The following is a 72,089-nucleotide window of genomic DNA, read 5'->3' on the forward strand; positions in this document are numbered from 1 at the left end:
CTGATTTTGATGAGAAATTAGCCTTGTAGTTGGACTCTTTAGGACCACGTAACTGTAAGCTTTTACCCCAAATAAATACCCTTATTAAAACCAACAGATTCCTGGAACTTAGTATCAGTACCCCTTGGCTAATATGCCTGCTTTTTATGTTTTTCCAAAAAAGAACTTGAGGATGTAATTATAGTTTTCAACAAGTTAAAGAAACAGTTCCTAGCTAACATGAGTTATTAGAGGGAGAGATAAGTGCTGCAGTGGAGAAATCAGAGCTTGGGGTGGGGAGAAAAAAATAAGAATGTGAGAAATGGGAAACCAGAGGAGAAAACCTTTCAAAAGAAGACAGGAACAGGGAGGAGAGGAGACAAGACATATATGGCCAAGCCGGGTGTGTGGTAGGAGATGGGACCCAACTGACCCTCTGACATCAGCTTCTATGGCATTACCAGGTATGTGTTGACCTCCTCCAGACTCAGGCTGCACTCTGACCAGGGCCGGATCTCTGGGTCACTTCGTGGAGGGTGAGGACCTGCTCTGTCAAATTGTGATTGCTATGAAAATAGTTCTCTTAACCTTCTCTGTCACTAAGCTTCTATTTCACCTTCCCCCTTCCCCTCATTCTTTGCCCGTTTCATACATATTCTTCTGTCTGTAACATTCTTCACCACAAAACATTTGAACCAGAGTCTTAACTTCATAAGAAAACCCTACGCTGACCTCTCTGTCATCCCATTCAAGTCCTGGAGGGTTATCCCTTCTCTCACTCCTTAATGCATTAGTCCTTCTATTTCATACCACCATTTAGCCTTGTCTGTCTCCACAAATAAAATCTAAGACTGGTTCATGGCATGGTCTGTGTCTATTATTTATTCTTGCTCTTCCCATGTACCATCCTTGTCACAAAATTGGAGCCTGAGAAATAATGAATATAAAAGAATTGGACGTAATCTTGGGAAGAGGGAGAAAGGGCAGAGGATAGACCTTGTCAGGCTTGTTGCTTCTAACTCTTTCTCTCTCATGCTCCTCCCCAAACCCATACATTCATCATGCGCCTTGTGAGAAGATGTAGCCCTTGGGTTAAAGTCCAAAATACTTAGCTTGCTCTTCAAAGCCTTTATGGCCTCATCTATATCACCTCAGACTCATCTAGAGATATTGTACTCCCTTTAACTCATATTCTCTGTTCCATTCTTAATAAACCACTGTGATTTTCTAGAATATTTATACTTTGTCTAGACTCCCAGGCTTTCCACATTCTGTCTCTGTTTGGAATTCTCACATCATTCATTCTTCCCATTCTTTCACCTTCCAACAACTATTTAATCTTCAGATCTCTCCTTTGGATTCCTTCATCACCTCAAGACTGTCTTTGTAGCTATCAGTGTAGTTCCTTTTGGGGTCCACAACCAAGCTGAGTATTGATGTTGCATTGTGCACAACACAAACCTTCTAATTCCCACAACTTATCATAGTCCCACCATTCCTAGTGGGTGCCCTATGATTGCCTATTGAATGTTGAATACAGGAATACCTTTCTCATTTTACTCCTATCTTCCTTGGCAGAAAAGTACTTCTAATACCTGAATCTGCTGACCCTGGAGCAAAAGACTTTGGAGATCATTTAGAGATGTGTGTTCAACTATATTTGTTTATTTTAATTAATAGCCCTGGGATGCCAGCAAGAGGGCTGGTACATCTGGAAAGAGGATGAGAAGTCAAGGGAGTGCCTTCTTATCTATTTTTAGTTAAATTGTTATCTCAAGGATGGAATTGAAATCTGGGTGCCTAGAGACAGTTGTGCTAAAGATTAATTATAATCTCTTTGGGGTTTTGTTAAAAGTTCCAAATGAAACATGAAATACAGACTGGATCAAACTGTTTTTATTCTATGCTGGTACTGCAACTAGAAAGATAAACTTCAATATTAATAAAACAAATCAAGAAAGGAAGTATACCAAAATGCTATTAGCAGCAACTTCTTAGTTATAGGCTATTTAATTTTGAATTTTAGCTTCCTTTATACATTTCACCATTTCCAAGGTTTTCTGAAATGAGATTTTCTTTGACTTATTTTACAATCATTATATATATATATATATATATATATATTTAAAAGATCAATTTGAGATTTCAAACTGTGATTTGCACATTGAATGTAGATTTGCTATTTCTTCTTATTCAGACATGTTTCCTTTAAAAAGTTTGAGGGTTTTAAAAAATATTTACCATAAGGAATTAGACTATTATTGGTATGCAGTGTGAATTCAAATTCTAGAGTTATAATTCCTTGGATTTGGCCATTTAGAAATTGGATTTTATCCTGACATGTTTCATTCCTGTGACTAGAAACCTAAACAGATACCACCACAGATACTACCAATGTAGGCTACTACAACAGCACTGGTCTTGACCAGGTACTAAAGGGCTTTGGCTGAAGGATGGACAAACCAGCTATGCAAAGGATGGCTATTCAAATCCATCTGTAACCTGTAATTTCTTCAATTTGTAGAATTGACTGTGTGGTCTCTCTGAGATCGTCTACAAATTAGAAGGGTGAAAAATAACTTAACCAGAGGAAGAATGGGGGGGTGGTGGGAGTCAGATATCAGAGAAATAAACACACACAGTAATACACCAAGCAGTTATAAATTTCAAGCCACATTTTCTGATTGTTTTATATGAGTGGGTGATTATTGGGAGGGAAAGACTGCTGGGAAATTGAGCATATACCAGGATATTAGGTAATGAATATCTGGTAAGGGTGTGTACAAGTTTTCTCATTCCATCCACTTATGACAGTTGCTAGATATCTGCATTCCCAGTAACAGGTTGGAAAATGGACATTCTTGTGTATATATTCACGTTTCTCTTTGCCTACTATGCAATACCTTCCCTAGAGACAGATTATTCATCTATATATCCCCTGAGCTAGTGGACGCTGGCATCTGGTTGGGATCTTAATATTTGTTTAGTTAATAAATGGTTGGATGATTGATATACTGAGAGCCTGCAGACCACTTAATGCCCTTTGAATACTTGTTATATGAAGAAAACATTATTTATATTATTTTAAGAATTTTTTTTATGTATATGGCTTTGGAAAGTAGTTTTACCTCAAAGTGTACAAATCACATATCTGTGAGTTTTACAGGGAAAGAAAGAAATGACTGATAAAATTAAAGAACAAATCCTTTTTTTTTTCTATAATGACATTTAGACTTATTTTAGGAAATGACACCTCTGTAGACTGGTTGCTTAAGCCAGAATCCTGGAATCATCCTGGATGTTTCCTGACATCCCACCCTCCAAACAATCAGCAAGTCCTGGTACTTATAACACCAATGTTAATTTCAATAGTTACTCTTTCTACTTCTTTGCTGTTGTTAACTTTATGTAGTCCATCATGGTCTATGCCTTACCTAGACTGTCACTTCATATTCTGATATTTGACTTGTTTTATAACCATTTAAACCATGCCTTCATACCTCATCCAGGAGTTTAATCATAAAATCAGATCATGAATGTTACTGCTTAAAACCCACCTCTTTTATTTCCTTGTACTTGCTGGGAGCTGGCGGATTAAGAAAGCAACCTCCATGCCACAGTTTATGAAAACCTGTTTTATCTGGTGTCACTTACTGTCCTACCACTGCTTTCCATCAACTCTGGCTTTTTTTTTTTTTTTGAAAAATTTTTTATTTAATTTCCTTTATTTTAAAAGACACATAGATCACACACAAAAAATATTACTTTAAAAAATATAAGAGATTCCTATATACCCCACACTGCACCCCACCCCTCCCACATCACCAACCTCTTTCATCATTGTGGCACATTCTTTGCATTTGGTGAATACATTTTGGAGCACTGCTGCACCTCATGGATTGTACTTCACATTGTAGTTTACACTCCCCCCCCCCCCCCCCAGTACATTCGGTGGGTTATGGCAGGATATATAATGTAGCATTTGTCCCTGCAATATCATTTAGGACAACTCCAAGTCCCGAAAATGCCCCCACATCATATCTCTTCTTCCCTCTCCCTGCCCTCAGCCTCTACTGTGGCCGTTGTCTCCACATTAGTGATAAAATTTCTTCAATTGCTAGAGTCACAATAGTTCTTGCTGGTTCACACTAATCCATATTTTATTCCTCCATCCTGTGTATATAGGGTATATAAAAATGTTTGGATATTTGTTGGGTATTTTCATAGTAGTTACACTTACAAACATCAACTCTGACTTTTTATCAATTCCCAGAATATTCCTTAGACTATTTTCAAATGCTGTTACCTTGACCTGAAAAATAACTCCAAAGTAACATATGGCAAGGTGCTTCTAATCTCTCTTAAATGTTACCTTCTCAGACAAGCTTTCTCTGGCCACACTAAATGGGTTTTCTTTCGTTATTCTCTGTTAACAGCAACTTGTCTCCTTAAAGGAGGTGTTTTCCCCTCCCAAATTGTACTTAGATTCTTTGTACTTATTTATCTTCTGGCTTCATGCATTAGACCATAGTTCTTTTCTGGGGGGACTATTTCCTTGTCATTGGCCATAACACATAGTTTGTGTTTGGTATCTTTAATGAATACATAACTGTGGGTTCTTCATAAGCACAGTCGTCCTTCAAGTTGAATGGGCCTCATAGAAATGCCTGTTTTCTTCAGAGAAAATATCTGGGAAAAAAAAAAAAAACAGTACCAGTAAGGAGTAGTACTGTATTCTACGTGCTATGCCTATTCAGAAGAATACAAGCCTCCTCCTTCCTTATCAACAACAAAATAATCCTCTTTGAAACCCATGGGTTGAACTGAGTATCAGTGGATATGTGGAGTGGGCAGTGGGGAGGATAAAGGAAGGGAATAGAATTGGTTGAGCAGAGAATGAAAGCTCATTCTTTCTTATCATGGTCTTTGCACAGTCTGTGTCTTGCCATTCAAGAGTCAGTACTTTATTTCCACCTCAGTATCTGGTGAACTGGCTCTAGACCTGTTGACATGAAAATCATCCATAGAGCTGTGGAAGAAACGTGATTAAATTCTGTTAGCATAGCTCAGCCTCTTTCTGGCTAATGGAAAAAAGAAATAGACTGGAGACCATCATGGATTCCTGAAATGCCTGTAATAGTAATGCTGTACTGAAATATATAAATATAAGTGAAAAACCAAGTTAATGCAAGCAAATAGAATGCTGGATTTCCTTATGTCAGATTGGTTATTTGAACTGGTTGAAAATGTAGATTTTTGTGTGTGTATTATGTAGATAAAAGCATTCCTTGAATTAGTCATTTAATCATCAATTCCCATAATTTCATCTGCATATATACCTGAATCAGGGGCTCTTACCCCCTGTTTTCTTTATGATTATGGTCCTTCCATCAAAGAGATATTTCAGAAAAATTATTTTTATATTTTAGAATAAGCTTCTGAATTCATATAGCCTACCTAATCACACTTTAACAAACTGAGTAAAACAATTCCTTTACCAGATGCTTTTGAGTCCATTTTATCAATTGATGGTGCTAACCTCAGATCTGTGCCAGTGGGTGGAAAGATTTAAAATAGAATCATAGGATTTCAGTTTCAAATTAGTATTGTAGCATAAGTATTATACAGTGCAGCACATGAAGAAACAAAGGAGCTTAAAGGACTTTCCTAAATTCACATAAATCTATTAAATAGAGAGATAGAAAACTAAAACTGAGGCAAAACTTAGATGGAAGATTTTTATAAAAAATATGTTTATATACATAAATATGCACTCAGAAAGCTGAGAATTCATTTTTAAGGCTGACAATGCATATATTTAAGAAATAAGCAATGGAATGTTTTTCTAGGACATTTTAGGGTTGCATGTTAATGTCTAAGTCATTATATATGACAAAGCGTATTCTTACATTTTTAACAAAAGACATTAAATATTTTTCTATGCCTCGAAAGTGTTCCATAATTTGATTTCAATTTTTCTTAATACGTATTGATAATTTTATTGTTTAGGATCAACTGAGCTTTCTCTGAATGCTTCCACAAGATGGCCATTGCCACCGGACCTAATGATGTGGTTTCAAAGTTAAAAGGGGTCATCCCGAGGGACTTGCCTTTAGAGAAAGAAATATCTTTCTTAAGGATTTCTCTTTCCTTTTTAAAATTTCACCCAGGTTCCTTAGTCCTGGAAGAGACCAGACTGTACAGTCAAAAGAGAAGGCCTACAGGAACATAGGTACGCTTTATAAATCTCCTAAAACCTTAAATCTATAACAGCACAAATGTTTTATTTGCTATCTTCTTATACTTTACTGTGTATTTTTCTGCATTTCATTCTAATTTCAGTTTCTTTAACACTTGTTTGTTTTTATTTGTTTTTATTTTTAATTGTCACTCTTCTTTCTGAAGTAATTAGTTTTTAAAATGGTTGCAAAAACTATGCCAAGTGGTCCCATGTGACTTTCACTCAAATTTCCCAAATGCTAACCCCTTACATAAACACTGTATATAACCACTGTATAATTAACTCATCAGGACCAGGAAATTAATCTAGATACCTTTCTATTAACTGCTTTATAGACTTTATTCAAATTTTGCCACCTGACCTCACAAATGTCCTTTTTCTGATCTAGGACTGAATCTAACACACCACGTTGCATTTAGTTTTCATGGTTCCTTATTCTCCTCTAATCTAGGACAGTTCCTCAGACTTTTTTTGTCCAACTGAAAATTTTGAGAAGTACTGGCTAGTTATTTTATAGAATGTCCCTCCATAAGAGTTTGTCTAATGTTGCCTTATGTTAAAACTAAGATAATGCATTTTTGACAAGAACATTACAGAAGTGATGTGTCTTCTTGGTTCCTTATTTCAGGTCTTTTTCCAACAATGAGAACCTGAACTACATTAACCATGTATTTTATTTTGTTTGCTCAATTCACATAAAGTAATTTCAGAATTGCTAACATAATTTCAGAATTGTCAATACATATCCCTGGAGGAAAACAGAATTTATAACTAGAATACAATATCGTGTATTTTTCTTTTAGACTTACTACATAGAGTCAGAATACTATTCTCCAAAGTTAATTAGGTTAGTCCTTCTCTCACCTTCTCTTAAGTATGACTGTTTTTCAGTCACAATACAGATGACTCTTTTGTTATTATTTATATTTAGTTGCAAGTTCTACCCACATCCAAGTTGATTTTAAGTAGTTTTTAAGTATTTAAAATATCACCATGTTTCTATGGATCAGAACTATAGAAAAATTTATATTCACAGAAACATCACTCTCCTTCATCTAATCATTTCTACCCAATCCCCATTCTTCTATTTTTTTTTCTCCTGTTCCAAAACACTATCTATGGTTAATCAATATCATTACAGTTTGGTTTAACTATTCTGAGTTTCTTTTTGTAGAAATTAGCAGATGCATGCATATTACTTATAGTCCCTTTTTTCAAACACAAACAATACTATCCTATAATTCCTTTTTTTTTTTTAACTAAAAATATATCCTGTCAATTATATCAGTTCACCAAGATCTCGCTCATTTTTACTTGTCATATAATACTCTCATTTGTGTTTCTTCAACCCCTTTTTCATGTATAGGCCATTTAGTTTCCCATATTTTGCAATTATAATATATATATTCTAAAATAAACCTTATGTGTGTATATATATATTATATATATATATACACATAACCTTATGTATATGGTATTGCTGGAGATGTATTATTAGGGAAATTCCTATTGAAATTGTTGGATCAAAAAATAAGTGCATATGTAATTTTGTTAATTATTGCCATATTCTTATGCAAAATAGTACTATGAGATAGCATTTTCGTGGGCAATGTATGAGAGTGCCTGAATCTCCCTAGCCTTGCCTACAAATGTTTTCACATTAAAAAAAGAAAACTGGCATTCTGGTAGATGAGAAATAGTATCTCAGTGTTATTTTAATTTGTACTTATCTAATTATATGTAAGTTTGAACATATTTTCATATATATAAGGGCCAGTTTATATCTTTTGTGAATTGTCTCTTGATATCTTTTTCTTATTTTTCTGTGAGGTTTGTGGTACTTTGATCCTCAAATTTTAAGAATTCTTTGAATATTAGAAATATTAACCTTTTGTCTTGAATATATATGATGATTATTTTTCTCTCAGGTGTTCAGTTGTCTTTTGAATTTTTGTATGGTATTTTTGGCAATGCAGAAATTCTTTTTATGTAATCAAATTTATGAATCTTAGTTGTTATGCCTTTAGATTTGGGCTTTAAATAGAAAACATTTCTCTTTACTGAGATTAAAGAGGAATTCACCCATAGTTCCTTCTCCTAGAAGTTTTTTTTTTTTTTGTTCTTTTATTTTTTTAAATATTTGGATCCTGATTCTTTTGGAATTGATTCTGGTATATGATATTCAGTTTGCGTCTTCATTTATCTCTTACAAATGGCTACCTAGAAATCCCAGCACCATTTATTTAGAAGCTTGTCTTTGTCCTAATAATCCGAGATACAGCCTTTATCATATATTAAATTTACACATGTCCTTGGCTCTATTTCTGGACTCCCTACTATATTTCACTTGTCCATTTGTTCATGCACCAGTTACACATTGTTTTAATTATAGACACTTTATGACGTATTTTAATATCTGGTAGAGTTAGTCCCTCATCATAGTTTTTCCTTTTATTCCAGTGTTTGCCTGGTTACTTTTACATGTTTGGTTGTCCCATATGAACTTTAATATCAACTAATTCTCTAAAAATATTCTCTTTTATTGTTGGGGGGATTGTATAAAATGAATAATCTAGAGAGCTCTAACGTCTTTCTGATGTTGAACTATTCTGAAAATATGGAATGCCTTTCCATTTTTTCAGGTTTATTTTGCCTTTTAGGAGTGTATTAAACTTTGTCTTAAATATTTTGCATATTTCTTGTTAAATTTATTCCCTTATATACTCTTCTTCATTGATTTTGAAAATGTGTTTTTAAAAACATCTAACTTGTTATTGTTCGCATAACTGATTAATTGATAGCTGCTTGCAGATTTTATATCCTGCTAACTTAAGTCTTGATTTCATTTTATTATTGATAAAGTATTTTCATGGGAAATTACCATGTATCTGAAAATAGAGATGGTTATTCATCATTATCAATTTTATGCCTCTATTTGAATTTTCAAATTGTCTAATACTTCTAAGACAGTGTTAAGTAGTAATAGAAATAGTGTACATTTCTGCTTTTTCCCTAATCTTGATGGAAACATCTCTAGTGTTTCCAGATTAAGTAAAATACTCACTTTAGGGCAAAGAAGTAACATTATCTATAGTTTAAGAAACTATCCTTCAACTTCTATTTTTGAGTGTTTTTTATCATATACAAGTATTCAATTTATTCAATGCCTTTCATGGCATCTATGAAACTATTATATGATTTTTAAATATTTTAATAAATTAAGATATAATAATGAATGGTATGTGACACTAATGGATTTTATAATGAATCAATCTTGTACTTCTATATTTCATTTGGTCATGGCGAATTATTTTCTTAGTACTATTTCTAATATTCTGTTTACTATGTTTGCACTGATATTCCTAAGTGATATTTGTAGATTTATTTTTGTGGTACTATCTTTATCAGGTTTAGATATTAATGTTATATTGGATTCATGAAAAAAATTATGAAGTTTGTCATTTTCTATGTCTGGGGAAAAAAACAATAGCACACTCTAGTATATGAAGAGTTGGTGGAATTTCTCTGCAAAGACATTTGGAAATAGTTCTTTTTCTCTGCAGAACCCTGACCAATAAAGATTTTGATGCTAAGAGTGGATCTTGAGAAATAATCTTAAGGGTAAGATTTATGAATTGGTTCTGGGGTTTAAGAGTTGGTTCTGATAGATTTTAATCTGATAGATTAAAAGCCATAATGGTTCTATTTCTAATCAAGATGACACTGATTGTCCATGGCATGAATTGGCAATAGAAATATGCATAATGTCTCCATTGGACAATGCTACTCAAATACTTATAAGGGGCAGAGGTCTAGGTACAATGTATTAGATACCTTAACAGTTTTGTTGAGTTATAGAGTATAATCATGTTAGTGGTAGTTCCTAAATAGTTGTTAAAGAAAGGAATGAGCTCAATACCGTATAAAGGTCATGAAAGTTTCTGTGTGTTTCCAGAAAAACCTATTATTTCTTGTAGCTGCAAACTTGAGATATCTGACAACCAGACACAGAGTCTCTTTGTGAAAGTGGCTGAATTACAATTTAAGTTGAATTCCCAACCATACAGAAATTCTTCTATTAAAGGGAGGACATTGACTGGGAAGAAATGGGATCCTGAAAATTGGAGTGGGGATATATGGATTAATAATGAGTCTTTTTATCAAATAACATTGGAATGGTCTGCCCTGAGGAATCAGCCATCCAGCCTCCACCTGAGAGAATATGTATGGGAATGGATATTAAGGGTATGGGCTAATTATGGAAGGAACATAAAATTGGATCAGCCTGGATTTATTGATATTGGCCCACTAATCATAGATTCTGGTTTCAATGTTGTAGCTCAAGGTATTATACAGGAATCTAACCATTTTGATAGTTGGCTGAAGCATGGACCCAAAGGTGACCTACATTAACTGAAGTTTAAATGTCATAGTTGTCCTGTAGATAATGGGACCCAAAAGTGAGGAGATAATGGAATGCCTAAGTGGATTTATCATATATGACCTGCTCAGCCATCCATGAGTGTTTAGAAAAGATATGTTTCACAAGGTTTGTGAGCTCAGCTCCAGCATCACTGAAGAGCTCTGTGTTTGCTATAGGTCAGATATTACTGTAGGAACTGCTACTAATGAACTTGGATTCGTAAATTCAATGGGAATGATTGGATATCAGGTTGGCAGGAGCTACATGGAAGGTCTTGATCACCAAAGATGAGGAGGTCATTGCTAACATAATGGATAGCAGAATCAAAGTAATAATCAAAATGCTCTGACTCACAGAGACCTATGATATTGGCTAGTTGACTGTGGGGTAACTAAAAGTAAAAGAGATGGTCAATCTATTAAATTCTTCCTTGATCTATATAATCAAATTCTAGGTCAAGCAAGCAAAATTCTAACTTGAATGTAAAAAAAGAAAAAAACATCATGACTCCTCAATCGATTTTCAGACTTGAGAGAGTTTATAGACTCAGAATACCTTGAATGAAGGGATATCAAGGACCCCTTGGGGAAGGACCGTTAAAAACTGCCAGAAATTTATGCTGTTAATCTTAGTTCCAGCCTTCCCCAAAGAGAACAATGGCCTGGTAACAGGGTGTGTTTGCATTGAGGAAAAGGAGATGATCAGATATTTCAGAGATGATTAGACACTGGCTCTGAACTGTTAATTCCAGGAGACCCAAATAATCACTGTGGACTTCCAGTCAGAGTAGGGACTTATGGAGTTCAGGTGATCAATGGAGTTTTAACTTAGGACTGTCTTGCAGTATTAGCCAAACCCATTCTGTGGTTATTTCCCCAGTTCAGGTGTACTTAATAGGAATAGACATACTCAGCAACTGGCAGAATCACCACATTGTTTCCATGACTTGCAGAGTGAGGGTAGGAATTCCCAAGTGGAAGCCTCTAGAACTGCCTCTACTTAGCAAAATAGTACATCAAAAGCATTTCTGGAGTGATTGCAGAGATTAGTGCTACAATAAAGACTAGAAGGAAATAGGGCTGGTGATTCCAACCATATCCCAATTCAACACTCCTATTTGGACTTGCAGAAATCATATAGATCTTGGAAGATGACAGTAGATTATCATGAACTTAACCAGGTGATGACTCCAATTGCAGCTTCTGTTCCAGATGTGCTATCATTGCTAGAGCAAATACAATATCCCCTGGTACCTGGTATGCCACTATTGGTCATGTAAATGCTTTCTCTCAATACCTGTTAATAACGTCCACCAGAAGTCATTTGATTTCAGCTGACAAACCAACAGCGGACCTTTACTGTCAAGGGTATATCAACTCTCCAGCCCTTTGTCATAATCTAGTCTGCAGGGACCTTGATTTCCTTGCCCTTCCACAGGATATCATATCATACTGATGGCATTATGATAATCAGACCCAGGGAGCAAGAAGGAGCAACTACTTTAGAAATATTTGTAAGGCATTTGTATATCAAAAGGTGGGAGATAAATCCAACAAAATTTCGGGGGTCTTCCATGTAGTAGAATTTCTAGGCGTTCAATGGTATGGGGCATATTGAGATATCATACTTAAAGTGAAGGATAAGCTGTTGTATTTGACTCTTCCTACTACCAGAAAAGAAGCACAATGCCTAATTGGCCCTTTGAATTTTAGATGCAACATATTCTTCATTTGGGTGGGTTACTCTAGCCTATTTACCAAATGACCAGCAAAGTTGCTGGTTTTGAGTAGGGAGTAGAATAATAGGAGGCTCTACAATAGGTACAGCCTGCTAGGCAAGTTGATTTACCACTTGGACCATATGATCCAGCAGATCTAATGGTGCTGAAAATATCAGTGGATTTGGAGATGCTATTTGTATCTTTTGGCAGGTCCCTGTAGAGGAATCACAACCCAGACCTTTAAGATTTTGGAGTAAAGCTCTGCCATTTTCTGTAGACAATACTTTCCTTTTGAAAATCAACTTTTGACCTGCCACTGGGCCTGAGTAGAGAGTCAATGCTTAACTGTGTGTCACCAAGTTACCATGGAATTTGTCTTGCCTTTCATGAACTGGGTGTTTTTTGATCCAAGAACCCATAAAAGGGGCATGCACAGAAAAATTTCATCAAGTGGAAAAATATGTACAAGATTGGGGTCAAGCAGATCATGAAGTCTCAAGTAAGTTACATGAGAAAGAATGCCCATGGCCCCATTTCTGCCATATAACCTTTTCTTTTCTAGTCCATATCTTTGGCCTGTTGGGGAGTTCCTTCCAATCAGTTGACAGAGACGTGAAAGTTTGGGCTTGGTATATAGACAGTTCTGCACCATTTATGGACACTACCTGAGACTGGGCAGCTGCAGTAATATAACATCTTTGTGGGATATCTCTGAATGAGAATGATGAAGGAAAATCCTCCCAGTGGGCAGAAGTGAATGGTACACATCATTGTTTTCTTGGCAGGAGAAATTCTGGACATGCATTTGTATACTGATTCATGGGCTATGGCTAAGGGTTTGGCCGAGTGGTTACAGACTTAGAGGGATCATGATTGGAAAATTGTTGGCAAAGAGGTCTTGAGGAAAAGTATGTGAATAGTCATTTAAGAATGGACAAAAAATATCAAGGTATTTGTGTCCTATGTGAATGCTCACCAGAAGGTCACTTCAATATAGGAGGATTTTAATCAGGAGGATATGATGATCAATTTTGGTGGAAACCAGTGGTCCTCTTTCCCCAGCTACTCCTGTCATTGCCTAATGAGTTCATGAATAAAATGACCATGGTGGTACAGATGGAGGTTTTGCATGGGCTCAGCAACATGGACGTCTATTCACCAAGGACAAACTGGCTACTGTTACTGGTGAATGCCCAATCTGCCAATAGCAGAGATCAACCCTGAGTTCATGATTATGGCACCATACCTGGTGGCACGTTGATTACATTGGACCATTTCTACAATGGAAGAGGCAGCATTTGTTCTTACAGGGACAAATGCATACTATGTGTATGGAATTGCCTTCCCTGCATGTAATGCTTCTGCCAAAACAACCATCCATGGACTTACAGTGTGCCTTATCCATCATTATGGTATTCCACACAGCATTGTTTCTGATCAATGAACACACTTCAAAGCAAATGGAGTGCAGGAATGGCCAAATGCTCATGTAATTCCCTGGTTTTGTCATATTTACCATCATCCTAAATCTGCTGAATTGATAGACTGTAGAATGGTCTTTCAAAGTCTCAGTTATGGCACCAAATGTGTGACATCATCTTGCAAGGCTGGGGCAATGTTCTCCCAGAGGCAGTATATGCTCTAATTCATCATCATCTGCTCCATGGTGCTATTTCTCCCATAGCCAGGATTCACAAGTTCAGTATTCAAGGGGTAGAAATGGGACTGGTTCTATATATTATTATCCCTAGTGATCCACTAGAAAAATCTTTACTTCCTGTCCCTGCAACCCTAAGCTCTGCTGGTCTACAGGTCTTAGTTCCAAAAGGAGGAGTGATTATACCAAGGAATACAATAATGTTCCCATTCAACTGTAAGTTAAGACTTTTACCCATTTTGGGCTCCTCATGAATCCCAATCAGTAGGCAAAGAATTACTGTACTAGCAGGGGTGATTGATTCTGATTATCAAGTGGAAATAGGAATGCTACTATACAATGGAGGTAAAGAAGAGTTTGTCTGGCATATAGAACATCCCCTCAGGCATCTCATAGTACTTTGATTAAAGTTAATGAAAATCTGCAACAACCCAATCTAGGCAGGACTACTAATAGCCCAGATTCTTCAGGAATGAAAGTTTAGGTCACCCCACCAAGCAAAGAACCAAGACCAGCTGAGGTGCTTGCTGATGGTAAAGGGAAAATGGAATGGCTAGTGGAAGAAGGTAGGAATAAAACTGAGCTATGTCCATGTGACCAGTTTCAGAAACAAGAACTATAATGGTTATGAATATTACTTCCTTGTTTTGTTATGAATGTATTTGTGTTTATACAAAAAGCAAATACCTTGTTTTTTCTCACTTTATCCCATTATCCTATACATATTTGTGTTAACTTTATGTCATTGTATTTAAATGCTTGGATATCAAGTTTAAAATGAATATTACCTAAGGACTTACATCGTATTCTGGGAAAAGGGTTAGTGTGTTTCTGTTGGTATCCAAGACAATTGAATTATGTTAGGTGAAAGTATGACTCTTATTGTTTTATTTAGAAATTAAGTATGGTTCAAGGAGAAGTTTATGGGTGCCAAGTTGATGAGGGGTGGATTGTGATGGTTAAGTCATGTGTCAACTTGCCTAGGTTAAGATGTCCAGTTGTTTGATCAAGCAAGCACTGGACTGATTGTTACAGTGAGGGTATTTCATGGATGTAAGTCTTTAGTCACTGGATTGTATCTATGGAAGTTTACATGTAAAAATCAACAAAAGTGTTTGCCTTCAGCAATAAGAGAAGTCTCATCTAATCAGTTGAAGGCCTTAAGGGTAGAACTGATCTTTCAGCAGTCAGAAAGAATAATTTCTATCTCTGTTTCAGCCAGTTAGCTTCTCTTAGGGAATTGATTAAAATTTCCATTGGTGTTCCAGTGGCCACAAGAGCCAATTCTTACGATAAATCTCATTTCATATATATATATATATATCTCCTATTGATTGTTTCTAACAGGACTCTGACTGAGTTATACATACCCTTACTTACTTTTTATCTACCTGATCTCTGTTACACTGAGAATGGTTTTCAATGTTTCTCTTTAATATGTTTCTATTATGTCTCTTTGAAGTTCTTGTAGTTTTGTTTACATTGGCTGAAACATTTCATAAGTGTTATATCTTCATTGTGAATTGTGGCTTTTGGGCTCTAATTGTATTTTGCCTTACATCAGCATTAGCTCTCTTCTTTCTCATGGTTTAACAAACTCTTATTGAATGCTGTACTTTGCTAGGAAGAAGGCATACAAATATATATATAACATAGGTTTTGCCCTCAATGAAGTCCCAGTTTTTTGGAACTTAGATGGAGTCCTACCTAATTCTGTAATAAAAGTAAAAGTAATAAAAATATGAAAAAAAGATTTGAAAGTTATTATAAAGCAGAGACATGAATAACACAGTACAGGCAAGGCTTCCAGCATGTATAGATCTACACATATTTTTTGTGGTGGTCACAAGGGTTATATTAACTAGCGGAAAACACCAACAGACACAGTTAAAGAATATTGTGTATCTTTAATTTCAAAAATTCAGAATTGTTGTTTCCAACTGGAGGTACAGACTTCCCAGGTCAAGGAAGAGCAAGGATGATAGTGGGTATGGGAAGCTGGCCTTTCATTCCCAAGAACACCTGATTCTTGAATCACTCACTGATCTGGTGAAGCAGTCCATGTGATAGCCTGCTCTCCTGGTGCAAATAACCACTAGAAAACAATTCCAACGTATTCCTGCTTGTTTACAAGATTGGGTAAACTGACGGTAGATTATCCAAACACACAATCCCCATAGCTGGACCTGTCTTGAGGCCCATTGGAAACTTACTGCTGGAAAAGCAAACTATATAAAGAAGTTCCTGAAATATATTTATTTTTTCTTTAACACAAAAACATATAAAGTTAGGGAATATAAAATTTAAGCACATTACAGATTGGTAGCTATAAAATTAACGCATATTTAAAAGAACATATAGAGTTTAACATCTTCCAGATTTAATATTTAAAGGGGAAAAAATCCAATGAGAATGTTATTTACAGTCCAGCTATTTAAAAATGTTTTTAAAAGATCTCAAGTAAATAAAATTTATACATAAGTGTACTTCATTGCCTTTATTCTCCATTTAAAAATGTGTTCCATATAATAAAAAAAAAGACTTCAATGTTAGGGTTTTGAGGTGAATCTAAATGATGCAAGTGGTAGCTATTGTTAAATATTTATGAGCCCACTGGTAAGAACAAATCATTTTCTTAATCTATTTCACTAATAGAAATTATTTATAAGTACATCATTAATTATTTATATTTTCCTGGTATTATATATGCATTAATAATTTAAAAATATATAATTATCTATTAAATCATCTAAATATGATTTAACATGATTTATCTTTTGTAACACAAATAGCAAGTTGATCATTAAGTATAGTCATATAGAACAAGGTATTCTGCTCTAACAAGCTTGAGTATTTAGAAAGAGTTGTGACAATAGCTTGCATATCTTTCTTTTTCACTTGATATTTATGTGGTGTAATCTTAAGAATTTCTGAAATTTCAAAACCGTACGTCTTTGTCCGCTGGTTATTAAATGCCCTGGAGTCTCTGGCATATAGAAAGAAAATTCCTTTCCACAATTTGCCAATTGACTCAGTGCCCTCTGAGGCAAATACCTTCCTTTATACAACAGGTAAAGACTGATTTTGTTCCCAGGGTAACATTGAACATCATCATTGAAAACTTCAAGGAGTTTCACTGCTAAACCAAATGCTTATCATAGAGCTTTGTCCTCCCTCAGTTATGATATCCAAGTTTGGAGGTTTTTCCTTTCAGCAAGTACTTCTAGGGTTCCACAGTCTTGATGTCATATCTATATAAGAAGAAGATATAAAGTATCATAGCAATAGCTTGACTATATTCTTAACTAGCTCTCTTGATCTATAAGAAGTCTTCCCCTAGGGAAACCATTAAAAAGATTCTGACAAGCTACCTAAAAGAGATTCAGTATTTAAGGTGCTGGGAAAAAAGCCTCAATTATCAAATGATGCTTCTTAAATAGAAGAATATTTTACATTGATAATATAGAGCAAAAGGTGGGGCAAAAGTAATGTACATATTGTAAGTACCATCATCAGTGTAAAACATTTTGGCCTGAAATGTCCACCTGATAGTACCCTCTTTTACAGACCTTATTTTTTCTGAAGTCCTCATCACTGATCCCTATCCTATATTCTGGGTTTATAATTCCAGCTGCTAGTATCCTTCCTCAGTCCAGGATCCCCTAAATGAGATACTTTGAAGCAGGAATTGGAGATAGCTACTTTTCCCAGTTTACTGAATTACAGCAGGAGGAATTTGGAATCCAGACTTTAATTGCTTACCACTTTGGCTTTTATCAGCAGTACCATTTTTAATGCTTAAGTAAGGAAGATAGCTTATGCAAATAACTTTCCTGGATGCTTTAACCTTTCCAGACAGCCTGGATAACATTGGGTAGTCGATATAATTCAAAAGTTAAACCTCCTTGTAGATTTCTAAAAGAAGCTTTAAAGTGTCTTCAAACGAGGAATCTTAGTGGAAAAAAAAAGTTTCTTCTTATTTTCTCAAAATCTTGGCCTAATATTAGATTCTCACTCTCTCTCTCTTTGCATGTGTGTTTATTTCTCTTTCTACTTCTATTTCTATTTCTATATGAATTGCATTAATAAACACATGGAAAACCCCAAGTCATGAAAACCCAAGTTTTGTCAGTTTGATGGTTTTTGTTGTGATAAGCTTGACCTCACTGCCTCTATAATTTTTGAAACTGCAATTAGACATTCTAAGTATGTAGAGTTGTTTACTGATTTCCAGCTATGCAGTTTCAGGCTACAATGTGGGGGAAAAAATTAACTGTCTCCATAGAAAGATGACCCAAGGGGACACTTTAGTACAATGGTAGCTACCGTGCATAAGAAACAGGGCTGATGACAACATGTATATCTTTTTAATTTGAGAATTATTTTGGAAATTAAACAAAATCTCCAAGGTGAACAAATGCTTTTGCTAGAGTACTTAACCCTAAATATGAAACTAGCGTAAATTACCTGATCATTACTAACTGGTGTTTAACTTCCCTGAACTTTTAGCACTTATTATATTGGGGAAAAATTTTAAAAAAAGATCGTGTTCATGGGTGATTAGGATGTCCTTTTATATTTAACATTTTGAAATCATGTGCATTGAGTGCCCACCAACGTATCAATTATTTAGTCATTAAAAATGTGGGTGAGAAGTCATTAGAGCAGTAATTAGGACTCAGTCCAACAAGTGTAAAAGGAAGTTCCCTAAATTGGAGCAATGAGCTATCAAGATGATATTAAATTGTCCGTTTCCAAAAAAAGAATTTTCATGGCAATTACCTAAAGTAGACGGCAGTGCAGAATATTCAACAGCAGTAAATCCAAGAACAGAGTGCCATAACACTTTGGAAACTGTTCTGTTGTGTCAATAGAGAATTTTTCTCTGAATCCTCACCCAGTTTTTGAATATTTAATGATATAATAAGATTAAAGTTTTTCATTATAAGGCAGATTGACCCAAATGTTTGAAAGTATGAAATGTTTCAGTTCTTCCACAAACTCCTAGATAAAACTCTTCAGAAAGAAATGTGAAGTTGGGATAACTACTAAATCTTTATGTATGATAGTGCTTACAAAATACCTAAATATATTGAAATAAGATCTCTGGGAGAAAACATATTTTATTGGAAAGTATAATTGCTATGAACATTACTGTCATAGTGAGTTTTATTCTGGAAAAGTTGTAACCTAATGACTCAGTACAATTAAAGGGACACTAATTTATTTTCCATTTAAACAAGAACGTTTTCAATGCAGTCAGTTCTAAATTATCCTTGTCATCTAAGACAGCGAGATGAAAATACTTTCCAGGATTGTTAGCAGATCATTTCCAGAGACAGGGGTGTGGGATGGGAGGGCAGCGAGGCAAACACTGAATGTTGTCATGAGAAAATGGCAGTCAAGTGGTTCCAGAATTTCTGACTCTAAAGAAACAATATATTGGTATCAAAGGTTGTCTTCAAGGAGGAAACTGAGTGGCTGAGGGACAGGATATGAAGAAGATTTGCTTTTCATTCAACGTCCTTTATATCTTTCCAATTTTTTCCATGTGATGTAATATATATTTAAATAAATACTGATCCATTTTCTATAAAAGAGAAAAGAAGCCTCAAATGAATGTTTCAATGTGAATTTCCCAAATTTTAAATGTGGGCAACTAACCCACTAATTAATTAAAATAGTTTACTAAAATTATTTATTTTCTACATCTCAGCAAAGGCCAACCCTGGGCTAGTCAAATAAAACATTCATAAGCCAAATCTGGGCTATGGACTGCCATTTGGAGACTCTCATTTACCTTAATGGGATACTTATTTCCCTTAGAGAGGGAATACTGTTGGTCATTAGTAATCTTCTACTTTATAGCAGTTAAGGTTCTTTCGTGTGTGCCAGCCTTGTTCTCAGTATTTTGCCTGGATTATCTAATTTAATCCTTAAAACAACTTAATCAAGATTCCACACAATTTTTAGCTTTTTCGAAGTTGAGGATAATAAGGTTTATAGAGGTGAAGAACTTATAATTATTCCAGAACACAAACTACAAAGCCTATGTTCTTAACCATTTCACTCTTTTTTCAAACTGTTAAGCCAATGGAAGCACTATGGGTTTCAGCTGGTCATCAGAAAATTAAAGAAATGGATTTGGATTACATTTTAGTATGCATGAACCCCCTGCTTCCACACTCTCCCCATTGTTCCCTCTTTTCTTCCGTCTCATTCTTTCACACATTAATTTTACCCACATTTTAGACTTCTATTATCTCTCCCTAATGTACTCTAAAAATGTATCAGAAAATTAAATGAGATAAAATAGCAAAAGAATCTAGTCCATGCATGGCATATAATAGATAATAAACGTAAATATCCCTTCATTCCTTGAAATCAGGATACTTCTAGACCTTGTCACTATTTGGATGAAATTGGGAAGTATATACTTCACCTGTCTTAGAGCTATTTTCTTTTAGAGTAGTAGTTTGAGATATACAATCCTGTTGCATCGCTAAAGAAATTAACAGATCCTGTTATTAATCTTCTGGTGACTCACATCTGGCTCAGGCTTGCAGATTGGACTCAGATTTAAAGCGGTCATGGATTTTACTTATAAACCTTACAACTTCATATTTTCAAAGCTAAGTATCTGTAATTACAGATACCAATAAAGTTTATGTTCATGCAAATGTGCCTTCTGTGGGTTCTCACGGACACCCTTCTGATGGCACAATCAGTATGTGCACCCACATTTCAAACTTGAGACATGGGGTTATACAAGTTCATTTTGAGTTGGTGCCAGTTTAGAGAATCAGGGAGAACATTGTGGGTTCTTATTTTTAAGTTTTTGATTTCTTAACTACTAGGACAGATAAGCAGGAGAACTAAGTGTGTTTTGGAACTGAAGGAATAAAAAGGTGTATTAGTTTTCTATTGCTGTGTATTAAATTAACACAGACTTAGAGGCATGAAAACACCCATTTATTATCTCACAGTTCTATTGGTCAGATGTGCACCGTTCTGTAGGTATAGGCTAACGAACCTCTTGTGAGGGTTTCATCAGACTGATCCCAAAGTGTTGACTGAGCCTGTATTTTGACCTCAGGCTTGGGTTTCTCTTCCAGATTGTTGGTATAGTTCAGTTTCTTGCAGCTGTATCATGAAGGGCCTTGTCTTGCTGGTTCTTGGCTCTGAAAGGCTAGCTTTCTCTTCCCTGACATGTAGCTTTCTCTGCAACGTGACACTTTGCTCCTTTAAGGTCAACAGAAGAGTATCTGTTGCAGTTTGGAATCTCCCTGGATTTTCTCTTCTCTAATATATAAACCCTCTTTAAAAACGGTTCACTTGATTCAGCCAGGCCCACCCACACTCAGGAGAGGGGATTGTCCAAGGCATGCACACAAGTGGCAGGACTCTTAGAGGCTATCTTAGAATTCTGTCCACCACCTTAGGAGAATTAGGTAAAATTTTGCCCTAGTAACCCCAACAATATTTTTGTGCACTTTTTCGAGTTACTTTTTCCAGGAGTAAAAGGGAATACTGCGTGGGTTTTAGTGCTCCATGAGACTCATTCATTCTGATTTGAAAACCTAAACTCATCATTATTATGTAGATCCATTCATGTGAAATTTGTATATGTGTGTATACATGTACACACATACACAAAGTAGCATTGTTAAGGAGAATATTTTATAAAATGAAAACTTTACTGTGTACAAAATGAAAACTTTTGTCCTGTATAAGATGTCCACAGAATAGAGCTTTCTTTTCTTTTTAAATCAGTATTTAAATTTGATTGGACTTGAAACGATTTCCTTGGGTGTACATTCCCAATAAACTTAAATGTTATGTAACATGTTAGTTACATTTTGCATGACATTTTGAATAACCACCATTGATTCTTGATTACATTAATATCAATACATATACTGCTATAAACAATGTTTTTGGAATTATAATGGATAAAATTATTAGAAATACCTAGTTGTAGGACTGGCAATTATATTACTATAAAAGTAATTTACAACTACAGTATCTAACTTTCATCTTAAATCTTAAATCTCTAAAGCAATGTTTTTACACCAAAACTAGTGACTAATATGGTTTTTAAAATTAATTTGCTTGGTAGCTGTTGTGTCTCAAATAGTTTAACTTTTATTTTTATTTTGAGTTAGGAGTAGATTTTTTTTTCTTTTATGTATTTTTTATCAGAGAAGTTGTGAACTTATAGAAAAACTGTGCATAAAGTGCAGAATTCCCTTACATCACCCCTCCATCAGCACCTCGCATTGCTGTGGAAACTTTGTTATGGATTAGGAAAAAACATCATCAAATATTACACCTAGCTGTGGTCTATCGCTTATGTTTGGTATATATTTTCTATACACCTCCCTATTACTAGCACAACCTATTAGTTTTGTCCATTTATAATAGTTCATGAGAGAACACTCGCAGTTTGTATTGTTAACCACAATTCATCAACCACCACATGGTTCACTGTGTTATGCAGTCCCATGCCTTGTACAATCCCTCCAAAGCATGCACGCATTGGCTCTCACTTTCATCACAGAGTTGTGCACTCATGGGTTTTTAACAGATGGAAAGAATAAGTCAGTTATGAGATGTTGTTAACATTTTACATATGTATGGATGTCTGTTGCCTATTGGAGTTTTCATCAGATTAGTTATTCAGCAGTTAGCCACTTTTAAAAATTTATTTTGCTGTTTCATTATATATTTTCTGATTCTGAAATAAATTTACATATATATAATAAAATGAATATTTATGCCTACATATACATAGACATGTATAGATATGATTTTAAAATAGTTTTTATGTGCTCTTATTCATTTTACCCATCTTTTAATTTGCTGATAAATAATATCTTCATACATGGGATTAGACTTAAGATGAATTTTTATCTTTTTGAACAATTTCAGGCCAATAGCAAAACAATGGAGATGATTGGTATTCATTAACAATAACTAGTGTAAAAATCATTTCATTTTAAAAGTCTAACTTGTCAAAATTTCTGCAGGAAAAAAATGGGGAAGGATAGGCAATATAATTGCTCAGAATCAAATATAATCTCAGCATAAATTTACTAGTTGTCAGCAGAAAAATGTGAATGTTTATTGTCAAATGTGAGGGATTTAAGGAATTATAGCAAAATACATGGTAAGTAAAGGTAAATCAATGTTTATTTTAAACAATATACAATAAATTTCTCACTAGCAAGATTGAGAAAGGCAGTAAATATGAAATTGAATAAAATGAGTCTTTCCAAGGGATATCAAAGGGATTGGTGAGGTTAAATGCCTAGAACTGTCCATCACCCAAATTTATGTAGCAAGAGTTCATTAACTTCGAACAAGGGGATTCATACTCTCTTTAATAAGATATCACATGGAGATCCTTTCCATTTACAGTATGTTCCTAAAGGTGAAAACAGCAGGAAAATGAAATTACTTCATTTACCGGAATTACAGCTACTTTTGTATAAAACTTTAATCATTTTATATATGACAACCTTATGCTTAATGTTTTTAGAATACTCTTCATAAAACATTATTTAGCAAAAGCATACTCTCCCACTGAGCACATTGCTGCTTTCAATGGCTGTGCTAATCTAGTTTGAATATATGCAGCATTTAATCTTAATTACGATGCTGAAGTCTGTGCAACGTTAATTATTCATTTCACATGCTCCCTCCACTTTATTGTAACTCCTAATTTGCTTAACAAAATGTAGCTTTTAATTATAACTATGAAACTGTTGGGGCAAGGTAGTATTTTGAGTGGGTTAGTGAATGTGGTGTGTGTATGGCTTCTAGTGGGTTAGAAATGTGTGGGCAAGGTGAAAGCTGGAGCAAGAGAAGTCATATGTTCTTAATCCGGAAGATAAAATTGCCTGGTAGTTCACTTTGCTTCATATTTAACAATTTCCTAGTCTCAGAGTAAAAAAAGGAAAATGGAAAGATACCTGGTTATAATTTTAATAGTGGATGATGTTTGGACTGGAACTAGTATCAAAACTTCTTTAAATATTGCATGGAAGAACAAAGAAAACAGATAAATAACTTTTGCCTACATAATACAAAATAGCCCAATGAAATCTATTAGTCAATTATCAGTGATTGTGCTGTAGTAATTTTTGATAACTCATGAGATAGGATAGAAAATAGAATAATGCAAAAAAATGCATTTAAGAAAATCGAAAAAGTGATTTATATTTATTTATAATTTAGACGCTTGGATATTCTAGTGTTCTCTAATTTCTGCCATTTTTCAGAATTTAACATTTCCTTAGTAATTTTATGAACTTTTTATAATTTTTAATTAAATTTTTTATTTACCCTTTTTAAAATTTAAATTACTTATAAATAAAAATTTATATTCATGTTTATAAGTAATTTTTTGAAGTACAGATAAATAGAAAATGACTAAAATTTTTTTCATGTGCCACCAATCACCTCAAAACCACCAGTGGACACATTTAACAATGTACACAAAAAATTAGAATTCTAGGTATGAAACCAGATATATCCAAATTATGCTTTGCTTAAGCTGCTCATAAAGACAAGGTATCATGAATTTTTTGTACTACAAATTTTTAGAAAGACCATTTAAAAACAAGCAAAATAGTAGAAAATCATGAAGATCCCTTTCCAATTTTGTATGTGAAACAAAAATGAAGTTATGGCTGTGACTCTAGGGTTGTGAAATGAAATTATATACTTATAAATTACATTTAATAGCTATTATTTTCTAAATAGATGCTCATATATTTCCTTATAAAAAAAGAAAAAGGATAGACTGGCTATGGATAGATAAAGATCCATAATATTCTAGTTCTTCTTATGTTATTTCTTATAATGAATTCAAATGTATTTGGCAAATGGGCTAACAAAATAAATTTGTTTTGCTCTTAATTCAATTAAACATGGAATTAACAACTTCATTTTTAGCTGATTGTGAGGAGCAGATCTATTTCTATAAGGGTCTGCTATTTTCTTCATTTTTTAGATCCTTTTTTAAGAAAATCGAATATAGTTCATTAATATTCTCTATTCAATTTCTAGTATGTGTACTGTTAACAACTACCATTTATTAAGCTCTTTTAATTTTCACCACAACCACATAAGGCGGCTACCATAATTATTCACACTTAGAATTGAAGAAACTAGAAATGTAGCAGAGATTGCTGATTTATCCAAGGTCACCAGGCTCACGGTTGGGGAGCAGGGATTGCATCCCAAATCTGACTCCTGTGCTCTTGACCACTTTGCTCTTCACCTTCTTCACGGCTCAGCAACATTTTTTTCAGCGCAAACACCATGCCCAGTGGGACTAATCTGTGATCTCATTCCCCATTCCCTGGCTCTAGCTGTTTGGATGCCTGTATCCATTTTTCTTTGGTGAAATCTTCACTTTGTATGAAAAGAATAGCATGATTAAAACACCTGACAAAGAATAGCTGTAAATATCAATACAGTTTGGTAAAAAATTCAAAACTTGGGAAAAATTCATCTGAGATGAGAGAGAGGGCAAATGTTATATTCTAATATAAGGATAGTATGAATATTCACACTTTAGGTATTTGCTTTCTGGTCAACAACAGACTTCCTCCTTTCCTGCTTTCTGCTTACCTAACTCAAGACATGAGAGGCAGCATGCTTTATGGCAAAAAGGACCAGCTCTGTTTTTAACCTTGTCTGGGCTACTTGCTAAGCAATCTTAGGGAGGTTATGTAACTCTTCTGTGCCCCAGTTTCCTAATCTCTAAAATGGGTATTATATAAATAGTACTTAACCCACAGAATTGCTTGAGGATTAAACATTTTAATAGATGCAAAGTGCTTGAACAGTAATTGGAACATTGTGCATGGGAGAAAAGCATTTGGTTTTATTAGCAGAGCTCATAGAATCTAAGAAGCCAGTTTTGAGAGATATTCAGATTTCCAAGATGTTAAAATGAGTAAAATTGTGCATCTTAGAATTTATGAAATGGTATTCATCTACCCATTGCTGAGAAGAGTCCACATGTAATAGTTCTTCCTGAAGACTTGGACCTCCAAGTTCATTATTCCTATTTCAAGAAAGATAAATTTTTATTTATTATTTTCATATCTTAACACATACAAAATGGTTCAGATAAAAGTCCCTCATTCAAGAAACATAAATGGAAATGGCTAATGATATTGAGAGACATTATCCAAACTGGCCTTTCAAAATTATATCCATATCTCCTGGATAATTAGAAAGCAGCCATCTGGATTTTTTCTTCATATATTGAATAAACTTGTTATCATGTGAATTCTAAGATTTCTGGAGAAAGAGCACAAAGAGAATGACTTTCCTCATTTCCTGTCCCACATGTGTTAATCACACCATAACCTTGTCTTCATAAAAAAAGGGTAGGGCTTTTATTGAACTCAGTAATCTTATACCCATAAACTTACCTATCTCCTCATTAACTACTTGGATATGTTTCTGATTCCTTCATTCTGTTCCATCCAAAAGAGCTAAGGAGGAGGGAAAATGGACCACCTAACTAATCTGGAGATGTACTTTTCTGAATACTTTAGCCAATTTTCTTTTAACATTTACACCCTGGGGAATTCCCAAAGATTGTGGATCTCTATGACGATTTCTTGAAACATAAGCCAGCCTACCCCTCTGTCCCTGTCTTTGAAACGAAAAGCTCTAGCTTTTGGGTCTGAATTTAGTTCTATTCACTATCTCACCTCACAGTAAGCTGCCTCTGAAGTTTGTCCCCTACGCAGTTCTCAGTTCTAAAGCCACGCTGTCCACTTTCTTTTCTGTGCTTTTTCATGCCTCCCCTTTCGTCTCTCAGCTTTGCCATTCTGTTTAGGTAGCACCAGGATGCCATGTTTTGTCTGATGTTGTCTCAGTTGACCTCTAGGTCTTCGAGGGCCTTTCAGCATCTTTTTTCCTCCTCTTCTTGGTTTTGTTGTCACGGATGATTTGGCAGAGAGATTTGCAAGTGTTTGAATTAGATTGCTATGCTGTTTTGCAGCATTTCAGAGGAAGGCAGGAACATTATGTTTTAAAAGTTTTTGACTTGTGTTTTATTTCATGTCATCCTCACAGAAATCCTCCTATGTTACCTGTGTTACTCCCCATTTTTATAGATGAAGACAAGTTAAAATAACTTAGTTGTAATCACACCTTATGTGATAGAACCAGAGTTTGAGCTCTGAGACTCCAAGACCTAATTTTTTTCCTACTACACTATGTGGCTTCTTGAATATTTGCTCTCCTAGTTCATTTTCCTTCACTTAAAGTCACTATAGCAATTTCTGATCACCACTTGGTTATAGTGTTATATTGGGGAGCTTATAGAATCTGGTTAAAGAGCTCAAAGAAACATAGTTTTAATGGGCCTTTAATGAATGAATTGATGATGATGATTGTCTCCAAAAATAATCTTTAAATCTATACAAGTAGAAATAGTCCATGATATATTGGGATCTAAATACTGTATTCATTTATTCAACATGTACATACTGATTGTCTACACTATGATAAGGTCTGTTTATGGACTAGTGAGAGACACAGTAAATAAACAAGCAGATATATATCATGTCATTGGAAGTGCTTCAAAGAAGAGTCAAAACGAATAAAAGTTTTGGTATTTCAAATAGGGCTACCAGAGAATTGCTGACCAGTTTTATGTGCAGTTATGTGTAATTAAAATCTATAAGATAATTTTGTATTTTACACGTAAACATAAAAAAACAATAACACAGAGAATGACTATATGTACTAAAAAGCCTTCTGCGAGGCACTGAGGGATGCTACAGTTATTAGGAATGTGACTTTAGCTGCCTACACTCAGCCTATTTTGCTCACTAGTAAGATGGGCTGACGGAACCTTTCAAGGGGTGCTGTAAAAACTAAGTGAGATGTGCTTTGCGTAGTAAGTGGGAGTAGTAGAGTTAATGACAGTGGTGGTCGATGTAGTAGAAATCATTGCTATTAGCATCATCAGAGTTTTGGAGAATCACTGAGCGTTTCTTTGCTTTCGACTCTTCCCACGTGTTCTTATTCTTTTCCCAACCCCTCGCAGGTATAGGAAGTGTAAATAATATATGTGAAGCCCTGAATGTATGAAGACAATTTTTTTTTTCTATGGATATCTGAAGTGTCAGAAATAAAACCTAATTCGGGAGGTTTTCTAAGAGCAGGAGTTGGCGTTTTAACATTCAGTGAGATTTCTTGCTCAGAGACGTTTTGCCAAGCCAGTCCTAACATTTAACTTGTATTTGAATAGCTGCCAGAGACCAAGTGAAGAGCAGAGGCCTCTTCACAGCGCAGGGCGCCCCAGGCGGTGCTCCCTGCCTAGTGCACGGGGCAGCGTTCAGATCCCACCACCAGCTCACACCCGAGCAGAGCGGATGTGAGTAATAACCGCAGCGCTCTGCTGTGCTCAACGAGTAAACAAACATGGGAATCTTTCCCCGTGCAAACAGGTCTGCTACAAGCTTTTGGTTGATTTTAGTGCAGGTTTATAACTTTTAAACTTAAAAAGAAAAATTTTTTTTAACGAAGATGTTAGAGAACGAGTTGCTTTTAATCATGTCCCACCTGGGTCTGTTCAGTTCCCCCTAAAACTTGAGGGAAGAAGTACTTAAAAAAAAATCACCTGTAGATGCCTAATTAGCGCTCCTTACTCAGTAGTCACCCCATGACTGTTTATGGATAACTGACTAACTAGGTACTCTATAATTGTTTAGTCTTAACTAACTACAGTTAACTGATTAATGGAACACAAATTGTGATACTGACTTCATAATTATAGTAAGAACAATATCATCATAATTAGGCTTTTACCAAAAAAGGCTCTGGAATATTTTTCTAATGATAAATAAATCCCTTCACTCCAATTATAATAAGTAAGGAAGTTAACTATGTCAAAGTACGTTAAAATATGTTGAGGCAAGTAAAGGAAACAGAATTTTTAAACAAGGTGCTTTCCTTGCTCTCTCTCTCTCTCCCTCCCTCCCACCCTCCCATTATTGGAAATTTTCATTTTCACAGTAAATCAATAGCTTGGAACATATTCTAGAAAAAGTCTTTGGAAATTTGTCATTTTGTTAAGAAAAGCTAATAGGGCTTTTCCTATTCCTACTGAAAAAGAAAGGTAATATCCCCAGACCTAATTCAAATACTAGTTTTGTTTTTCTTTGTTTTTGAGAGTTAATATTGGTAAAGTTTTAACGAGGAGATATTCCAGAAATCACAGTTCAGTATTATTAGGTCCTGGAACCCTGAAATTGCTTAATAGCTCTACTTAGGGGCTTGATTGGTGCCAACTTATCATGGAACTTTACGGAGGCTTGAGGTTTTAAGACAGATTAGAGGTGTGGGCATCATACTAGATAAAAACAGATACACTGTAAAAATGATATTCTTGTTAACTTTGGAGGGATGTTATCATGCCTGAGAAAGGGCATGATGATTAGAAAGAAAAAAATGTTTCAAGAACAATTAAGTTGAACATTTTCTGAATTTCTATGTGCCATTGGAAGGAAAAATAACATGGTGGATAATTCTTGTATGTTTGCTGACATATCAAAGAAAATGTCATATATTTTCATCACAATAAAACATCTAAGATTTTTATACATGTAAAATGTTAGAAATGGGCATGTAATACAAAATAATGGATATCTTAATCAATGCTCTTTGGGATTCAAATTACAAAAACCAACAGTGCTAGCTTACATAAAGATGGGGAATTCCTTATTAATAAATACCAAGCTAGCTCATGGAATCAGAGGGTAAGAAAGACAAACAAAACAAAAAACCCACAAAACAAATGAACAAGAAAAGACACTCCAACTTCATGAGGAACAGAAATGGAAACCTAGAAAGCAGTCTCACCTCCAGAGCCAGGAATCTGAGACCTCTTTTGAAGAGTATGATCTTCCATCTCTGCTTGATAGTTTCTCTGCTACTTGCATGACACTTTTTTGTGGTAATAGTCCACCCCACACCAAGTTCCAAATAACATGCCTATAGTTCATAGGGACAGTCAAGACTGACCTTCCTCAACAAATCCAATGGCAACCATGAAAGAGCAAATACGATTGGTCTATTCTGGGTAGGTATCCTTCCCTGGTCCAATTAGGAGCAGGATCATAGAGTGAAAATAAGGTTTCTGGGGCCTCCACACACATGAAGCAACAATTCTCACAGAGGGAGAAGGCTTTGTCCAGAAGGACATTCAAAGGATTTCCACAAAGGAATTTCTACATAAGACAATATCAAGAAGGAGAACATGAAAAATAGCCTGGATTTTTGAAAATAGAAAATTTTCATGGAATTACGATGGAGAGAAGTCTGCTGGATACTGTTGTGTTAGAAGAAAACATTTAAAATGGCTTTTGTTTGATATTAGATTAAAAACCCTGTCATTACAAAAGAGAGTCAAAGGGATTTACTTTGAGATAAATTATAAATATTAAATAAGAGGATGCCTTCTCCATCTATATAAATGAAAAGAACTCTGTGGTATGGACATTTCTTGGTAATATAATTAGTTATGTCTATGTTCCAAGGATGATAATTACTACTTGGGATTTACTATCCCTGACTATACCATTGAGACTTCCTTGCCTGCCCCCTGCCAATCTCTGGAAAATTGTTTAAAATTCTAAACCCAAGTGTCCAATTTCTCTATACTAACCTAAAATGTTTGGTCACTCCAGATAAGTATACATTATATAATGATTAAAATGGGGCATTTGGCAATGGAGTTACTGTTCTTATTATCTTTTAATAAAATAAAAAGTGAATTAAAATAAAACACTTTCAAACATGGCTGGGGGCAGGTTTGGGAAGGTAAGTGAATTATTCAAAATTTGAACTTACTTTGAAATTTGAAATTACTTCTTTATGGCTCTTTGGCCATAATTTTTCCAGTTAGCTTATTCAATATTATTGGTGATATCTAATTGAATTCTGTCTGTTCTATGTTATTTGTTTATGCTTGCTCATATTTTCTCACTTCAAAATATTTAACTTGAAATATAAATGTATTATTGATTTCTGAAGTAAATTTTTAAATATAATATTTAGAAGTCCCAGAGAAATTTCTTCCTAATAACCAGAATTCAACTTGCATAAAATAAAATTAATAAAGATAGTATATACTTTGATACTAGACATATTATACTCATTTTAATTATTAAATGAGTATAAATGCCTCGGTCTACCCATTACATTAATGAAGATAGGAAACTATGATGATGAATAGTTGAACAGATGAAACAACTGTTGCCAGTAAATTTGAGGTCTTCAACAATCACCTTACCAGGTTATCAAATTTCTCTTTTAAGTCTAACTTGAGGCTGCCACAAATACTGGCATCTTTAACTGTATAATTTACATTCACAGACATAGTAGATAGTATTTAGAAGGGAGAGGAATTCACTTGTTCATTTACAAATTATAACACACTGAAAGCACATTTTCAGCAGTTCTTTATTTCTTCTTAATACTATGGTTAACACAAGTTTAAAGCTAACATTTCAAGTTAGTCAAATATTTCCCAAAATAAAAAGGTAATCTTTTTTTTTGTTGCTGTCCTTTTTTTAAAGATAAATAGATCACAAAACGATTCATTAAAAAACATAGAGGTTCCTATATACCCCACTCTCCCCCACCCCTACAATGCCCCCTCCCACTCCTCCCACATCATTGCATTTGGTGAATGCATCCTGGAGCACTGCCACACCGCATGGACCATAGGTTACACTGTAGTTCATACTCTCCCCCAGTCCATCCAGTGGGCTATGGCAGGATAAACAGTGTCCTGCATCTGTCCCTGCAATATTGATCAGGACAACTCCAAGTCCCGAAAATGCCCCATATCACCACATCTCTTCTTCCCTCTCTCTGCCCTCAGCAACTCCTGTGACTACTGTCTCCACATCAATGACACAATTTCTTCCATTGCTAGAATCACAACAGTTCTATAGTAGAATACCAGCAAGTCCACTACAATCCATATTACATTCCTCCATCTTATGGATCCTGGGATGGCGATGTCCACTCTACCTCTAAATCTAGAGGGGGCTTAGATCCCACATGGCTGATGGATGGGATTCTCCTCCTTGCAGTTGTAGACACTCTAGGTTCCCTGGTGTGGTGGCTGACCATTCTCACCTCCCAGTCAGCTGACCTGGGTATGTCCAACGAATCGGAGAGTAGGTATTGCAACTCTGCTGAGGCTCAGGACCTAGCTGGGCACATGTACAGTTAAAAAGGTAATCTTGTTCATACTTATCTAATGGTTATCTTAATTAGAGGGGAAGGAAAATCCTAAATTGATGTCACAATCAGGCTGGTGGGTTATAACTTTAATAATTCATTTTTTGCAAATATGAGGTCCAAAGTTTCACAAAATCTGCCTCAGATTGACTCTCTCCTTGAAAACAGAGAACTGAGCATTGATATTCAGTATAAAATAAAATATAGTTCCTGAAATCCTGAGGTATGTCTTTAAAAAGGTTTTATATTTATTTAGAAGTTTCACAAAGATAGTTTATTTCAACACTCATTGTCTAAAGCTTTACTACCTGAAATTTAACCAGAGTTTACCCCAGAAAATATTCTCTTGAAATAAATTTAAAGTTGCACTAATGTGTTTTGTATTTGGTAATGGCACAGAAAAGAAAAACAAATGAAAATTTTAATTACTGGTATAGTATGTATAGCACTGTAAGCAGATTGAATAACAATTGCTTAAGAAAATTACTGTAACTGACTTCTCTAATTCTTAGTGAAAACATAATTTCTCTTCTAGATATATGGTCCTTGAGAGAAAAGTTATTTTTATGAATTAACTCTTTTCAACCACTGGCATCTGTTGATGTATATGATTATTTCTAAGGTACTCACAGACTTTGGAGAGTAAAAACAGAAGACCAGTAATAGAAGTTCATCTGGAAAACAAATTTTCTCTGTAAAGCATTGTCTTCCAAATGGCTTCTAAAATTGTTATGCCAATGGAGAGGATCCCATTTTGCATAATTCATGAGCCATTGGCATATTTAATAACAGTTTTAATTGTGCTTTTAAATTAAGTTTAGTATTAATATAAAGCCAGGTTACAAAAGGTAAAATATAAAATGCCATGATTTAAATATGCCTAAGCAAAATCTAAGAAAATAAGAATGTGCTATGCTTTATTATTCTCAACAAAAGGAACTGGAATCCCATTGTCTTTATGTCTTTGCCAAATATTCCAGATAAAAAGTGAAAAATCCTCAGCCTTCTGATTCATAAATAACAAAATGTTCAATAAAATGTAGACAAAGCATTCAGGTGACTGATTACATTTTTCATATTGCTTCCAGAAATTTGGCATCTTGTAAGCAAAGTCTCTGGCTTAGTAAATGTAGAGGGCAGAATTTTTATTTATGTTTTTTAGAGTTGATATTATGCACTAATCACCACACAATTGATGAAGATACTATAATAAAATCTCTTGTCATTTAAGAAAACATGTACCTTCAAATTTAGGGCTAAACTTTATTTTTGGTTTAATTTGAAATTTAATAGATTGCAACTTTCCAAAGATATCTTCTATAGATTGCCTTGCTTACATTTATACTGCCTACTTTTTAAAGGGAATTTGGAACACAAACACCAGTGTGCATAGTGGGCAACATACTGGATTTGGAACTGATGGTTGTACTTATAAACCTTGTTCTTGTGAAATTAAAACTTAGCCTAGTATTATACACTGCTTAGAGTTACCTCCTGAAAGCCTCCCTCTTGTTCAAATATGGCCTTTATCTAAGCCAAATTCAGCTTCTAAATGCACTATCTCCCCCCTGCCCCTGCATGGGACATGACTCCTGAGGATGAAACTCCCTGGCACCAAGGAATTATTAACAAGCACCAATTAGTAATGCATTTGGAAAAGACCTTGACTAAAAGGGGCAAATATTCAATACAAGTGAGTTTTTATGGCTTAGAGATTTCAAAGTGAGTCCAGAATATTCCAGAGGTTTTGCTTATGCACATCTCAAGAGGATCTCACAGATTGCCACAGTAAACAGTGCCTTAAACAACCAGGCTCCTAAAGGCTCTAGAGACATCTAGACATTATAGGCAGGGCAGACAATCTCAGGAATTCGGCACCCTGTCAATGGGCATATATGCTTCCCAATGTAGCAGTTAGACTCATTTATAATTTCCCTACACATGGCTTTTCTGCCCTTTTATTTGAAACTATAATTAGAACTATAGTCATTAAATATATGTCCCAGAGGCTTCAATCTTCAGTCTGTTCATATGCTGGTTAAGTCTTAGATCTCAGCAGAGTTGCAACACCTACTTTCCAGTTCATGGGACTCACCCAAGACAATGAACAAAAGGATGAAAATGGGCAAGTCTATCTCTAAAAACAGAGTATCCACAACTGCAAGCAGTACAATTCCATCCATCTGCCTTATGGGATCTAAGCCCTTCTCCATCAGAAACAGAGTGGGCATCACCATCCCTAATTCCTCAATATTGAGCAATGAGCAAACATAAGGAGGAAATGCAACTAGGGATTAAGTAGACTTACTATTCTAATAATGGGAGAGTTGTATTATTGATATAAAGGCAGTGGCCACCATAGGCTCTGAGGGGAGGGAGAGGGAAGAATAGGTATAATATGGGGCATTTTGGAGACATTGGAATTATCTTGCATGGCATTGCAATGACAAATAATAGGCCATTATACATTTTTCTAAAGTTTATAAAGTTGTGTGGTACCTATATTTTTTATGTAACATTTATGTAATCTAAAGCTTCTTTAAAAATAAATTTTAAAAAATACAAGAGGCCATTATTCTTGTATGAACTAGCCTTGGTTTAACCCTCACGGACAGGCCTACAGATCATGATCAAAACTTGAGAGAGGCAACCTTAGCTGTAAAGGCCTTTTCTACTAGGAGGTGGAACTTTAATGCCTGCCAAACAGAATTAGTCATCTTATGAAGGGCCTTTCCACAGGAAACAGTCCATATAAGGCAGGTAGCTTAGATGTCCAATCAGAAAAGTATCCTCTCTTGTTTCAGTATTTGCCTTATATTAGCTTCCCCTTTCTACTCCCTCTTTGGAGTTCCTTATCAAGTCTCTCCACTCTCCATTTCATTAATTCGTTTGTTCCACATTCATTCAAAAAGCACTTATTTAGTGCCTGCAACACCAGTTAACAGCACAGACATAGTGGTCAGACTGTCTGAGTTTGTAGGTCAGTGTTTTACATCTTACTAGCTGTGTGATCTCTGTTCCTGTTTCCTCATCTGTAATATAGAGGAAATAATAGTACCTATCTCAGAGAGGTGTTGTGAGATTAAATAAGCTAATATATATAAAGGCCTTAAGATTGTGCCTCATTAATAATAATAGTATGTGTTTTTGTTGTTGCTATTCTGTTCATCCTGTCTGACTCCAGATGCTAATGGAAGTAACATAGTAGTACACAAGATAACACCTAATTGTGTGAATGCCATAATGGAATTACTAAGTTGTGAGAAGGGTGCCAAGGTCATCCCTTGGGTAGGAGCTCAGGGAAGGTCTTTTTATGGAGATGACCAGAAGGATGAAACCTGTAGAACTTCTGAGACATGAGAGATGTGAATGAGCCAGCTTTGAGATATGCAAAGAAGTCGCCTTCTGGAAAGGGTGACTAGAAATAAAATACTAGATAGGGATAAAAGCAAGTTTCAAAACTGTAAGGAAGGCACTTTGATTGAGGAACAATGGCATGGTGATAAGAATAGATAAGGGAGGGAGGAGTGATCTGGATCAGTCAGGATTGTGCAGGCCTTTTTTGATTTCTGTTCTAAGCACTATGGTGTCAAAATCAAATTCATTGGAAAGCAGACTCTGTGGCAGGAAATTTATGTCAGAGAACTTTCAGGAACAGCATTAAGTTAGAGTGAAGAGAATAGGTTAGGAAAGAGGAAGATACTGAACTACAATGCCTCACCTAGCCCTTGCCTTGGGAAGATCTGAGCTCCAAGGCTCTGGAGGGTGGTCCTGCCTCTACATGAATCAGTCATTGCATGTGTGATGTCCCCAGGAAGGGGGTGTGACTTTGGGTGTCTTCTGACAATGACAGTTCTTCTGCAAGAAACCCTGCTGATTGCTCTTCTGTCATCTACAGCTGGTGGGAATAGGAAACTGTGTCCTGAAAGGGGATCTGGGTGGCATAGCACAGTGTCCAGTATGCATGGAAGCCACTGAAGGATTTAAAGCAGAGAAATAATCCAATCCCTAATTCATTCAAGAGATATTCACTGAACACCTACTGTGAGCTAGAGCCCATGCTAGAGCCTGAAAATACTATGTGGAAGTAAGGCACTGAGCTGACCATCTGGTGAAGAATTCAGTCAGACAAATGGCAAGACAACATTGTGTAATGGGTTACGAAAAATGAAGTTTGAAATAGGGGTCGGGTGGAAAAGGGGATTATGGAAGACCCCTAGGAAAACAATGGCATTTTGAACCATGACCAAAAGGATGAGTAGGAATTATTCTATGACTAGTAAAGGGCAGGGAATATGCTCTGGGGAAAGTTTTAGTACTTGCAAAATCCCAGGGTTGAGACAAACGTGAGCATAGTTCCTTATGGATAGAACAAGGAGTATGTTGGGTTAACCACTCAGGAAACACCCCCTAACATCTCAGGAAAGAGGGAGAGAATAGCAGAATCTGGCCTGAGACGCCATCTGGTTCAGCCTCCTTGTTACATAGATAAAAAAAGGAGATAGAATAATCTCAAGAGATTTTTTATGGTTCAACAATTAATGAATGACATATGAAGGATGAGAGTTCAGGCCTGATAAAATCTGAAAATCTACAAGCTTTTATCAGAACCATCTCAACAGCATAAGACATTTAGGTGCAGCCACGGTGCTTACCATGATGAGATGTACACAGTAAGGGTTTAATAAATACTTGATTAGGGATTATAGATTGGTTGACCTAGCCCAAGGGTTCAATCAGGAGCATGGCATTAAATGATTTCCAATGTCAGTATAACAATAAGGATGACTAAGCCATGTGTTATTTGGGTATATGAGTGCATACTGATTTTATAACCCTTTTTGTGTTCTCTATAGCATATATATATTTTTTCTAACTTAGAAATTTTGATGTTTTCTTTTTTTTTCCCGAAGGCATCTGGAGAGAGAATTGTAATCAGTTATATTAATAAAATATTTACCTGTGGTTGTTAACTGCCTCTGTAGAACAGCTAGATGGATTGTCACAAAATATCGAGAATGGGTTTGAGATAGTTTACTTGAAATGAAGACTGTGTGTCATAATGAAAATTCACTTCTGGGAGATATAAAAGGCAGGTCAACCTCCTATACAGTTAAGAGAGGTACAGCTAGAGTTCCATGGAACTTCTTTAAGAGACCAAAGTCATAGTTATGAAGGCATCAAGGACAAAGAAACCAGGCTATAAAATATGAACCCCACATCCAAGATCTCAGGGGCAGATGTTCTAACTTACAGGTATGGCTTCCTATGGTGCTGCTTCTCACAGAAACAACTCGAGTGAGTAGCTAAGGAGATTTATTTACTTAAGGCTGGTTAATGACCTCCTAATCGGCAGCTGCTGCCCCAACAGCAGCAGCCACTCTTTATTAGAACCTAGTCAGTGTCAGATACTTCAGTAGTCATTGTTCACACTCTCTAGCCCTCCCAATAGTCATGCAAGATGGGTGGTATCAGTACCGTATTACAGATGAGAAAATGAAGCTCCAGAGAGAGTAAATAACTTCCTTAAGGACATATACTTCATTAAATGTTTAAAACCCAGGTCTCTGTGACCCTAAAATACCACAAAGAGCACACATTATGCTATTAAAATGTATTTTATAATAGGAATGTGTGTGTGCAAAATTTGGCAGTTTGAAAAAATAATTATAGAATGATTCTACGTTATAATATATATTCTGTTAATTTTCCATATTTTACACATAAAAATATAAGCTATAAAATTTGACCAATGCTGGTATGCAATGCCAGTATTTTCAAATCCCTCCACTCTTTCCAATAACACCTAGGTTATGCAACCAGTTTTCAAGCAACAAAAACCCCAACAATATTAGTTAATGGGGCAGTAGGATATATATTTAACTTGTGTGCAGATATATCTTCAAGTACAAAGGCTTTGAGATTCAAAAAATTGGGGGAGTGATAGGTGAAATTTTACTTCAAAGTGTTTTTTTTTTCCTGAATAAAAGGGAGTTAAAACTTCTTTAAAAAAATGAAAAGCAAGCTTCCTTTCAATATTTTCCAGGCAAAAGTATTCTTCGTAAACAAGGGAGACCGTACATGAATCAGCTCAGCCTCAGTTGGAATTTTCTTTTGACAATAACCTGTATTTAATAAGCTGGTACTCAGAGTGTGTGCCATGCTGCTTCAAAGTGATAGCAAGACCATGTGGAAGATCAAAGAGAAATGGTCATGGGATCTCAACTGCTAGACTAAGAAAGAGAATTGTATCTGCATGTGCACAGCTACTTTTTGTTGTGTCTATATGGGGAAAGGATTCACTTTATTTTCTGTAACTGTTTAAAGATGTTAATCCAACTTCCTTTCAGTCACTGAGATTAAAAAATAAATAAAAACTCTAGATGTTGTTGGGTTATGGAAAAGAGAGACAATATATCTACTTGAAGAGAGGTAGGGTCCCAGGGATTGTTCCAGCAAGGCTTTAGCACTAATGGGACTTAAAATGTGATTGGAATAATTCCAAAGTAGCATTTGTAAAGGTGAGCTGGGGAGTGCTGACAAGGTCAGTTGTTCTAGTGCTATTTAACATTGATAATCACCTCCACCTCCTCTAACACTCCTAATGAACAGATGCTTCAATGGTATTCATAAAAGACAGTTCCTCCTGTAAAAATGTCTGACAACCAGACAATGTCATTAATACCATTCTCACCATAGTTTCCTCAGGTCTCTGCAAGGTACAATTGACCTTACACATGCCCGGAATAGGAAATGACCTATGTTGTATTAATTGTTGTTAGTTGTTTAACTTTGTTACTGCTATTGTCGTCATTGCTATTGCTGTTGATATTGCTAGTATGAAGCTGTCCAAACAATGGTGTTATTTAATGTCTGCCAGAAACCTATGGTTTAAAAGTTTATAGTTAGGTTGGGTCACATTCCATTTGGTTAAGAAAATTTTGAAAAGTTTCAAGAACACGGAAAATTTTTAAGTAATTTTTAATCAGGCACTTTCTGTTAAGAATTAATTCATCAGATCATTATCTGACACAGTCATTTGTTGAGAATCAGTAACTGAGAAGTGAGCGCCTTGGTTTTTGGAAAAATGCACTATAGAGAATGAGAAATTGATGTGAAGCATGGCTAATGTTTCACAAGGCAGAAACTATGTGAGGAGAAAAGGTCTCCATGCTTCTAACAGTGAAGGAAGGGGCAAACATGGAACCTAGAAAGTACAAATGGTACGCTCAATGGTCTCTCCAACCTAAAATTATATTATTGCAAGACAAAAAATCCATCCCACACAACTTTTTCTTTCATTTCAATCTTAGAAAAGAGGTAGCTTTAAGTTAAGTTGCAGTTTTAATATCTGTCAATTATTTATTGGCATTTCTGTAGTTGATTTCCTTAATAGTGTCGGTTTAGGAACTACATGAAATTTCTCTTAATTATTTCCTCAAGAACCCTTCCATCTTCTCCCTGAAGTCTTACATCTTTTTAACGAAGTCTTTTATTTTATAACTAGATCTAATTCTCAAAATGAGTCTGCACTAAATATGAAGGACTAAATATGAAGGACTAAATATGCACTAAATATGAAGGACTGATTATTCTAAAGAAAATACATTTATGCTAACACGTAAATGACTGATAAGTCTTCCATTAAAAGAAAAGACAAAACTGGGAGAGAAGTAGGTAGTGCTTGAAAGGTGGGAGAATATAGAGAATGAACACTAAGGGCCCAGAAGATAAATTTCACTTACTTCACAGTTGTGCCTAAGGTAAGCTCTATTTTAAGTAATTCTTACTGCTCCTGAGTCATAATAGTGGTTATAAAATTTGCAGCAATTCTCTGACTATGCAATTTGGCTCAAAAATCTGAAAAAAAGCCCTTATGCAAAGTGAGTTCTGATATTAGTACTCCATCCCTCTCTCTTCATTAAAGACAGATGCAACTTAGCATGATGAATAATCTCCTCTTAGAAATGTACTTTTCCTTGTGAGAATTCTGCCATTTTATTTCGCTTCTTGCTTATTTCTAGAATAATTGAAGACATCAGATATGAGAAGGAGCGTTCAGTTTGCATTTTCCTATTTAGGCAAAATCCTCTAGTATACTCAACCAGGTTGTGTGATGAGTGAGTTATACTGAGTTTCCCCCATGGGTATACGTCATGGACACAGCTTTGATAATTTTTATTCTCCTGAAAACTGACAAAAAAAAATTTTTTTAAGTGGAAGCTTATGGAAATGTACCTATTACTGAAGTATCCTGGTTTGTTTGTTGCTGCCCTTTCCTGGGTTTCCACGATGAATCTTTTTTTATCATATAAGCCCTTCCACATCAGTGATCATTATGGGGTTTATATATGTATCCGGGACTGCACTATGGGTAGAGGAGGAAAGATCATGGAGTTTTCAGCCAAAATTTCTGGCTCTGCACTTGCTAGTTGAATAACCTGGAGGAAGTGACTTTACCTCTCTGAGCCTCAGTTTCATCATCTGTAAACTGAAGCTAACGAATCCCTTATCGGGCTATTTAGAAAATATTAGAGTTAAAAGGCAAGGATTGTGGAACCCAGAAGTGCAGAGAAATCTTATTCAGAGGATGGCAAACCAAGATGCCTCGCTAAATGACATTGACCATAGTAGCTGATCTGGTCTGCCTTACTGCTGACTCAAAAACTTTTCTTTGACTTACTGGTTACCTGTGAGTCAACTTAAATTATTGGTCTAAATCTATGTGTTCTTAGAGCCATAGCTACATGGATATGTCTACATACTTGTGCATTAATTTACAATAAGAAAAACAATAGGACACACCTCAGTCTAACAGCACATTCTCTCCTTAAAGAAAACCACATATGGAAACAATTTGTTTGCTTATTGACTATACAATCAGAACAAGAGTTGCAAATGTGTTGCCTTTAGATTCTGATAGCTGGCTGAAGCAGTCGCCCTAGCAGGCATCTATGTCAAGTGGGTAGGAATTGAGGTGGGGCTGTCACTGGCTACCACTTCCCTTGGTTGGTACTTGGATAGGCCTTGCCAGTATTCGTGTACATATCGTATCATAGCCCCGTGGCTGAACAAACCCGGTCTGTCCTCTATCAGATCACAGCCTTTCTTGAAATAGGGTATAATACACCTAATCAATTTCTGCTAATGCAATTATAACATTCTAGGACTACATCCCTGAGATTTTTTCTCTATTTACATGCATCAGATTTATGAATCTTCCTGAAAGTCCCATTAATGTATTTGTAGATATATATACCTGTCATATCCATTATATGTGCATTTTGCTGGTTTAATTCTCAAAAGATTATATTATATCCAAGATTATCAGTGAACCCGCATCATTGTCTCCATACGCCAGCTCTAAAATGCTGAGGACTGTACCTATTACATATAGGTACTCCATGACATTTGTTATCAGAAGAATCATTTTCCTGTAGAGGATGATATAACAGGATTTTAATTCCACACACTGGAATCACCATATGTGGCTATGGATAAATTAGGAAGTGGTTTATGTAATCAGGTATGAAAGATTTCTAGTAATTTTATCTATCTAAAACTTACTACTTCCCTGGCCAACAGTACCAAACACCTCTTTCCTTTAATATTCTTCTTCTGAAACTATGCATAGTCTGAAAGCATCCTTGTAAGTGGTAGCACATTATCCTCTAAGTATGTTTCCTTGGCAATATCAGCCCCTGATTCAGGACAGCAAATGTTCTCTGAGGAAGGTGAGTACAAGCAAGACTGGGCCAGATATGTACTCACTGTGTTACTCTCTGAAAGTTACTTGAATTCTCTGTTCCCCAGATTTCTTATCAGTAAAATGGAAAAAGTAATGTCTTAGAGGGTTTTATGGAAATTAAATAAAATAATACAGAGAGTTTAGCACACATAGTTCCTGGAACACAGTAGTCCAAAATGTTCATTTCTGTTTTCCTCTTATATTGTAAAAATGCTATTATTTTTGTCATCATTATTAAGGGCATGATCCTAAGAAGACAGGGAATACTATGAGGGAAAAATAATTAGAAGGGTTGCACACTAAAAACCCCTGTCGTACAAATATGCTGAGTACCTACCTTGCCCCGTGAGCTACTAGATAAATACCACGGTCAGTTCATGGTTATAATAAAAAGGGCAGACAAGTGAGCATTCAATCTACTGATAATGACAAGATGAAATGATGGTGGTTTCAAATGGGGCAAGGTTGAGGAAAAACGAGACAATAGTTTAGAGGCCATATCCCAATAAGGTTATTATACACCAGGATCTGAGCCTCTCCTTTGAAAGTTTTGGAGACCCAAAGACTGACTCATGCTAACTGAAAGGTACATCCATAGGAGGAAAACCCCAAAATTCCAACATATAATATACTATGGGATCTATAATCATGAATGAAAATACATACATAAGCAGCAGCTGGGTCTCTTTGTGAGCTAGCAATGGGAACCTAACTCATCAAGAGAGGCCCCTGTGTTAATCCTCCAGGATTAATCACTGCCATTAGACCCAGGAATACCATCTTGGGACTTTTTCAAAGTACACTGAGTAACCTTAATAGATCTGGATATAGACAACAGTTGCAGGATGAAACCCCATGCTCCAGGTATATCGACCTGGGCCACCAAGCATGATGAGGAAATTGATAGCCGTGTCTTAAATAAGAATAATGAAAATTAGACAAGAGTTGGATGCCATTAGAAAATTAGAGCCGTTGTTGGTCATATCAGAGAAGAGAATGTCTTGCCAATGCATCAGAAACATCAAATGACAATGTGCTGCCCAAAGCCTAGAGGTATGCAGGACATGTATATTGAAGTGAATGTATCTGTCTCACTGATAACGTATCAAAGGGTTCTTACCCAGGAAAACTCACCAAATAAACCTCCAGGTAAAATGATTGGAGGTTGAGAATGATAGAAGGTTTAAGATGCATATTCATCTGTACAGTTTTATTTCTCTGGGTTTTTTCGTACAACATAAGCAGTGCCTTAGAAAACAGCAAACAGAAAGTATGCTAACTACTGGCAGCTGCTCATCCCATGTATGTTTCTGATTGTGCATTGTTACTCATCACCACTGTTTGCTCTGTTTACTACTAATCATAATTTTCAGATTGAAAAAAAATTTCAGAAACCCAGATACAGCCCCCTGTTTTGGGGGTGTCAAGTGCATACTATTCTTTACTCTCTCTTCAAACGGTTTAAATTCAAGAGTTGTAGCTCATTCATGAAGAAAATGCACAAGTTCTGCCTTGGAGCAGGCAAGGCAATCTGAGGAAGAAGCATTGCAGTGAAAGATTTAGGCACAGGACCTGCCATTGTGGGCACAATTGAAAAAATAGGTTAACAGGTTTCTCATCTTAGAATGCCCCCCATATTTCATTAGAAAGCTATTTTCTTTGTCAAACTTTTTTTTCTGCAAATTGTATAATAGGACACAGCTGGTTGTATATCCCCATTTATGCTGATACAGTGTTGTATATAAATTGCTGCATAAAAACATGCCAAATGGGCAAAAAATACAACATGAGCAAAATTATCAGATTAGATTGGCAGATGCTTATATTAAACATGTCTGTTTACATTGTATATAAAAGGTTTTCATGGGCTTTGATTTTAGATTCAGTAGAGCATCTCTCTCTCTTTTATGAGATCTAAATTACACTAGTTATTACCAGTTTTAGAAAATGTAAGTTACATTACAGAAATAATCATATGCTTTTGCTATTTATTTTTTCTCATTACAAATGGTAGCACAAATTTAGTAATAATACATTCCAATAATAATATATCCTGGCTATCATTAGTCATCCCTAACTGCAGGTAGCTTCACTATTAGCCTAATTGCCCTGCTCTTTGAAATCAGCAAAATAAATAATTGTAATAGTAATAACAATAATAATAATGGTACCAATACTTTATGTCTAAGTATCACAATTTACAAGGTATGGATAATGAAATTAGGAAAGCCCATTTTGAGCCAGACATTATTTGGCTTGGTGGACCATGTTTTAGAGAACTAAATTATATATTCTCAAAACCAGAATTTTTAAACTTTTAGTCATATGGTATATTTCAAGAAAGCATAGTGATAACACAAGAAATATATAATCCCATCATCACCTTGCCCCAATTTAAAAAGTATACTGAAATACAATATTTAATTAACTAGAATAAATCAATATAAGGCAATGTACACACATTTATTATAGAACCTAAGAAGTGAAATCTGTCCTTCTCAGTGCACAGTGAGCAGGAAAGTTTTAGAAGCCCATTTCTGAGTCATATATTCTTTATAAAATCCATCCCAATAGCATCCTTACAGTTTTTCTGATTTATTAAACTTTCAGGTAGCTAGACTACATTTTACTTTTCAATGGCCAAGACCTCAAGAAGAGAATCTAAATCTCTATATGGACTATAAGCATGTACAGATAAGAAATAAAATATGAGAGATTACAGAAATATTCTAAAATCATTGCCTTGATTTACTATTTAATCTATATAGACTGACAGGAGAGTCCATGTGTGGATTTTTGGACTTCAAAACCATCTTGTTTTAGGATAAAGTTCAAATATTTTAGTGAGTAGGAAATAGGGTATCTTACTCTGAAATTTCTCTTCTTATCTACATAGGTTTCACTGTTTTAAAAAATGTTCTTAATTAAAGAAGCTGTGAGTTTTCAAAGCAATCGTGTATAACATCCAGGATTCCCATATACCACCCCAACCCCACAGCTTGCATTATTGCAGAACATTTGTTAAAAGAACTTCTGAATATTACTACTGTCTATAGTTTCATAGCTTACATTAGGTGTATTTTTCTCATAAACTACCCTATTATTAAAACTGTTTATTAATATTGTACATTTGTTAAAATCTCTGTAAGAATGTAATCATATTTGTATTGTTAACCACAATCCATCATCCACCACTCACTATTTTATACAGTCCCATGCCTTATATAATCCAACGCATTCACTCAGTAGCTCTCAGTTCCATCAGAATTGTGTTGTCATCACCTCAGCCAATTTATAAACATTTTCATGACCCCAGAAGAAAAATCCCTTACAGCTAAAAACCCCCTGCTGTTGACATTTAGCATTAATATAGTACTTTTGCTGCCATTGAAGCAAAAATATTACAATATTACTGTTAAATATAGTCTGTAAGTTATATTAATGGTATTTTTCCCATGCATCCCCATACTCTTAACACCTTGTAATAGTGGTGTACATATGTCCTAGTTAATAGAAGAACATTCTTGTATCTGTATTATTATCCACAGACTTCATCCACCACTCTCATACAATACCAAGATTATGCTCTAGCTTTCTTCCTATTGACATTTCAACTTTAAATTACCCACTTTCATCCACATTCGCATTTATAAATCAGCAGTATTAGTTAAACTCATATAATGTGTTACCATCAACTCTATTCATTTTCTAACATTTACAATCTACCTTATAAAAAATTCTATGTACATTAAACGTCCGCTCCCCCTTCTCAACCCTTATTCAATTCCCTGGTGACCTATACTCTGTATTTTAACTCCATGAGTATACTCATTGTATTTAGTTTATATTAGTGAGACAATACAATATTTGTCCTTTGGTGTCTGGCTTATTTCATTCAACATAATGTCTTCAAGGTTAATCCATGTTGTCATATGCATCCCCATTTCATTTCTTCTTAAAGTTGAATAGTATTTCATTGTATGTTCATACCACATTTTGTTTATCCATTCATCAATTAAAAGACAATTGAGTTGTTTCCATCTTGGCAATTATGAATAATGCCACTATGAACATCATTGTGCATATGTCATTTCACACCCTTGCTTTCAGTTCTTCTGGATATATTCTTAGTAGTGGAATTGCCAGATCGTAAGGCAGTTCTGTATATAGTTTCCTGAGGAACTGCCGAATTGTCTTCAACTGAGCTGCACTGTTCTACATTCCTCCAACATTCCTGAAGGAGTGTTCCTATTTCTCCACATCCTCTCTAGTACTTGCTGTTTCTGTTTATTGTTTTTAAAATGGCCATTCCATACGGTATGAAGGGATATCTCATTATACTTTTGATTGGCATTATCCTAATAGCTAGTGATGTTGAGCATCTTTTCATGTACTCTTTGGCCATTTGTATTTCTTCCTTGGAAAAATGTCTAAGTCTTTTACCCATTTTTAAATTGGGTTGCTTGTCTTTTTATCATTGAGTTGCATGGTCTCTTTATATTACATGGAAATCAAACCCTTATCTGAAATTTGGCTTCCAAATATTTTCTCCCATTGAGTAGGTTACCTTTTCAGCTTCTTGAAAAAGTCATTTGAAGTGCAAAAGTGTTTAATTGTGAGAAGGTCACATTTATCCTTGTTTTTTCCTTTTGTTGCTTGCACTTTGGGTGCAAAGTTTAGGATACCACCATCTACCACAGGATCTTAAATATGTTTCCTCATGTTTTCCTTAGGAGTTTGATGGATATAGTTTTTATATTTAAATCATTGATCCATTTTGAGTTATCCTTGGGACTACAATGCATCTCTTGTAGACAGCATATAGATAGATAATATATTTTTTAATTCAGTCTTTGCCTTTTGAATGGTGATTTTAATCCATTAACATTCAATATTATTGCTATAAAGACAGTACCTTCTTTTCATCCATTTTGTCCTTTGGGTTTTATCTGTCATATCTTATTTTCAGCACTCTTTTCACTATTTTCATTACTTTTACTGATAATCTTTATTTCTAGTCTCTATTCCCAGCCTCCCTTTTCTGTCTTTTCTTCTCAGGCTGCAGTACTCCCTTTAATATTTCTTGCAAGTCCAGTCTCTTGGTGTTGAACTCTCCCAGTTTTTGTTTATCTTGAATATTCTGAACTTACCTTATTTTTGAAGGACAGTTTTTCCAGATATAAGATTCTTTGCTGGCAGTTTTTCAGTATCTTAAATATATCGTACCACTGACTTCTTGCCTCCATGGTTTCTGATGGGAAATCAGCACTTAAACTTATTGGGCATTTCTTGTATGTGATAAATCACTTTTCTTTTTCTGTTTACAGAATTCTCTATCTCTAGCATTTGATGTTCTGATTAATATGTGTCTCAGAGTAGATCTATTTGGCTTTATTTGTATTGGAGTACATTGCACTTCTTGGGCATAAATATCTAAGGTCTTCAAGAGTTGGGAAATGTTCTACCATTATTTCTTAAAATATTCTTTCTGCTCCATGTCCCATCTCCTCTCCTTATAGAACATCCATGTTGTGTATACTTGTGTGCCTCATGCTGTCATTCCATTCTCTAAGAACCTACTCAATTTTTTCCATTCTTTTCTCTATCTGTTCTTCTGTGTGTTCAACTTCAGATGTCTTGTAATCTAGATCACTGATCCTTTTTCCTGCCTCTTCAAATCTGCTGTTATATGCCTCCACTGTCATTATCATTTCATTTATAGCACCTTTCATTCCCATGAGATCTGTTATTTTTCTTTGCATGCTTTCAAATTCTTTGTTGTCCTCCAGTGTCTTCATAATATACTTAATCTTTTTAACCATCTCATTGAATTTATTAAGCAGATTTGTTAGAACATTTGTGTTTAGTTGTCTCAAATCCATATGTCATCTAGAGGTGACCTGACCGTGTTTTTCTGTTTCTTAGTACGACTTGTAATATTTTACTAGAGTCTCAGCATCTATTTTCTTGTTTATTCTGGGCTCAGTTTCTTTCTTTAGCCCAGGGCTTTCTTGTTGATTGGCTTTGTGCTAAAGTTCTTCTTTGATACTTGGTTCTGCTTATTTTGGAGCTTTATATTGACTCGTTTAGCAAATCAGATTTTTTCTGCCCTTATTCATCTGATTCTTGCCCCAGCAAGTGGTGATTTTCAGTCACCTGTTCCCACAGCCCTAAAGTAGTGCTGCTCCTTTAATTCTCAGCCATTTGATATGGTTGAGACTGAGACTGACAGCCACATAGGATGAAAAGGTTGCACAGATTCCAGACACTGTGATCTGAGATCTCTAATCAACCACCATAACCTATGCTGAGCCATGCCCCCACTTTTTCTTGGAGAAGAGCTGCCCTTTAACAAGCTGTTCCTTATACCTCTAAGAGGGCACTATGTCTCTAAATTACCCATATTCCCTCTCCTGCCAGAGGAATATTTGAGATGGAGACTACTGATTAATTTCTAAGCTGATTAGACTGAAACTGTCTACATTATCCCAAAAAACTGATGAAGCCCTGCCTATCTCTCTCCCCTGCTGGGGGAGGGATGGAGTCAAAGATAAGGGTAATAATTTACATTGTGTAGGCAGAAATGATCTGTTGTTGCCTAAAGATAACTTCTGCCCACCATCCCCCACTACCTTGGACCGGGATGGAGTTGAGGGTGCATGCAGTACACTAAGCTATGCAGACTGAAACTCTCTGTAGATGCCCAAAGAGAATGATGTATCTCTATCTATCTTCCTCCCCTGCCAAGTGTGGGGCTGGAGCTGAGGCTGGAAGGGTAATATGACCTAGGCAGGAAGAAGCCAAGACCTCCTGTCCAGGAATTCACTGTGATTTTCAGTCACCCCACTTCCATTCTTGCTAGGGGCAGAGTTAAAATGGAGGCTGCTGGTTTCTTTCTAACTTGCAGGGGTTAAATTTTAGTTGTACTTAGAATTGGAATCTAACTAGCCTTATTTGTAAATCAATTGCTTTAGTCAGTGTGGCCATCTCCTCCTCCTGGATTTTGGGAAGTGGAACATCTAATTCCAACCAGGGAGGAGCTTTTGAAGTGGTTTGCCCCATCAGTGTGGGATGGGTACCAGCCTCTGCAACAGGGAGGGATCAGTTCATGAAACTTCACTGTAGATGACCATTCTTTTCCTTCCATTTTTTCCTGGATGGTATGCAGTATTCTTTGTTCTCTGGAGTCCCCCAAACTGGTGACTTGATAGATCCTGGCTCATTACTAACTACCCTGTAGGATGAGTTGGCTCTTAGAGTTCCCTACTCTGCTGCCCTTCCCACTGAGTATGTGTTCTATACCATTAACTTCTTTATTGAAGTATAACTTATATATTGAAAATGTACAAGCTTTAAGTACTCAGTTCAGTGAATATTTTTAATTGTGAACACAATTGTATAACTATACCCCCAAAGAATAAATGGAATTTTCCCATAAGCCCAGAAGCCTACCTCACATCTTCTATCACTCTTTATGATTCCCCACCCTAGAATTAAATATTATCCTGACTTCTATTATTATTATCAATTTCTTTTCACTTGTTTTTGAATATTAAATTATTATATAATATGTTTCTTGTTTGGGATTTGCTTCCTTTATTCAATATTATGTGTATGATGTTCATCCATGCTACAGTATATATCAGGTTTGTTCATTAGCATTGCATTGGATGAGTATAATAGAATTTATGGATCTATTATACTGTTAATTGACATTTAGGTTATTTCCATTTTTTACTATTATGAATTATTGTGAATTTTGGACAATTTTACATGTCTTATGTCATTTAAATATACACATTTCTGTTGGGTATATACCTAAATGTGGAAATACAAGTCATGGGATGTACAACAACTGATTTTACCAATTAACAATTGTACTAACAGAATATGAGATTTCCAGTTGAACCATAATTTCACCCAAACTTGATATTGTCAGACATACTTTGACTATTCCAGCAAGTTTGTTCCCATTATAGTTTTAATCTCTCTTTCTCCTGTAATTTATTTTTTTGTGTGTGTATATTTGAAAGCCACAAGAGTCACTTTGTTTATATTGATTGCCAATTGACCCAGTCTCACTTATTGAAAAGACTATCCTTTTACCATTACACAGCAGGGGTACCTTTGTAATTAACCAAGTGACTATTTGGTTGTGTCTGTTTCTGGAAGCAATATTATATTTTATATCCTTGTGCAAAAATGACAGTGTATGACTGGTTTTATAGTAAGGCAAGTCTTGATAGCTAATAGTGTAAGATCTCCAATTTTGACCTCCTTCAAATTATCTTAAATAATGCTCAATTAATTTTAATCTTTAAGCTCTTACAGTGATGTTTTAGAATTCTACATAGAGACCTTCCAGATATTTTTTCTTAGACACATGGTATTTTATTATCTTATTGTAAATTATATTGCTAAGTATTAATTTCTAATTGTTGCTTATATATGGAAATACAATTGCAATTTACATATAGACATTCTCCTTACTAAATCTGCTGAATTCATTTAGTAATAACGATTAGATACAGATATAATAATTTCATCTGGTTATAATGACAGTGTAAGGATTTCAGTTCTTCACATTTGATTTCTCCCTCTTCCCTTTTTGAACCATAACTCCAGTACAAGGTTGAGCAGAAGTGGTGAATATGAGCTTACTTTTCTTATTCCAACTCTTAGAGCAAAAGCATTTGGGATTTCATTGTTAAATTAGCCGTATGATTTTCATAGCTACCCATAAGGAGAAGAAAATTATATTCTTTATCTGTTACAGATATTTAAAATGAGTATCAATAATAATTAGTAACAATGATCATATGGTTTTCCCTCCTTCTTTAAATAGTGATTTACATTGTTTTATTTCTGACAGTTTAGTTAATCTTACATTCGAGAAATTAATCCAACTTGTTCAAGATGCATTGTCACTGTTATTAAAAATTTTGCAGGTTTTGCAGGTTAATATTTATATATTTTTGTCTCTATAGTTATAAGATGTCCTTCTCTTGCTTTGGTATGAAGGTTATGCTGATCTCATGAAACAGATTTGTTTCCTCTCTTCAAAAAAGATGAGTTTTCATTGTTATGTTATTTCATAAATATTTAGAAAAGTGTACTGATTAAGATAATTGATACTGATATTTTCTTTTTTGTAGAGACTCAGCTTCTACAATACATATGGAATTATTATGATAGTCTAATTCTCCTCATGTTGATATTGGTAAACTGCAGTTTTCAAGAAATTACTTCACTTAATCAAAATTTTCAAATTCATTAATTTAAATGTTCACAATATACTGGGGAAATTGTAGTATTACAGAAAAATCATGCAAAAAGTACAGTGTTCCCATATACTCCACTTACACATGCATTTTACTATAGTTATTATTACAATTTGCATTAGTGTGGGACCTTTGTTACATTTGATGCAACAGTATTATACTAATTATACAATTAAACTGTAATTCATATTTTACATTAGGGCTCATTGTGTTTACATTCCTATGAGTTTTTAACTTGTATTTTAGTATCGTACATATCATATAAAATTTCCCCCTTTAACCATATTCAAATATATAATTCAGTGCTGTTAGTTACATTCACAATATGATGGTACCATCATCACCATCCATTACCAGAAACTTTCCCATCACCTATGTGCCAACTAAGCATTAACTCCCCCATCCTACTGGGACTCTGGTAATATGTATTTTTGTTTCTGATTATGAATTTGCTTCTACTAATTATTTCTTATCAACTAGATCATACAATAGTTGTCTAATGTGTCTGGCATATTTTGCTCAAGATTCATCCATTGTCACATGTATCAGAATGTCATTCTTTTTTATGTATGAATAATATTCCATTGCATGTTTATACCTAATTTTTGGCAGTTGTGAATAATGCCACTATGATCATTGGTATGCAAATATCTGTTTGAGTCCCTGCTTTGAATTCTTTGGGGTATATACTCAGAATTGATTTTTCCAGATCATGTGGTTAATTATATACTTTATTTTCTGAGGAACTGCCAAACTTTTCCAGAGTTGCTGCACAATTTTACACTTCCATTAACACTGTATCAGCATTTCTATACTTCCACAACCTTGCCAAAACTTATTTTCTACCATTGTAGTGAGTATGAAATGGTATCTCCTTATGGTTTTGATTTGCATTTTCCTAATGGCAAATGATATCGAGTATCTTCTCATGTACAAATTGGCCATTCATATATCTTCTTAGGAAAAATGTCCTTTCAAGGATTTTGCCCATAATTTCTTTGTATGTCTTATTGTTGAGTAGTAGAATTCCTTTTTAATCTGGATATTGAACTTATTTTGGATATATGTTTTCCAAATATTTTCTCTTATTCTGTAGGTTATCTTTTTACTTTCGTCATAAAATCCTTTGATGAACCAATGTTCTTAATTTTGATAAAGTCCCATTTATCTATTTTTCCTTCTGTTGCTCCTACTTTTGGTTATAAGTCAAAGAATCCATTGCCTAACATAAGGTCCTGAGATGCTTCCCTGCTTTCTTTTAGGAGTTTAATAGTTTTGCTTCTTATAATAGGTTGTTTTTTAAAAAAAAACAAATCAATTTTATTGATCGTATTAATCATGAATCCATCCAAAATGTACAATCAATGATATTCAGTGTAATTACATATTTGTGTGTTTAGTAATTCAATCACTCTTAGAGTGCTTTCATTATAGCAATAATAATAATAAACAAAAACAAAACAACACTTGTTGTCTCGCAGTCTCTCTATGCTTCCCCTGCCATACATAGCTACTATTCTTTTTCCTTTTCTCTAGTATTTTTGTATTTATATTCTGTAAAAACAGTCTTATATATGCAATATCAAACAAATTTGTGTTTTACATGAGGCTTTACTATCTCATACAGTCCCATGTTACAGGTTTTAGCTTTCCTTCTAGTAATATACATGGCTTTAGACTTTCCATTTCAACCACCGTCAAACCCATACAATAGCTCTGCTAGTTACATGATATGCTTTCACTATTTCTATTCATTTCCAAAGATTTACAAACAACTTTTTCACCAATTCTGTACCAGTTAATCTTCAGCTTTCCATTCTTTACCCTCCTTCTATTTTCTGGTTACCTATATTTTAATTACTAACCCCACGAATTTACACAATATATTTAGTTCAAAATAGAGCCGTCATACAGTATTTGTCCTTTAGTGTCTGGCTTGCTTTACTCAGCATAATGTCCTCCAGGTTCATCCATGTTTCCATACGCTTCATGACTTCATTTCTTCTTACAGCTGAATAATATTCCATTGTGTGGACACACCACAATTTATTTATCCTTTCATCAGTTAATGTACACCTGGGTTGTTTACAACTCTGGCAATCATGAATAATGCTGCTATGAACATCAGTGTGTAGATGTCTGTTCATGTCTCTGCTTTCAGTTCTTCTGGGTATATACCTTGTTATGATATTGCCAGGTCACATGGCAAGTCTATATTAAACTTCCTTAGGAACTGCCAAACAGTCCTCCACAGTGATGGTACCAGTCTACATTCCCACCAACAGTGAATCAGCATTGCTATCTTTCCACATCCTCTCCAACATTTACAGTTTTCTAACTTTTTAATAGCAGCCGGTCTAATAGGTGTGAAATGGTATCTCGATGTAGTTTGATTTGCATTTCTCTGGTTGCTAGTGATATTGAACATTTTTTCATGAATTTCTTTGCAATTTGTATTTCTTTTTTGGCAATTGTCTTTTCAAGTCTTTTGCCCATTTTTAATCATTTTTTTAAACCACATTCGAAGTAATTTTTATATATGGTGGGAAGAATGGGTCCACCTTCAATTCTTTTGCATATATTCAGTTTTCCCAGTACCATTTGTTGAAAAGACTATTCTATCTCATTGAATACCTTTGGCACCCTTGTCAAAAATCAATTGGCCATAGATTTGAGGTTTATTTCTGAACTCTCACATCTATGCCACTGTCTATATGTCTTTCCCTGTGCTAGTACCATTCTGTTTGAATTATTATAGCTTTGAAATAATTTTTAAATTTGGAAGAGTAAGTCCTCCAACTCATTCTTCTTCAAGATGACTTTAGCTACATGGGACCCCTTACACTTGCACATAAATTTTATTTTGGATTTTCCATTTCTGCAAAGAAAGTTGTTGAAATTTTCATTGGGATTGCATTAAATCTACAAATTGCTTTGGGTAGTGTTGATATCTTAATGATAGTCTTAATTCATGAACCTGGAATGCCCTTCTATTTATTTAGTTCTTCTTAAATTTCTTTTTAGTGATGTTTTGCAGTTTACTGTGGAACAGTCATTTAATACTTGGTTAGTTTTATTCCTAAATATATGATTCTTTTGGTTGCTTCTGTTAATAGTTTTTTTACCCTAGATTTCATCTACCAATTGTTCATTGCTTATGTATAGAATCACTACTGAATTTTGCTTGTTGATTTTGTACCCTTCCACTTTGCTGAATTCATTTATTAACTCTAAGAGCTGTGTTGTATATTTTTCAGAATTTTATGTATATAGGATCATGTCATCTGCAAACTGTGGAAGTTTTACTTCTTCCTTTCCAATTTGGATAACTTTTTATATCTTTTTATTTCTTAATATCTCTGTCAAGAACTTCCAATACAATGTTAAATAACAGGGTGACAGTAGGCATCCTTGTCTTATTCCTCATCTTAGCAAGAAAACTTTCAGACATTCACCATTAAGTAGAATGTTAGCTGTGGATTTTTCACGTGTCCTTCATCATGTTAAGGAAGTTTTCTTCTATTCCTAGTGTTCTAAGTGTTTTTATCAAGAAGGGTGCTGTATTTTGTCAAATATCTTTTTGATGTCAATTGAAATAATACTATGAATTTTTTCCTTCTTTCTATTAATGTAGTATATTATATTAATTGATTTTCTTATGTTGAGTCAGCTTTGAATACCAGGGATAAATCCCACTTGATCATGGTGTACAAATCTTTTAATTGGCATTGTGATCTATTTGTCAGTGTTTTGTTGAGGATTTTTACATCTACATTCAGAAGAAACATTCAGTAGTTTTATTTTTTTGTGGTATTTTTATCTGGCTTTGGGATGAGAGTTATGTTTGCCTCCAAGAATGAATTAGGTAGTATTCCCTCCTCTTCAGTTATCTGGAAAAGTTTGAACAGAACTGGAGTTAAATCTTCTTGAAATATTTTGTAGAATTTACCTCTGAAGCTATTTAGTCCTGGTCTTTTCTTTGTTGTGAAGTTTTTTTTGTTTGTTTGTTTGTTTTGTTGTTGTTGTCATTGTTTTAAAAAATCAATTTTATTCAGACATACTAATAAAGCATACAATTCATCTGAAGTATACAGTCAATGGCATTTGGAATTATAAGTATTTGAGTGTTCATCACTTCAATCATTATTAGAGCACTTTCATTCAATAATAACAATAAACAAAAAACAAACAAACAAGAAAATTACTTCTCAATATCTGTTTGCTTCCCCCACTGTACATAGCTGATGTTTCTGTTCTATCCAAAGTGTATAATCAATGGCTTTTTAGTACAGTCACAATGTTGTACATTCATCATCTCAAAAAATTTAGAACAATTTTATTACTCCAAAAAGAAAGACTCCATACACCTTAACATTCCTTTCTCAGACCTATATAACCACTCATCTAATTTTCATCTTTATAAATGATTTATATTTACATTTCAAATAAATGGAATCATACATTATGTAGTACTGTGTCGGGTCTCCTTCACTTAGTATAATGGTTTTTTTTGGTCTGATATTAACATTTTGTAGTATTATGTTCATTCAGCTTCAAAGAAAAACAATCATATATATGCATTTCTACCCATATTTATATTTCATATAACATATTTATTTCATAATAGGGCAATCATTCAGTATTTACCCTTTGGTGTCTGGGTTGCTTCTCAACATAATGTCCTCCAAGTTCTTCCATGTTGTCATATGTTTCATGACTTCATTTCTTCTTACCACTATATAATATTCTATCATATGTATACTCCACAATTTATTTATCCATTCATCCTTTGATGACCACCTGGGTTGTTTCCAACTTTTGGTTATCATGAATAATGCTGCTATGAACATTGGTGTGCAGATGTCTATTCCTGTCTCCACTCTGTTCTCCTGGCTATATACCTATTAATGGTATTGCCGGGTCCCCTAGCAAGTCTATACTCAACTTCCTTAGGAACTGCCAAATCATTCTCCAAAGTGGCTGAACCATTCTACATTCTCACCAACAGTGAGTAACCATTCCTATCTCTCCACATCCTCTCCAACATTTACAGTTTTCTGACTCTAAAGCAGTCAGTCTAATAGGTGTGGAATAATAACTTGTAGTTTAGATTTGTATTTCCCTAATCACTAGTGATGTTGAACATTTTTGCATGTTTATTCATCATTTGTATTTCTTCTTTAGACAGTTGTCTTTTCAAGTCTTTGTCTATTTGTTGTTGAGTTGTATGATATCCTTATATATCATGGATATTAAACCCTTATTAGATATGTGATTATCAAATATTTTCTCCCATTGAGTCAGCAACCTTTTCACCCTTTTGACAAAGTTCTTTGAGGTATAAAAGTGTGAATTTTGAGGAGATCCCATTTATCTATTTTTTCTTTTGTTACTCATGCTTTGGGCATGAGGTTTAAGAAATACCACCTACCACAAGATTTTGAAGATGTTTTCCTACATTTTCTTCCAGGAGTTTTATGGTTGCTGTTTTTATATTTACATCCTTGTTCCATTTTGAGTTAATTTTTACATAATTATTGGAATTTTTATTTCTGAAAGAAGAAAAAGGCTGTTGGGATTTTTATTGGAATTGCATAGAATTTGTAAATCTATTTGGGTAGAATTAACCTTTCAATGAGATTTAGTCTTTCATCCATGAACATGGAATGTCCTTCCATTTAGTTAAGTCTTCTTTGATTTCTTTTAGCAATGTTTTGTAGTTTTCGGAATATAGGTCCTCTATATCCTTGTTAAGTTTATTCCTAAATATTTGATTGCTTTAGTTGCTATTATAAATGGAATTTTTTTTCTCATTTCCCTCTCAGATTGCACATTAGAACTGTATAGAAACACTATAAATTTTTGCATATTAACCTTGTATGCTTCCACTTTGCTGAATCCCCTATTAATTCTAATTCTAGTAGCTTTTTTTGTGGATTTTTCAGGATTTTCTAGACATAGGATCATGCCATCAGCAAATCATGAAAGTTTTACTTTTTCCTTTCTATTTGGGTGCCTTTTATTTCTTTGTCTAGTCTAATCACTCTATTTAAAACTTCTAGGACAATATTGAATAATAATGGTGACAGTGGGCATCCTTGTCTTATACCTGATCTCAACAGGAAAGCTTTCAGTCTTTCACCATTGAGTACAATGCTAGCTGTAGATTTTTCATATACTTTATTAAGTATATGATATATTTTATTAAGTACATTTTACTTTAAAGTAAATATACTTTATTAAGTACATTTTTCATGTACTTTAATATATTGAGAAAGAGTTCTTCTATTCCTATCTTTTGGATTGTTTTCATCATGAAAGAGTGCTGTATTTTGTCAAATACCTTTTCTGCATCAATTGAGAGGATCATGTGATTTTCCTTCTTCAATTTATCAGTGTGATTTATTATACTAACTAATGTTCTTGTGTTGTATCACCCTCACATAAGTGGGATAAAACACACTCGATCATGGTGTATAATTCTTTTAATGTACTTTTGGATTCTGTTTACAAGTATTTTGTTGAGAATTTTTGCATCTATATTCATTACAAATATTGGCCAGTAATTTTCTTTTTTTTTTTCTTCTAGTATCTTTATCTGCTTTTGGTAGTAGGGTGATGTTGGTTTCATAGAATGAGTTTTGTACCATTTTTTCCTGTTCAATTTTTTGGAAGAGCTTGAGCAAGATATATATTAGTTCATTTCTGTGAATGGTAGAATTCACTTATGAAGCCATTTAGTCCCAGATTTTTCATCTCTGGGAGGATTTTGATGATAGTTTAAATCTCTTCACTTGCAATTGGTTTGTTAAGGTCTTCTATATCTCCTAAAGTTACTGTAGGTGGTTCATGTTTTTCTAGGAATTTGTCCATGTCATCTACATTTTCTAGTATTTGGAATACAGTTATTTATAGTATCCTCTTATGATCTCTCTCATTTCTATGAGATCAGTGGTAATGTCTCCCCTCTCATTTCTGATTTTATGTTATGTGTCTTCTCTCTTTTTTTCTTTGTCAGTCTCGTTAAGGGTTTGTTGATTTTGTTGACTGAAAGAACCAAATTTTGGTTTTGTTAATTCTATTTTGTTGTTGTTGTTGTTTTTGTTCTTGATTTCATTTATTTCTGCTCTGATCTTTAATATTTCTTTCCTTGTGCTTGGTTTGGGATTAGTTTGCTGTTCATTTACTACTTCTTCCAGGTATGCAGTTAGATTATCAATTTTATCTCTTTTTTCTTTTTTAATGTAAGCATTAAGGGCTAAAAGTTTCCCTCTCAGCATTGCCTTTTTGATGCCTACTAGGTTTTGATGTTGTGTTCTCATTTTCATTCGTCTCAAGGTATTTGCTCAATTCTCTTGCAATTTCTTCTTTGACCCACTGATTGCTTAAGATTATGTTGCTTAATCTCCACATATTTATGAATTTTCCCTTTTTCCATCCATTGTTGATTTCCAGCTTTATTTTGTCATGATCAGAGAAAGTGTTTTATACAATTTCAATCTTTTAAAATTTATTGAGACTTATCTTGTGACCAAACATATTGTCTATCTTGGAGTAGGATCATGCATACTTGAAAAGAATGTATATCCTGCTGTTTTGGGGTGCAATGCTCTAAAGATGTCTGTTTGGTCTATTTCATTTATCATATTATTCAAGCTGTTTCTTTATTAGCCTTTGTATAGATGTTCTATCCAATACTGAGAGTGGTGTTTTGATATCTCCAACTCTTATCATAGAGCCATCTATTTCTCCCTTCAGCTTTGCCAGTGTGTGTCTCATGTATCTTGGAGCACTGAAGTTAGGTGCATAAATAAAATAGTTATTTCTTCTTGTTGCATTGCCCATTTAATAAATATATAATGACCTTCTTCATCCCTTATAACAGTTTTGCATTTAAAATCTATTTTTTCTGATGTTAGTAATGCTACTCCAGCTTTTCTGTTGTTGTTCTTACTGGTTGTGTAGAATATCTTTTTCCAACCTTTCACTTTTAACCTGGTTGTGTTCTTATGTCTGAGCTGAGTCTCTTGTAGACAACATGTAGAAGGCTAATATTTTTTTATCCATTCTATCAGTCTGGGTCAGACCATTAGCTATAAAGGCCTTACTTATGTCATCCATTTTGACCTTTGGCTTTCTGTTGTCATATTGCACTATAGTCTATCTTTTTTACACTTTCTGATAATCTTCCTTTCTTCACTCTTCCCCAAATCTCTCACCCTTGTCCTTTCCTTTCAGGCTGCAGTACTCCCTTTAGTATCTCTTGTAATTGTGGTCTTTTGGAAACATATTCTATCAGTTTTAGTTAGTCTGTGAAAACTTTGAATGTCCTTTCATTTTTGAAGAACAATTTTGTCAGATAGGGAATTCTTGACTAGCAGTTCTTCTGTTTCAATACTTTAAATACATCATACCACTTTCTTCTTTCTTCCATGGTTCCTGATGAGAGGTCAGCACTTAATCTTATTGAGTTTCCCTTATATGTGATGCTTTTTTATTTCTTGCTGCTTTCAAAATATTTTCTTGAAATCTGATATTTGTCATTCTAAATAGTAGGTGTCTTGGGGGTAGATCTGTTTATGTTTATTCTGTTTGGGGTACATTGTCCTTCTTGGATATTGAAATTTATGTCTTTTATAAGGGTAAGGAAGTTTTCAGTCATTATTTCCTTATTTCCTCAAATATTCTTTTTGCCCCTTTTCCATTTTCTTCTCCTTCTGGGACACCAATAATGCATATGTTTTTGCATTTTGCATTGTCATTCAATTCCCTGAGACCCTGTTCCATTTTTTCTATTCTCCTCTCTTTCTGTTCTCCTGTCTTTTCCAGATCAGATCTTCTGTCCTTAAAATCACTAATTTTATCTTCAAGCAATTCAAATCCGCCCTTTTGTGACTCTATAGTATCTTTAATTTCATCAATCATGTCTTTGACTCCCATAAGGTCTTTTACTTTTCTTGGTAGTCTTTCAAATTGTTCTTTATGCTCACCCAGTATCTTTTTAATATTCTTTATCTCTTTAGTCATATTTTCTTTCAATTCTTTAAATTGGTTTAGGATAGTTGTGTGATTATCATTGATTAATTGCCTTAAATCCTGAATCTCTTTAGGATATTTTGTTTATTTCTGTTTTCTAGTATAGCTTGTAATTTTTGCAGATGTCCAGGCATCTGATATGTTGGTGAATTTATTCTGATGACCAATTTCTCTCTTTTGCCTATTGGTATTTTTTCACAGCTCCTCTTTGATATTTGATTAAACGTATCCTAAGTCTTTAAATTGCCCAGCTTAAGTTATGAAATTTGTACAAGGGCCTCACTAATGGGACACAGACTTTCTCCCACGGGTGGGGTATAAAGAGCTCTAAAAGTAGTTTTTGTCCATGTGATTTCCAGATGGGCCAGCAGATGGCACTTGTTGGTGCACCTTTCCACAGTGATACATCTCTCCTCATTTTCTTTTGTTTTCATCTAGCCAGAGCTGAGACCTAAAGTGAGCTCTACTGGCTGAATTCACTGAAGAAAAGCCCCTAGACTCCCCCTCCCTTTTCTCTTGTAACAGCTGACATGGAGAAAGAAGTCTGCTCCCCTTTCAGTCAGCTAAAATAAGCCAAGGGGTTTACTCCCTCTGAATATCTCAGAGGTGGAGTATAGGAGTCCTTACTGGCAGCCAGGAGGTTTATTAATTCACAGTTTGTTTTTTCAGCTTCTTTGTCTCTCCGTCCCTCTCCTGGAAGTTTTGAAGCACTGTCCTTGTCTGTTGACCCCCAAAGCAGGTCCCTCTGGCAGATTTTGGCTCTTTCTCCATTGTTTTTGAGAGAGATCTGAGTATTATCTGCCTAATCTGATGCCATCTTCCCACAATCCATTGCAAGATTTTTGATTAGTGATTCAATGGCTTTACTAATTGTCTGTTTATTGATATTTTCTATTTCTTCTTGAGTCAATGTAGGTAGTTTGCACATCTCTAAGAATTTGTCCATTTCATCTTTATGATGTGATTTTTTGGCATAGAGTTGTCCATAGTATCCTCTTGCATTCCTTTTTTATTTCAGTGGGGTTGGTAGCAATGTCCTCCTTTTCATTTCTGATTTTCTTTATTTGTATCCAGTCTCTTTTTTCTTTATTGGTCTAGTAAAGGTTTGTCAATTTTATTGATCTTTCCAAAGAAACAACTTTTGATTGACTTTTTTTTTTCCATTTATTTCTGCCCAAATATTTGTTTTTCCCTTCCTCACTTTAGGTTTGGTTTGCTCTTCTTTACTAGTTCTTCCAATTTTAAGGCTTGGTCTGTGATTTTAAGCTTTACATCTTTTTAATTGTAAGTATTTAATGCTATGAATTTCCCTCTCTGCATTGCCTTCACTACATCCCATAAGCTTTGTTATATTGTATTTTCATTTCCTTTCACCTCAAGTTATTTCCTAATTTTGATTCTGATTTCCTCTTTAACCCATTGGTTGTTTAGAGTATGTTGTTTATTTTCCATGTATTTATGAATTTTCCATTTCTCCCTCTGTTACTGATTTCCAGCTTCATTCTGTTGTGGTCAGTGAGTATGCATTGTATGATTTTAACATTTTTTAATTTATTGAGACTTGTTTGTGACCCAAAATATGGTCTATCCTGATGAATGATCCACATGCATGCAAAGATAATGTGCATTCTGTTTTTGTTAAGTGCAGTGTTCTATATATGTATGTTAGGTTTGGTTGGTTTAGTGTATCCTTCAAGTTCTGTACTTCCTTACTGATCTTCTGACTAGATGATCTACCCATTATTGAGAGTGATATGTTAAAGTTGCCTACTATTAATGTTGTACCATCAACTTTTATCTTCATATCTGTAAATATTTGCTTCATATATTTTGGGACTCTTCTGTTATGTGCATATATATTTATAATTGTTACATCTTCCTATTGAATTGGCCCTTTTATCAGAATATAATGACCATCTTTGCCCCTCATAGCTGTTTTCAATCTAAAGTTTACTTTATCTGATATTGTATATCTACCTCAGCTTTCTTTTGATTACTACTTAGATGATGTTTTAGTTTGCTTGACTGCCCAAAATGCAATATACCAGAAATATATAAGTCAGAAATGGGTTGGCTTTTACAGTGGGGTTTATTAGCTTAAAAGCTTTTAGTACTGTTGTCTTAAAATGTCCAGATCAGGGCATCATCAAGCATTGCTTTCTCCCTGAAGACTGGCTGTTGGCAATCTTGGACTCCTCTCTCATATGGCAATGCACATGGTGACATCTGCTTGTCTCCCCCTTCTCTTCTGGGTTTCATTGTTTCAGTTTCTTGCTTCAATGTCTTTCTGCTTCTGTGATCTTCACTCTGGCTTTCTCTCTGTACTTGTCCCATTTATAAAAGACTTAAGTTAGAAGATTAAGACTCATACTGGGTTATGTCTTACTGAAGTAACCTAATCAAAAGTCTCATCCACAATAAGTTCATAACCACAGAAACAGACCAACTTTAAGAACATGATTTTCTGTGGTATATATAGTCACACACTACCACACTCCACCCTCTGGACCCCAGAAAGATATGTATGCAAAAGTGTTCATTCCATCATAATATCTCACAAAGCCATAAATCATTTCAGTAAAAATATTAAGTCAAAGTCTTATCAAAAGCAGTTATAGGTGTGGTCTGTCCTGGAACAAAATTCCCCCAGCTATGGGCTCATAAAACTTAGAGAACAAATTATCAAATTTCAATATAAAAAGAGGGGCAAGAATTTCCATAGGGAGAAATCATAAGGAAAGGAGGGGTCACATGTCCCAAACAGTTCCAAAAATCTACAGGGTTTACTCCATCAGATTTCAAGATAGAGTGTCATCTATGGAATTATGCTTTGTCCTCAGGGCCTGATAGAGCAGCAGCCCTATTCTTTCAAAGGGCTTGCCCAGAGGTCAAGCTTTGGGCTCCAAATTCATCAAGCATATGGGTGACAGTTGAACTGGTGGAGCTCTAGGCTCCACCCTCCAAGAACACTGGTATGATGGCCAGACTCTCTCCAATCCCTGGGAATAGCCTCTCCCTTCTGGAAAAAAACAAAACAAAACAAAACAAAACAAAACAAAAAACTGATATGGAGGCCATACTCTCCATACTCTCTAGGCCACTGGTTTAACCCCTTTTGAACAGAGTATGGTGCCCAGAATCTCCCTAATCCCTGGGCAATGTATTCTATACTCTCTGAAGCTGATGGCACCAGAAGTCTTCCTGGACAATGACATGGAAGACCTGCCCTCTTCAACTGTCAGAGCATATGTACTCTTTCCCTATACTTGGGTGTGCTAACTCTCTTTGCTCAAGAAGATGTCTTCCATCCAGACCTCATCTTCTATGGGTCTGCACTCAAAGTTATTTTTCCTTTAGTCAGTCCCTTTCCTGTCCTTTTTAGTCCAGGCTATCACTGGTTCTGTCAATACAGATCTTACAAAAAGTCTTGTCAGTTTTGCATGAAATATACAGGAGTCCCAACCATCAAACAGTAGGACCTTCCACAAATTCCTTCTGGATACTTGCATCTCCAATCATGATATTCACTGAAACGACCAACTGGTTCCATGTTCAGTTAAATCCTCACATGGGGCTTTATTCCCTGGGGACTCGTTTTCCAGAAGTTCAGAATTTTCCAAGCCATCGGTTTCTGGTTTCTTTGTTCTCAGATGTTTAGTTCTCAGCTTATCTCTTTCCTCTCACATTTTATTATAAGTTTCAAGGAGAAGCCAGGAAGCACTTTCCACATTTAGTTCAGAAATACCCTCAGCTAAATATCCAAGCTCACCACTTTCAAAGTCTGCCTTCCATCCAACATCAGAACACAATTTTGTCAAATTCTCTGCCACTTTAAAACAAGGGTTCTCTTTCTTCTAGTTTGTAATGCTACAATCATCATTTCTGTCTAAGACCTCATTAGACGTACCTTTTATGTACTTTTGGTATTTCTACCAACTGTGTCTTCAAAGCTTTCTAGGCCTTTTCTTTCAAGTATCTCACCATTCTTTCCACACATCCAATCAATAAGTGTCCCCCAATTTTTTTTTTTTTTTTGTATTTGCAGTAGAAGCACCCACTCTCCTGTTACCAAAATCTGTTTTAGTTTCCTAGGCTACTAAAATGCAGTATTCCAGAAATGAGTTGTTTTGATATAATGGCAACTGTCACCTTTATCAAGGTGGGATGAAATAATGGCTACCATCACCTTTGTCCAAGTGGGATGAAATAATGGCTACTGTCACCTTTGCAGCAGATTGAAACAACTGTTGCCCTCAGGGCAAGGTTCCCGGCAACCCAATCCAATGTGCTAATCAAGAGACATGATCAGTGATCCATTGTGCCTACCTTTGGTTTTGGCAAAGAGGATTTTTACACTCTTTCCAGATAGCTCACTATGAGCTTGGACCCCATGGTAGTTTGCCAAAAGAGTGGGGGCCGAGTAGATGCAGGACAGAGAGAACAATTACCATTGTTTACCATAATGTAAAAGTGTCGTCTTCCTGCTCTTCCCTGGATGCTGTATGGTGTTCTTGCTTCAGGAGTTTAAAAATAGTTGTTTCAGACTTATTTAATACTTATTTTGGTGGAAGCACTGAGTCTTGGAACTCTCAATTCTACCATCTTCCCATAATCCTCCACAATCTGCCGTGTTTTAAAGTTGTTTTAAGAAGGAACTGTTTGGAATAAGTCTGTGAGTATAGATTTTTTCCCTTTTTCCTAGTATTTATTTCTATATGAATATAATGATTCTAATTTATTATGAAAAATTTCAAACACATAGAAAAGCTGAAGGAATTTGCATTGAATCAATACCTCCTCCTCCAAGGTTTTACTAATATTTTCCTCTATTTTTTAAACCACGTTTCTCTATTCATCTGTTAATGTATTTTAATTTTTAATATATTTAAAAATAAATTTCAGGCATAATTACACTATTCCAAAAATTGTTCATCAGGCAGGTGATTATAAGAGTCCAATATTTGTGTACAACTTTATCTTTTGGATGAATTTACATGCAATGGAATGAATAAGTATCAGTGAATCTTAAATATTTTACTTAATCTAAACAATTTTACTTTTGCAATTTCATATAAATGGAAACGTATTATGCGCTTTTTCTCTAGTGCTTCTGTTAACTGGCATTTAAAAATATGTATTCATCCATGTTTTTGGATTTATCAGTCATTCTTTCCATTTTATTGTCAAATGCTACTCCACTAAATGAATAGACCATAAGTTTTTATGCATTTATCAACTGCTGAATCCCTGGGATATTTCCTATAATTAGTTATCATGAGTAAATTTATTCTGAAAATTGCTCTTCTTTGTGAATAAATGTTTTTCTTTTTCTTGGGTATCATATTTAATCTGTATTAAGCAACTTGAGAGTTCTAGTTCTTCCATTTTCTTGTCACATTTATTTTTATAAGACATTTCACTTTCAGCCATTCTGCTTGGTGTGATGTTTTATGTTTTGTGCTTTTCATTTTCATTTCCCTGATTTCTAATGATATTGAGCTCTTTCATATACTTATTGGCCATTCATATACCATCCTTGGTGAAGAATATGTTAAAATATTTTGCTCATTTTAGGGGTTTGGGTTTTTATTAATATTATAGTGTTGTAACTGTTCTTTTTTTGCCTTTATTTTTTTAATATTACATTCAAAAAGTATGAGGTCCCCATATACCCCCTACCCCCCTCACCCTACTCCTACTCCCATAACAACAATCTCCTCCGTCAACATGAGACATTCATTGTATTTGGTGAATACATCTCTGAGCACTGCAGCACATCATGGTCAATGGTCCACATCATAGCCCACACTCTCCCACATTCCACCCAGTGGGCCATGCGAGGACATACAATGTCCGGTAACTGTCCCTGCAGCACCACCAGGACAACTCCAAGTCCTGAAAATGCCCCCATATCTCATCTCTTCCTCCCATTCCCTACCCCCAACAGCCACCATGGCCACATTCTCCCCACAAATGCCACATTTTCTTCAACTACTAATCACAATAGTTCATGAATAGAATATCAGTAAGTCCACTCTAATCCATTCTTTATTCCTCCATCCAGTGGACCTTGGAATGGTTGTGCCCACTCCACATCTATATCAAGAGGGGGCTTAGATTCCACATGGATGCTGGATGTAATCCTGCTTTCAGTTGTAGACACTCTTGGCTCCCTGGTTTGGTGGTTGACCTTCTTCACCTCCCTGTTAGCTGAGAGGGGTAAGTCCAATAAACCAGAGTATAGGAGATGAAGTCTTTTGAGGCTCAGGGCCTGGCTATCACATGGTCAGTCCAGAGATTCAGGACTCCTGGGTATATATTAAACCCCAGCACCAACTACAGTTGTAGTAAAAGTAACAGGAGAGGCTAGTGAACAAAGATCACATCTGAGCCCAGCTCCATCACACAGAAACACAAACTCCAAAGTAGGGCCAACTGACATGGCACTGAACTCCATCTGCCATGACCATAGAACCTGTGGGTCTCTGTAGCCCTCAGAAGAACCAATACCTAGGATTGTATCTACTTTATCTGTCTCTGGGACTCTGCTGAGGTGTGCATAAGGGCAACCCCTCTGATAACCTCCCAGCTCTTTTTGGAGACTCATAGCCATATAAACTCATTTGTCCTTTCCATTCCCCCCTTCGATTCAGGTCAAAAAGCATTTTTAACTCCTGGTATTATATAGATTGAGACATTCTGCTGGTCTGAGTTGACCCTTTTATTCAAGGTCATTTTCTAGTTATATCATCAGCTCATACTTGGTAGTAATCCCTCAGTACCAAGGAGGCTCATCCCCGGGTGTCATGTCCCAGGCTGGAGGGAAGGCAACACATTTACATGCTGAGTTTGGCTTTGAAACTGGCCATATTTGAGCAACATGGAGGCTCTCAACAGGTAACTCTTAGATACCCTGCAGCTCTAGGCCTTGTTCTTATTTCAGGTACACAGACTCACACACACAGTCATTAGTATCAAGGGCTCATTGTTGGACCTTCCTTCTTTTTTGGTCTTTGCCGTTGCACTTGGGGAATTGTTGCTGTTCTTTTAGGGACTGTGATCAAGCTCCCCTGGCTAGGAACTCAGCACTCCCTCAGTTGTTGTTTTTAATTGTAACCACTATGAAAATATCCAAACATTTTTATGTCCCCTGTAGGATATACAGGGATATTTGCCCTGTAGAACTCCCTGCCAACCATGTGTTCCCTGTCAATAACATTCCACACCAGTATTCCTCCCCTGCCATTGTTGAAACTCTCTGTGATCCAAAACTTCTTCAAAAGTGAAGCCCAATGTATTGCCAGGTTCCATTAATAGTAAAATGGAGTATAGTGATGAGTTTAAAGGTTAGATATAGAATACATATTAATTTAGAAAAATTAAGGTAAAAATAAATTGGGGTATCAAAAAATTAAAAAATGCAAAAGCTTTGTTTTTGATGTTTTGCCTTCCATCACTTGAATAAATGTTGCCCTGTATGCAAATTGGCAAGGCAACTACTTCCTCTTTTCCTCAGTGTCTACGTCCTATCTTTTTCTTTTCTTTTTTCTAATTATTAAGCTTATCTTCACAAAAGTTTTAGATCACAGTAATTCATATATACAATATACAGTACTCCCACATATCCAACATAACACCTTTTCCCTTCCACAGCAATAATCTTTTTACATATTCATAATATATTTACTGAAACTGATGTACAGATATTGAGACAATAGCTTGCAAACAAGGTAACATTTGTGTTTACATTGTGGTTTATATTTTAGGCTATACAATTTTCTAAATTTTTAGTTATCTTATGTTTTACATTATAATTTATATTTTAGCCTGTCAGCCCCTATATATTTTTAGTGTAATTTTACATATCTTATATCCATCCTTGCATACTCTTGTGGAACACTTCTATTGCCCACACAGTTACATTGGTTACCTTGGTTCCATCTATTCAATACCTCTTTCCCTCTCCCCTTAGGGCCCACAGTGACAGTCAATCTTCATTGCTTGAAGGGCCATGTTCAGAGATACTTGCAACAGTGTTGAGGGCTTGACCTGCTGAACTGCCCTAATGCACTGGGAGCCACCATTTCTCTTGAGAGATACAATTCCCTCTATTTGAGGACATCAGTTCTCCCCAGGATGTGGGTTTACCTTCACCCTCATTATATGGGTCTTTATCCAATGATATAACCCACTATGGCAAAATGAGCATTCACGTATTCCCTAGGAGCCTGTCCTGCATCAGATTATCCCCTTTAAGTATCTTAAAGAGGTAACTTTCCTTATTATATTTTTTAAAAGTATTTCTCAGCATTTTACTCTCAACGAACACCTGACAATCTCCTCTGTTCATATGTTGCCCCACCCTCCCCCCAATTTCTTGGGTGCGGTCACCCCTCGGGCTGAAGTGTGGTTTGCTGGCCTGGCGAGGGGCGGTGGCCGCGGTAGGCCTATTCCAAACCGCTGCCCCCATAATAGGGTGGTTGGTCAGGCCCACCGCCACCCCTGAAGGAAGCTCGGCATGGGCGCAGAGTGCCCTCGGGTCTCCCCTTCTCGGCAGCCGTGCTTCCGCGGCCGCCCCTCCTCCCGGATGGCGCCACATGATGCCTTGTGGGGCAGCACCCTTCTTCTTCTTTCTCCCTGTGCAGGCGCAGGGCGGAAAATTCCAGTCTGCCCTTTTCCCTCCCCCCGACAGCAGCAACAGCCAGGCGTGGGCGGGAAACTCAAGTCTGCCCTCTACCCCAGGACCAGCAGCCACCAATCCCTAAACCCTGCCACTTCCCCCAGCAACAGCAACAGCCAATCCCTAATCACCACCCCTCCCCCGTCCAGTACCGCCCACTGACCTTTCCCCAGCAACCAATCAGAACAGGGCTTGGCTTCGACCAATCAGCCTTCCCCAGCCCCTATAAAACTGTTGCCTCTCCCTCAATAAAGTTGGACTTTTGTGTTTACCTTGTCTCCGCGGTAGTTCTTCTGCCATGCGCCCTCCAGTCCTGAGAGCCCCCGACAAGGGCCTGGCCTCCCTTGTCCCCAGTTCATCGCCTGCTTCTCCAGGCGACCCCGTCAGCCGAACCGCACAACCCCTGTGAGACCGACCCCTCGTCCCGAGCAGGACCGACCCCTCATCCCAAGCGGGACCGACCCCTCGTCCTGAGCTGGACTGACCCCTCGTCCGCAGCCAGACCCCACCTCTACCGACCGAGCAAGCCACCGCACTTGGGCAATATTACCCATCCTCCCATCCTTAGCCCCCCTCAAGCCCACAAAGCCCCACCCAAAGGTAACACTTTGCCCCTATTTTATTCCTTCCTTGTACAAATACTTACCTCCAGCTTATCAAAGATTTCACCCATGTAGGTGTCAAATTACATCCTTCCTCTACACCCCAATTTCCTTTAAGCCTATCATCCAGTCTCTAGCTCTCTGAGGCAGCTTGGTTTACTTATTTCATATCATTGAGGTCATGTATGTAGTATTTGTCCTTCAATGCCTGGGTTGTTTCACTCAACATAGGGTTCTCAAGATTCATCCATATTATCACATGTGTTTGTAGTGTATTCGTTCTTAAAGCTGGGTAGTATTCCATTCGTCAGTATCCAGAATGTATGTGTAACTGTTCTTTTTTTTTTTTTTAATTTTTATTTTAAATTTTTTTTTAATTTTTTTATTTTTTATTGACTTTGTAATAATATTACATTAAAAATATATATGTGAGGTCCCATTCAACCCCACCCCCCCACCCCCCCTCTCCCCCCCCCCCAACAACACTCGTTCCCATCATCATGACACATCCATTGGATTTGGTAAGTACATCTTTGGGCACCTCTGCACCTCATATACATTGGTTCACATCATGGCCCATACTCTCCTCTATTCCATCAAGTAGGCCCTGTGAGGATTTACAATGTCCGGTGATTACCTCTGAAGCACCATCCAGGGCAGCTCCATGTCCCGAAGACGCCTCCACCTCTCATCTCTTCCTGCCTTTCCCCATACCCTTTGTCCATTATGTCCACTTTTCCCAATCCAATGCCACCTCTTCTATGTGGACACTGGATTGGTTGTGTCCATTGCACCTTTATGTCAAGAGGAGGCTCAGATTCCACCTGGATGCTGGATGCAATCCTCCCATTTTCAGTTGTAATCACTCTAGGCTCCATGGTGTGGTGGTTGTCCTTAAAAGGTTTTCTGGTGGATGTGTGGGAGTGCTGTATATTATATATATACATTGCTGTGGTCTAGGACTCCTGTGAAGAAAAGCTGAATAATTAGGGGGGGGGGGGGGAAAAAAAAAAAAAAAAAGAAAAAAATAGGATGTGGAATTTTTTCAAGTCAACATTCTTTATCTAAGTTCTTTATCTAACTTTATCCAAGTTCTTTATCTATCCTTTAAACTCATCGCTATATGCCATTCCCTAGTAAGGGACCATGACATTATATTGGGCTTCAAATTTCGGGGAGTTCTGGATCACAGAGTGTTTCAACAATGGCAATGGAGGGACACTGGTATGGGATACCAATGACAGGTGATATATGACTGACAGGGAGCTGTACAGAACATATGTCCAGGGTGCATGGTAATGTTTGGATATACTCATAGTGGCAACAATTAAAAACCACAGTAGGGGGGGTACTGGGTTCCTGGCCAGTGGTGGTCTGTCGTGGTCCCTAGGGGAGCAGCGACAGTCTCCCAGGTACAGTGGTGGGGACCGGGAGGGAGTGAGGGTTCAACAGTGAGCCCCTGATACTAATGACTATGCTTGTGAGCTGATAAACCCAAAATAAGAACAAGGCCTAGAGCAACTTTGTGCCTGGGAATTTCCTTCTGTCAGCCTTCATGTTACTCAAATGTGGCCAGTTTCGAAGCCAAACTCAGCATGTAAATGCAATGCCTTCCCCCCAGCGTGGGACATGACACCCGGGGATGAGCCTCCCTGGCAACGAGGGACCACTATCAACTACCAACTGATGATGCAACTGGAAAATGACCTTATACGGAAGGTTCAATGCGGATCAGCAGAATATCCATGTCTACATAAAATACCATGACTTTAAAATGCTGTTTGACCTAAAGTAAGGGGGAAATGGAAAGGAGAAATGAGTTTATATGGCTACGAGTTTCTAAAAAAGAGTCTGGAGGCTGGCAGAAGGTTTGCCCTCATGCACAACTGAGCAGAGTCAGAGAGACAGATAAAGCAGATACAACCCCCAGATATTGGTTCCTTTGAGGGCTAAAGAGACCCATGGGAGTTATGGTCATGGCCGATGGGGTTAACTACCAGGGCAGATGGCCCCTCTTTGGAAATGGTGTTTATGTGTGATGAATCTGGACTCAGATGGGATCTCCCTTCATAAGACTTTCATGATAATGTGCTGGAGGTGCAGTTAATGTTGGGGTTTAAGATATATTTAGGGGATTTGAATCTCTGGACTGACAATGTGATAGCCAGATCCTGAGCCTCAACAGACTCCAGCACCTACAATCTGATTTATTGGACTTACCACACTCTTTTTATATTCTGGATACCAGTTCTCTCTCTCTCTCTTCGTATATATATATATATTTTTTTAATTTATATTTTGCAAATAATTTACCCAGGTTTCAAGTTTGCTTATTCATTTCCTTAACAATGTTTTTTGAGAATTAGAGGTTTTAATTTGATAAATAATAATTTATTATTTTTTTCTTTCATGCCTCAGACTTTCTGTGACC

The sequence above is a fragment of the Dasypus novemcinctus genome, chromosome 2 (assembly GCF_030445035.2).
Source record: "Dasypus novemcinctus isolate mDasNov1 chromosome 2, mDasNov1.1.hap2, whole genome shotgun sequence".
NCBI classification, from domain to species: Eukaryota; Metazoa; Chordata; class Mammalia; order Cingulata; family Dasypodidae; genus Dasypus; species Dasypus novemcinctus.